Here is a 64,678-nt window from a genome sequence, read left to right as displayed (position 1 = left end):
TATTAATAACATAACTGAAAACATTATTAAAAAAGAAAAATATGAAATGGAAAAGAGAAAAAAGGAGATGCAGTTCTATACGATGCTGAGACAGCAACCCGCACAGAGGCACACCCCCATGGCCCATCCCATGGGTCCCACCCGAGACTATAAATCATAATTCATAAGAATATATTAATAAGATAGAAAATAAAAAGAAGAAAAATATAATTTAAAAAGAGAGCCGCAGAAAGATAAGAGAATGGAAGCAGCTCTACATGATGCTGAGACAGCAACCCGCACAGAGGCCCTCACCCATGGGCCCCTCCCATGGGTCCCACCCAAGACTATAAATTATAATTAATAAGAGTGTATTAATGACATAGAAAATAAAAACAAGAAAAATATAATTTAAAAAAGAGAGCCGCATATAGATAAGAGAATAGAAGCAGCTCTACGTGATGCTGAGACAGCAACCCGCACAGAGGCTCTCACCCATGGGCCCATCCCATGGGTCCCAACCGAGATATATAAAGAATAATTAATGAAAGTAAATTAGAATAAATAGTAATAACAGTGAAGAGAATTTTCTTTGCGTTTCGATTTTAAATCGATAGTATATCTATTAATCAATAGCATATAGTAGTACATGTATATGATCTTTATAATGTTGTTAAGAATATCCTGTTGTTTAAATATTAATTAATTATTATTTACGTACATCGTACATTATTTAAATGTTAAGATAATCTTCTTTATTAATTATTCCTTCCCGTGATGTCGATCCCACGTCCTGGAAATAGCTGAAAAGAAATAAGGAATGAAAAAAGTATATATACGTATGTATATTAATTATACGAATGATAAAATTATAAATTTAATTTAATTAAATATAACAAAAATAAAAGATTAATTAACAAAAAATAATAGAATATGCAGAACACTGACCTAAAAAAATATTATTCTCCCTGAAAGAAATATTATTATATTTATTACTCGATAATATATGATAATACATGTATATGATATTTATAACGTTGCTAAGAAAATCCTATTGTTTAAATATTAATTAATTATAATTTACGTCTATTGTATATATTGTTTAAATGTTAAGAGAATCTTCTTTATTAATTATTCCTTCCCGTGTTCGTGATCCCACGACCTGGAACTAGCTGAAAAGAAATAAGGAAAAGGAAAAGAATATGTATATATATAAATTAATTATACGAACGATAAAATTCTGGATTTAATTTAATTAAACTTAACAAAAATAAAAGATTAATTAAAAAAAAAAAAAAAAAAAATGAAATATGCTGAATACTGATCTAAAGAAAAATTATTTTCTCTGAAAGAAATATTGTATTACTTGTACATTTCATAGATATATGATTTTAATATAGAACTCGATTTTATTAAAATAAAATTAAGAATTGAATTGAACTTTAGAAAAGAAAAAATGTGCAAAATTTATCAATCGACTTTAACGTAAAATTTGATTTTATTAAACTAGAATCATAAATTCAATTAAGTTAAAAAAAAAATTTAATATTAAAAAGGCATAAAATATGAAATAATCCTATTCGCGTACGCGTGGCAGTGTGGAAATATTATTTACGGAAAGTTACTTCGTCTCAGTTTTTTAAATTTACACCCCTACACCCATCACCATAAGAGCATTTTGAGTGACAACATGGTAAAAATAAGAGTCATTCTCGAACGTTCCTAGTGAACCTTCGAAAATAACTCAATAGCCTAACAGTTGTCCTCTTGAGCCATATGTTGTGTTCGGCATATAACCTGTTCTTTGCTTCGTGCCTCAACCTAATCGATTATCACTCTAAAACTGTAACGACAAAATTTGATTCCAAATTCTGAGATATGAAAGAAAACCCTAATACAACCCTAACGCATCTGAAAACTTATTATCCTTTCGAAAGATACTTTTTCGCTGCTTGGGAGAAATTAAATATTAATTATAAAATATTAGAAATTAAATAATAGTATATTAATTGCTGAAAATCCTGAGCTAAAAATTAATTAATTTATCATCTAGGCTTACGGACTACGTCTCTTTGTTTTTTAGCAATCATTCTACTCGATTTTTCTCTTTCAAAACTAATGACTCTATCGAGACTTTTCTTGTATCAATTTAAATCGATTAAATATTTAATTAATAATTATTTAAAAATATAAAGTAAACCCTTGGACGTTCATTCTTACAAACGAATATTTTAATTATTGTAATAAAATCATCCACAGTTTCGTTTGTAATCCAGAGACTATCCATCGCGAGTGTCTTCTTGCTCGTTCTTTACTAGAACTTATGAATATCGATTCTTTATTTATTTCCGCGCGAGTAAAATATTAAAAATTGTATTAAAATATTAAAAATCTCAAATAATTATAAACACGTTTGAGCAAGAAGACCCTATCCTGATCTAATAAATAAATGAAAAAATAAAAAACCATTCACGAGTAAATCTCCGAAGAAATTTACTCGTGGTCACTCAATGCTCTTCTGCTAATTAAATACAACCAATCACCCGTGCCGATTCGGACCTTTTGTCCTCGACATGATTGAGTGATTGGAGGGACTTAAAAATTCACTCACTACTTAAGAAGTTCTGCGATGGCTCCAAAACACTCGTTCAGGTCGAAATTGAGAGTGGACGATTCGCATGTGGTTGAAAATTAGGTAGGTCGTCATCGAAGTTGATCTAGAATATCTTCAATGATGCACTGACTCTATAACGCGATAGTTATTTTGTAACGAACGGTCACTGAATTTACTTCGCGAAACTCTACTATCTTTTATAAATACAGCCTATGCGACTGTTAAAAAATTCATAAAGTTTGCGAACAAACACTGACTCTAACGACTGCATTGCACGCAGACGTTGCAAAAACTATTGCTTTTTAAATCGCGAAACACGAACGAACAAACACTGCTTCTACTTCGCGATATTCATATTTCAGCAACACAATATAACATCGTTGGTTCCCGAGCGATTGCAATGACGTACTGAAACAACAAAATAAAAACAAAATTATTAATATCATGGTTATAATAAGAAACTTTATAAATTATTGAACAAACGTAAGATATAAAAATTTATTTACCATAATATTCCATGATACTAGCAGCGAAGACATACGGAGACACTTAAGAAGTTTATTCGTCAAAAGACGAAGGAAAAATGATCCGGTAATCGCGATATAGAATTTTTAATGTTTAAATAAATGATCTATTGTTTAAATGTTAATCTATCCTACACCGCGAGCAATAAAAATCGTTTAAATAATTATAAAATTACCGAAAATATTAATTTATAAGCTTTAGCGTTTATAGAAGCTAATCGCGATGTGCACAGGTCGGAGATCAAGAGAATACTAAGTCGCGAACTGTCAAAGTCGTGAATAAATGCGTTTATGTTTATATTACACGAGGCAACTACTCGGAAATTAAAATTTTAAAGTACAAGTAGTTAAATTAAAAATTATTCCAAGTCCCGCGCGCGATTCTGACTTTTTAATGTTTAAATAAATGAACTATTGTTTAAATGTTACTCTATACTACACCGCGAGCAATAAAAATCGTTTAAATAATTATAAAATTACCGAAAATATTAATTTATAAGCTTTAGCGTTAATAGAAGCTAATCGCGATGTGCACTGGTCGGAGATCAAGAGAATACTAAGTCGCGAACTGTCAAAGTCGTGAATAAATGCGTTTATGTTTATATTACACGAGGCAACTACTCGGAAATTAAAATTTTAAAGTACAAGTAGTTAAATTAAAAATTATTCCAAGTCCCGCGCGCGATTCTGACTTTTTAATGTTTAAATAAATGAACTATTGTTTAAATGTTACTCTATACTACACCGCGAGCAATAAAAATCGTTTAAATAATTATAAAATTACCGAAAATATTAATTTATAAGCTTTAGCGTTAATAGAAGCTAATCGCGATGTGCACTGGTCGGAGATCAAGAGAATACTAAGTCGCGAACTGTCAAAGTCGTGAATAAATGCGTTTATGTTTATATTACACGAGGCAACTACTCGGAAATTAAAATTTTAAAGTACAAGTAGTTAAATTAAAAATTATTCCAAGTCCCGCGCGCGTTTCTGACTTTTTAATGTTTAAATAAATGAACTATTGTTTAAATGTTACTCTATACTTCACCGCGAGCAATAAAAATCTTTTAAATAATTATAAAATTACCGAAAATATTAATGTATAAGTTTTAGCGTTTAGAAAAGCTAATCGAGATGTGCACAGGTCGGAGATCAAGAGAATACTAAGTCGCGAACTGTCAAAGTCGTGAATAAATGTGTTTATGTTTATATTACACGAGACAACTACTCGGAAATTAAAATTTTAAAGTACAAGTAGTTAAATTAAAAATTATTCCAAGTCCCGCGCGCGATTCTGACTTTTTAATGTTTAAATAAATGAACTATTGTTTAAATGTTACTCTATCCTACACCGGGAGCAATAAAAATCGTTTAAATAATTATAAAATTACCGAAAAAATTAATTTATAAGCTTTAGCGTTTATAGAAGCTAATCGCGATGTGCACAGGTCGGAGATCAAGAGAATACTAAGTCGCGAACTGTCAAAGTCGTGAATAAATGTGTTTATGTTGATATTACACGAGGCAACTACTCGGAAATTAAAATTTTAAAGTACAAGTAGTTAAATTAAAAATTATTCCAAGTCCCGCGCGCGATTCTGACTTTTTAATGTTTAAATAAATGAACTATTGTTTGAATGTTACTCTATCCTACACCGCGAGCAATAAAAATCATTTAAATAATTATAAAATTACCGAAAATATTAATTTATAAGCTTTAGCGTTTATAAAAGCTAATCGCGATGTGCACAGGTCGGAGATCAAGAGAATACTAAGTCGCGAACTGTCAAAGTCGTGAATAAATGTGTTTATGTTGATGTTACACGAGGCAACTACTCGGAAATTGAAATTTTAAAGTACAAGTAGTTTAATTAAAAATTATTCCAAGTCCCGCGCGCGATTCAGACTTTTTAATGTTTAAATAAATGAACTATTGTTTAAATGTTACTCTATACTACACCGCGAGCAATAAAAATCGTTTAAATAATTATAAAATTACCGAAAATATTAATATATAAGTTTTAGCGTTTAGAAAAGCTAATCGCGATGTGCACTGGTCGGAGATCAGGAGAATACTAAGTCGCGAACTGTCAAAGTCGTGAAGAGATGCGTTTATGTTTATATTACACGAGGCACCTACTCGGAAATTAAAATTTTTAAATGCCGGAATATATTTTAAATTATTCTAAGTCCCGCGCGCGATTCAGACTTTTTAATGTTTAAATAAATGTTCTGTTATTTAAATTTTACTTCATATTATCCCGCGTACATGATAGATTGTTTAAATAATTATAAAATTACCGAAAGTATCAATTTATAAGAACTCGCGTTTAAAAAGAGAGAGTTTAGATGTGCACACGTCGGAGTGCAAGAGAGAACTGACTTGTAATCTGTCAAAGTTAATCGAAGGACCTATTATGTTTATGTTACTCAAGGACCACTAACCCGAAATTAAAATTTTTAAATGCCGGAATATAATTTAAATTATTCTAAGTCCCGCGCGAATTTCTGTCTTTTAATCGTTTAAATAAATGTTCTATTGTATAAATTTTACTTTATTTTATCCCGCGTACATAATAGATCGTTTAAATTATTCTAAAATTACCGAAAGTATCAATTTATATGTTTCCGCGTTTAGAAAAAGAGACGATGATGTGCACACGTCGGAGTGTAAGAAAGAACTAATTGAGAAACTGTCAAAGTTGAGATATAGAGCGTTTATATTTATATTAAACGAGCCCAACTAACCCGAAATTATAATTTTTAAGTATAGGAATTTCTAATTAAAATTATTTATGTTTCTTACAGGTTTCTATTTTTTTAATGTTTAAATGAGTGTACTATCGTTTAAATATTAATTTCTTGTTCTCCGTTTACATTATATATTATTTAAATTATTATAAAATTATCGAAAGTAATAATTTCTTTATTTTCGCGTTTCGAAAGAGAGAGGATGATGTGCACACGTCGGAGTGCAAGGGAGAACTATCTCGATAGTCGTCAAAGTTAAGAGAAGTCGCGTCTGTATTTATATTACGCAAGGCCGTCAATTCCGAAATAAAAATTTTTAATTATTGGTTTTTATATTAAAATTATGTTAAACGTTTCGATTTTTGTAATGTTTAAACGAATGTACTATTGTTTACATATTGTCTTGTTATACTCCATGTACATTATTTTTTAAATGATTATAATATTATCGAAAGTCTAAATTATTTCTATGTTGCTGTATGGGAAGAGTATATTTCGATGCTTACTTGTTGCGTTGCAAAGGAAAAAGAATTCCAAAACTAATTCCAAAACTTTCGAGCGTTCGTTTTTGTTAGCAACTTTTTAACAACTTCAAGTTTGATGTTTAAAAAAGATATTATTTGTTGGTAGGGACATAACTTGAAGTTTGACGTTTATCAAACATTAATGGAAATGATATTATTAAAAAATGATTTTTTTAAATAGCGATCAATAAGAATTACGTTTATTTGTTAAGAAAACGAGTTTCATAATCGAAATGTATTTACTATTGCTGTTTATTAAGATAGTATGCTTTCTTAAGTTGAATTCTAATCACACGGATACATACATTTATATTAATAGGTTATCATATCAAAATAATTGGCAGTGAAGATGAGGTATCTATTTCATTTCCTCGGAATATGATTATCCCGATGATGTGAAAAATACTAAGATCATAGGTTTGTCACGTGAAATATTAATTGAAGCCGAATATATAATACATATAACATAGAATTATTTACTGCAGATAGTGTAATTTATTAACATGTAAATCGTAAGGATATGGCTTTTTTTCAATTGGTAGTGAAAGCCCATCGGCTTGAAAAACTTCGTCATAGATACGAGGATGAAAAATTGAGATCGATCGAGGTCTCAAAAGGTGCCAAGCATTTGACTTGGAGTCAAAGATTTCGTCATAAGAAATTCCGGTAGGTCTCGTTGACTCTTTAAAATTTTTATAAGGAAGATAAGACCTTCGTAAATAGGAACGTATATTACTCATATCATTTCGACTTATCGGACAGATGTAAAAGAAAAGTGAAAAACTTTTGGAGGAAGATAACGAGCTTCCCAGAGGATTCCTGGCTTCATAAAAAAGCAGTTCTTTTACGTACCAATGGTTCCTTTGAAAATTACATATTAAAAAGTATCTTTGGATTTATTGGAGGCGTTATTCTCACTTATATGTTCTTTATGTTCTTCGTTATACAATTAAATTTCTCGCTTACATCGGCAACCCTTTTGTGCTCGGTTATCGGAGTGATATTGACCATGGGTTTATCATTTTTCTACGGTGTTAGGTAAGTATTCCTTCGAGAATATATAAAAAATATTTCAATTTGTTTTTAATTAAAATTATTCCGTTAAAGAGTCAAATAATTCACGTTTATGTACTTTTCATACAGATGCGTCGTATTCTTATTATTACCACAATTCTTTTCTAAACGTGGTCGGCAAGCTCTAATTGCATATGCTTTTATTTTAACTCTTACTGGACCAGGAAAGAATATATTAAGAAATACAGCTGTACTTACGGAATCTTTGGCTTGCGGCCAGGTAAAATTCGATTACATGAATACACATTTGCAATTTATTATATTAATATCATTCGAAGATGTTGTATCGTTAGGAAAAATTGAAGGCAGCTGTTAAATGCGTTTTGGATTTAATAAAGGAACCTTTTTATGCATTAAAAGAAGCGATTATGAAAGTAACCAAAGCAGTGAGAATTATCGTATCGAGGATCAAACAAACTTTCATTGCTATAAAAAGAATAGTTCTTAGCATACGTATTAAATTATTACCTTTTTGTCGTATTACGAATTGAACGAATTTAAATCAATATTGCCGATTAAATTCTCTTTTCTTTTCTTCGCAGTCAGAGTAATAACCGCAGTTTTTCAATGGCTTGGAAGTATTATAAACATATGCAATAAAAAGTTAGGCACGCCTTTTGAAAGATGTCAAAGAGTTTTCGAAGGTGCTGTAGCCGATTGCAGAGCTAAACTTGGCCCAATTTTTGGTGGGATTTGCAATTTGACGTATATCGTAGGTGCTCTCTGTTGGATAGTTAAACCATTGGATTTTATATGTATGCTGGTTTCATACGTCGCTGATGCCATAGTCGCTGCCGTAAAGAAAAGTAACAATCGTCTTTCTATTTCCAACGCTTATGTTCTATTAACGAATTTGTTATTTTTTTTTTAGAAATTCGAAGATTCACCAGACACATGAAAACGATGTTCTACGTCAAAGTCAAGTTTTCGCATTCATTTCATTTCGAAGTGAATAAAACTAAAACGATACACGATATTGCTACAAATATTTCTTCTGAGATTAGATCAAGGACAAACAGATTTATAACGGTTTTCGATTGGGTCAACTTTCTAACAGCTTTTTTCATATTTTTCATGTTACTCAGGTATGAAACGAAAAGGATAAAATTTCCATAAAATAACTTTTATTAATTTTCTCTTTCTAAGGGTTTTACATTATCGACACAAATGGCTAACGAGCGAGAGATATAACAATAAATATATTACCGATGATATTCGTACGATCGATTTGATAAGAGCGCGACAGGATAAAGAAACGATTTTACCTTTAAATCCTCGGGAAAGAAATCGTTATGTATCATTATCGTCGGTTAAATTAATTAAAACTGAAAGGATCAAGTTAGTAAAATCAGCGATGTTTTTGAGCTTAACTTCGGTCAAAATTTGTATGTATATAATGACGGATTATAGCCTTTATTGGGTACTCGATACCATCAGATATTACGGTCGTATACAAACGCAGGTATTTCTTAATAATTATTTATCGAATAAGCACCATTTTGATTCGAACTATAATTAATTTATCGATTTTAATTATTCGTAGATCGAGCAGCCAAACTCTGTTGGTGTATACGTTTCAGGAACTGGCTTTCTTGCAGAACTTTACAGGAGTATTATAAAGGCATTTACTCCACACATTAAAGACATCGAAATCAATTCGGTCCCATGTCTCCCAGATCCGATACCACCAAGTTACGACGGATACATAAGAATCTTATCTCTGATCATATTATGTTGGATCATGATAATTTTCGAACCCTATTGTCTTCGACTGAGAGAAATTGTGATGTGTCAGTATTATCCCGATAGAGCGAAACAACGAGCAGCGTGGCTTTACAATCATATAATGCGGTAAGTTAAATTTTAATATGAAATAATTTATGAAAATTATTTCATCTGTGTATATTCAATTACATCAATTTGTTAGAAATATATCAATTATTTTAGTTCGAGAGGAAGTTTCGTTAAATTCGCGAGACGTCAATTACGTCGAAAATTTGGTATCAATGGAGAGACTATAGAAAGGGTTACTTTCAAGCAACGTTTCATGGCTATCTTTCCTTTTATGAATATATTCTTCCCGCAAAAGGAACAAGCTTGTCTTTTGTGCGGTGCTGTTCAACGCGATGACAATAATCCGCACATTAAATGTCCGACACCAGGTTGCGTTGGATTATTTTGCTTGCAGTGTTTCGCAGACTTACAAAATATCTGTACGATTTGTCGATCGCCTCTGGAATATGGAGATTTGTCGGATATGAGCGAAGAAGTGTAACTTTCCTTATTACATATTGTTATTAATCGTAATGTTATAAAGAAAAAGATTTTGAGAATAGAAAAGTTATTTTTTATACAGAGATTCCTCCGACGATCAATTAAAAATTGTTCATGAAAAGAGATTAAAATTGGCCGAGGCTGAAAGAAGGAGGAGGGAAAAAGAAAAAATAGATATCAAAGAAATATCGATGATACGAGAGGAATCGTTCGAAATGAAGGATATAGAAGAGCAAACGGATGAAATGGAGTTCGAAGATTACGAAGAGAGTAGTTCTACATCTGTTTACAGTTATAGTAAGTTAAATTATCGAAATGATCAAAATCTACATATGCGTAAATCTATGTACTCGTTAAATTAGGCTATCAAGATGATTTAACACGGGAACCAGAGGTTTATGAACGAAAATTACCATTCAAGGATCTTGAAGCTCAAAGATTGCGAGATGATGTTACTATTCAGGTTTGGTAGGACTGATTGAAACTATGTGTCTGTGTGTGTGCGTTTGTATCTCTTAGTATCATACAATACAATTTAGATATTCAACGAGCCAATTGCAAGAAGCATAATGTTGAGCAGTGATACAACGCCGTCTTGTTTCGTCGTAAGGGCACATAGAAAAGTTCGTAGCAGGTTAAAGAAGAAATCTCGTTCGTCGTATCCTCATAAATATAGTTATTCGTCAACGTCTATAATAGACTCGGAATGTTGGCCAAGTGATGAAGTAAAGGAGGATGAAGTGATACATATAGAAATCAACGATGGTTCGAATGAATTACTTATAAAGGATAAATGCGAAGATGGGAAAAGTTATTATAGCCGTGTAAGACGAATTATGGCAGCTCTATTAAGAATTCCTTGGATCGTTAGACGTGTGAGTGTTCGTATCGATTCAATGTAACTTATTGAAAATCAACGTGTCAGGAATAAATATTTGTTTATTTAAAGGGAAGAAAAGGATTACGATCAAGGAGACCATCTTTGATAAAACGAATTATTAAAATGTTGAACGTAAAAAGATCTACTTCGCCTGTACAAACGTACAGACGTATAAGAACTAAGAAGAGTTACGTTGAAGATACATCAATGTCATCGTCATCATCCTCGTTCAGTGACGACGATGATAATGATGGATCTTGTTTAATAAGCAAACGTCAATCGACAAAGGATACTCTCAGAGCTAGAAGAGCTCGGTGTCGTGTAAATTGGGAGGATCCTGAAGATATTATACGTTCTAAGAATTCTAAACAACGGGAAATCCTTTGTCCCACAAAAGTAGATGATACTAATTGGCAATATCCTTGTGAAAAGAAATTCCCTACGAAGGATTTACCGAGGTATAGTTTCAATCAACTACTCAATTCAATTTGATTTTTATTATAATAATAAATATTCGAGTTAGGCACTTGGAACCAATTTCGAAGTATACGTCTTATCATGAAATCGATGAAACCGCAGATTCACAATCATCGTGTAGATGCGTTCATAAAGGAGACGATATAAATCTACTGTCAGATGCGAAAACGTCATCGAATAGTCGAAAAACTGATACTTGGAACATCGTTGGCGAAGATGAATCACAAGTAAGTCGACGTTTATTATAAATAAAATAATTTTGACGATTATTTAAATAACTTATATTTTTAGAATTCTAATCTTCTACGATTCGAGCATACGTGCGTGAACGAGAGACTAGGAAAGATCAAGAATGATCAAGATTCAATGACGGTATCCGAAAAAACAGAAGAAAGTTCAATACATGAAGAAGAGAGTGATACAAACGAGTCGGACAATTATGATAAAAATTTTAATGTAAAAACCGATAAAATTATAGGGAACGATAGAGGAAAAAGGAAAAGAGGAGTTACTAAATCAAAGCATCGGAAAAAAGTAAAAGGATCGCAATTATACGATCCATTGGCAGGTTTAGAATTGTATGAAAGTGAAAATGAGAGAAGAAAATTAGATAAACAAAAAAAAGCTATTCATTCTCGTGAAAGAACTATTGGGAAAGTTGACGTAGGAACTGATTCACGAGATCAAAGCAAAGTTATGCAAACGAAGCTGGTAAAATGTTGGCCAAGTAAGAAAGACGAACGAAAGAAATGTCAAAAGTCGAAAGAAATTGGTTGCCAACCGACCAGACTTACCGAATCGAAAGAACGACGATGGAAAAAGTGTATTGAAGAATATAAAAAACGTAAAAGGTAATTATAAGATTATGTTTGATAAAATTGAGCATACAGTATTCTATAAAGAAATTTTGTCGATTTCTAACAGGCACAAAAAGAAACGTCCAAGTGATTTAGAGATTAAATGTTATCGAAAGAAACGCGGCTTTAAAGATACATTAATGATGACGAATAAACTATATGTAAAAGGAAAAGATCGCAAGAAGGATGGAACGTGTCATAGATAGTAAGTTAAAATCGTTATATCAAACATTTTATAAGATCTATCGTTTTATATAAATAACAGCACGTGCGACCAATCAAATCAATTTCCTGAAGATAAGAGAAGAGATTTCATTCATGAAAGACTTTATCCTAAAGAAAATCAAAGACAATTAATTTCTGGCTTTATACCGATAATGTATCCCGAACATATGCAAACTTACAAACCCTTTTACGATTCCCACGAGAGAGATCGTGGAAGAATGCGAAAAGAAATAAGCGACATTGAACCAATTTTTCAACAATACAGTTCACGAGCTTGTCAACGTGAATCACACGAGGATAGATTGCGATATTTTGATGAAGAATATTATGATACTCGTCAACATCGTGAAGATGATCGAACCGATGGTAGCAGTCATCGAGAGTAATATCTTCTCAAATAATGATAATAATAAATCTTTTACAAATCATAAATTCATTTTTAATTTGATAAATATGAACTATCACGTTTTTTTCTCTTCAATTAGATATTATTCAGACGATAATGATGAAGGCGTTACTACGTGCACTGATAATGTAATCAGTTCTTCGAAAAGTTCATCCTCAAGTTTTGAAAGAAATAGAAAAGATTCACGTCGTTGTAAAGAAACCATTCATTATACCGAAGAATCCCAAGAAAACTTTCATCCTCCTATGTTGAGAAAATATTTACCTATGTATCAAAAGTCAGAGTTGATCGAAGAATTGAAGGAACACGATAGAATGAGATTAATTAGAGAAAGAGAAGCCGTAAGATGTGTTACTTCGAATACTTTAGAGTCTAGGAAGTTACCGTTTGTCGCTAAAATGCAAAAAGGCCAAAGCTTAAGCGAAACTTTTGTGAATTGTGATCGCGGAAAATCAGTGAGCGCATACAAAATTATTTAATTATTATTGTTTTGATAGATCATTTGAAAAAAGAAATAATTGTTTCCTTTTTTAAATAATTATCTGAAATTAATCACAATTTCGTAGCGTCCATTAACACAAGCAACAAGAAATGAGAAACTTCCTTACCAAGAGACCAAAGCGTTCAAAGAAGTAACAAAGGAATTTCGTAGACGAACATTCTCTACAAAAAGGGATGAAAATTGTCGAGAAACTGAACCTTTAATCTCGCAATCGAAAAAAGCTGATAAATCCAAAGAAGTCAAGCAATTGTTTCCTCCCAATCAAAAGAATCGAAAATCCAACTTCGTTTCAAATATAACCAACAGAATAGTTAATGCATTTAAAGTAATTAATACAATGTTTCTAAGCGTATAAATGGATAAGTATTGCATATGCATTTCTTATTTTATTTTCGTATGTAGCCAATGCATCAGAAAAAAGGTACGAGGAAAAGTCCAGAAGCTCATGAAATGTCCTTGAATGTTTGCGAGCAATCAAGTAGAAGACATTTATCCGACGTTTCATCCTCGGCAGATGATACGACAGATAATAACGATGTGATTTGGTAAAATTGCAAGCACGATTGCAATAATAAAATTCAATAAGTCAATGAAATATTTTCATATGCTATGAAGTTAGCACGAATTATCGATTGTTTCACAGTTCCATTTCTTTTCTTCCCAATTTGATTATGATTAACCTAAATTAAAAAAAAATTTTCAAGTAACCGTTGTATATATGAGACGAAATTTTAAAGCTCCCTTTTTATTTAGTAGTGAAAACAATAACAAAAATCGAACGATGTTAACGATACCGATAATGAAGATAGTAAATAGCCATAAAAATCTTTAAAGCTAAAGAGAATATTTACATGTAACACGAGGGGAATGCATCAAAAGTACAATGGAGAAAGACATATAGAAGATAGAAATCTCATTATTGAATATTTTTTTCATAAGCAGAGATGTCGACGAGTATAGATATTCACTCGTTCCTGAAGAAATTTTCGAGAACGTGGAAAAGAAAATTAAAAGGGAAAGAATCTACGTATGACGTTCAAATTTAACAAACTTTCCGCCAAGATTAAAATTATTAGAATTAGATTTCGTTAAGATAAAAATTATAAGGATTAGAAAATGTTTAAATTGGGAAGAATTCTTTGTAAACACCCACCGAAATCGTCGGACGCTGACCTGGAAAATAAGAAAGTTAAAATTTGCTCTTCGAAATTGAAAAATGACAAACTAGCGAAGCATCAAGAAAGATCAACTTCGATACCCGTCTTTGAAAAAATGCAAACGCGAAAAGAATCGAAATTACAGCTAAGCGATAAAAAAAGCAAAGAAAGTATTGGAAGAAAACATTATTCTAAAGAGTCTTGTAATTCGAGGGCTTGTTCTAAAGATAACTGCGTGACGGGAATGCCTGACAAAGAAATTGATCCGTCAAAACTAACCGAGATGATAAACAGTTCGATCAAAGAAGCTATGCAGACATTAATGAAGGAGTGTGCAATGGTATTTAAGATGCAAGTATCCACGATAATCTTTAGAATCGTTTGCGTACATTACTGTATGTGAAATTCCCCTATATTTTTATTCCCCGGGACTTAATTAATTTTTTTCCCAATATCATATTATCATTAAAATAATATTCAACTTTTTATCATCGTAGGATGACAAAAAGTCAATCGTTCTATTGGAGAGTAAATATAAGGGACGACCAAAAATACGAACTACCGAGGAATCTTTCCAGAGGTGCAAAGACGATAGCAGATGCCTAGATAGAGTACGTTGTTATCCATGTGATTATCCGAGAAAATGTGAAAAGCGTGCATTGGGATGCAGTATGAAAAGGTGTAAGGGACACGTTAAAGATTCGCTATGTCCTAATGTAAAAGAAACATGTCCGGAGAAAGAGAAAAAGGGTTGTAAATCGCCAGAAAATGTACAAACGGATAATCGTCGTATGACCGGAAATGTTAACATTTACATATGTTCGGAAGCCAGCGAGAATGCTCAGGTAAATATCTTCGCACTATTCTTCTTTAATAGCTTTTAAGTATTACTATGTAAATATATATTGTTCTTAGCGCAAAGAAAAACAAAAACAAAAGTCTCAATCCTGCACAGAATCGTGTTCCGAAACGACAACGGAACGCACGGACTCGACGTGTGCACGAACATCAAGTGTCCCATCTGACAAGCTAGTGAGTAACATAGAAACAAGATGTCAAACGTTGGAAGAAGAAAAATCGGATAATTGTTTTTCAACGGGAGAAAGACCATGTGCCGTTCAGAGCGACGAAAGTAATGGCAGTTGTTGCGATAGAAAGTACGACGATTCATTGGAGATGGAGAATCATTTCGAATTTTCGAGTTGTGAGTCAAACAGAAGCATGGACATTGATAGCATGATCTCCTCTACTTCTTCCACGAGAGATGGTTGTTGTTGTCAAGATACAGCATCGAGTTACATTGGCGTCCATCATGATTTGTCATGTTTAAGGCCTAGATTTACGATTTGCCGTGACAAATTCGAGAGTCCCTCTACCGCAATGATATATCAAAAGTGTCCTGCTTATGACCAATTAGGTCAGAGATCCGTTTGTACGAAAGTATCACATTTATGCTGTCAAGATTCATTGAATCGATCTATCGATCAACCTTGTAACTATTATCGTGGTGTAGTTAAATGCTGTTGTAAAAAACGACCAAGATTTCGGCCGATTAAAAGACGAAGCTCGTTCGATGTTCTACATACAAGAGGATCATGTCGAAAGTGGTCGAGATGTTCTTGTATCATAGAAGAGGATGAAATAGATGATCGATGCATGAGTGTTCCGATTTATAGAAATAATTGTTTCGACAATCCGGGCAATGGAGAAACATTGAAAAATCCGGAAAATTTACAAGACTGTAGGATTCACGAAGCCGTAGATGATTGTAATGTAAGATCGAACGAGGACGCAATGACAAATCCAAAGGCCGAAATGAAGAATGAAGATATGTTAGAAACGAAAAATAAAACATCTTCGAAATGTTTACAAAATCCTTTTCAGAAAAAATCAAAAGGTGTTTCAAAAACCCAAATGAAAATGTCATCTTCACAGAAGATAAATCAACAATCAACGCCGTCAAAAATTGCTTCCTCCTCGGAAAAAAGTAATAGTTCGGTAAAACGAGTTTGTTGTAACGTAGATCAGGATTTAAAAGGTAAACGTTCAGAAATGTTTGCCAGAAAAGGTGTAAAAGAAACGTTCGATGTAAAGGGACGAAAACAAAAGAACTTATCGGAGAAGAAATCTAAGAGTACGTTCTTGGGTCGATCCATTAAAAAAGCAATGAATATAGTGAAGCAAAGCAAAGTGACCCAACCGAATATCGAAAAGGATACATTAGAAAATAATCCGAGAGACGATCGAACGAAACCAGTTCAAAGGGACAAGTCTGATACCGAAATATGTTTTCAAGGTATTTAAAACATTGTTGAATATTTTTTCTTCTTTCTTTTTTTTTTTTTTTTTTTTTTTTTTTTTTATAGACATCTTCAGTTTTCATACTTTAAATATAATATACTTGTTTCTTATCTTTACTTAGGTGAGAAAGAGAACGTTGAAAATCCTGGAAGTTCACGACGAATCGAACAAAGAAAAGAAGAAGAAACGTTATGCGCGTCTAAGGTAATTGGAAATCCAAATAAAAAAAGGCCCAAAACGAAATTGCAAGCTATATTGGCACATAAGAAAACGTCCAAATCGATTAACGAAGAAATGAGCGATGTAAAAAAGTCGGAAGATAAGAAAAAAGCTGAACGTGTTAAAGATACAAAAGGGAAGAGTGAATTATTAAAGAGGAAAGATGCGACGGGAGATTTCGAAGAAGACTCGACGAACAAGGAATTATCTTGTACTAAGATAACGTTTAAAGGAGAATCAAGGGAACCGGAAAATCTTGGTTGTCAAGCTGATGGTTATTCCCACGAGGAGAAATGCTCGAAAGCCACGATAAATAGATGCTGTTACTGTCGTCTACCTGTTGTAGATTGTATCTGTGAATGTAAGGAATAGCTTAAGTTCCCATATTCCTTTGAAATTTATCTCAAACAATTCTCTTTTCTTTTTCAAAAGATCGTCCTCTCGCATGCCATCCTATTGTAATGGATAATTGTAAATGCGACAAACCGATAACTCGTGACGAACTTTGTCAAACGGGAAATCTCTATAGGTAATAACAATATCAAATAATCAACATAGAAGTATAATAGTTTTAATTATATGATACAGGTATGATCTACTGTGTTTCGATTGTCACAAACCAAGGGACAAATGTTGTTGTCAAACAACCTGCGTTGATCATTACATTCCAACATGCAAACTCGCATGTAATGAGACCATTTGCGTTTATTGCGAATATCCTAAAGATAAATGTATTTGTAGAGCACCGATTCGTAAATGTTCATATTGCGATCTCTCATTCGACATATGTAAATGTCATCAGTTTGAAATTTGCAATGGTAGACCTATCGTCACAGATTGTGACGGTAATCAACAGATATGTGTTACGGCATGGAAACCTAAACCGGAAGTAAGACGATATTTTTCAAGAAATTTCGATGCCTTTCAATCGGATTCCTTTGATGAATGTTACTGTCATAAAACGCATAAAGCTTATGATTTTAATGATCTTCCTTATCAACGATTGAGTATTTTTTCGGATGTGATGAGCGAACTTCAACAAAAAATAAGTGATTCTGTGTGTTGTGAGAGATGTAAAATGACCCCTTGTTGTTGCAGAGCTTCTAGAAACGTGGAAGATGACGAAAGGAAGGGAAGATGTTATGTCAGGTAGAATATTTATATACTTTTTCTCAACTCATTTCGTACTAGAATAATCGTGATATATCTTTTAAAATATAAATATATATATACCTCTGAGTTATAACATATATTGTATATATATATATACATATATATGTTATAACTCGAAAATAAGACAAAGATCAAGGAGTCCGGAAGTAGAGTACGTGAGAGGAAAATCTTGTAACAGTCACAGATGCGGTCGAAGTCCAGACAGGAACATTCAACGAAGAACGATGCCTTTTTCTCGTATGTGCTGTTTCTGTGAAGCATTACCTTGTAGATGTAAAAAAGGAAAAATAACTATAAGGAGACCACGGGCAAAATGTTATTATTGCAAAAGTTGTCCCTGCACGTAAGTTAAATGAAATATTCAAGAGTAATTTGTCGTACGATATCCTGATGTAGCGTTTTTTTTTTTTTTTCTTTTTTTAATTGCAAGGATTACCAATTGGGAAAAAACTTTCATTGTATCGATTTACAATAACTTTCTTGCAGCTGTATCAGTGCAAGGGAATTTAACAAATCAAGGTCATGCAAGTGTGGTGATTCACCGTGCCGTGCAAAAGAGAAGGAAACTACGGTATGTGGAAAGGCATTCAATGATGCTCGGAAGAAAAAAGAAGAGAAGGTATTTTGTAGTCGAGAGTAAAATCTGCATCTGTCCGTTGACTAAAAAACTCTTGTAAAAAGAAAACAAGAAATATATGTACAGAGATAAGAAACTCATTAAGTATAATACTAGCCTAGACATTTTCAGAATAACAAAATGTTTTATCGCTTTTCTCATACGTCTACTTAAATATAAATTCTTTTTTTTTTTTTTCCAAAAAGTTACACATACGTAAGGAATCGTTGTTTACTTTACATGATACAGCAAACAATTGTGAATTATTTATTTGCATTTATATTTATTATACTATCCCATGTTTTGCTGTGAAATGTTTTTACGTGCATATTATATTATAAACAAATATTGCAATAATTTCGTCATAATTTATAAATATATTATCACAATTAAAAAAATTGGTCATTCAATATTATTCTATGTATTATGATAAACACACGTACATACGTAATAATAAATCTCATTTGAGCTATCTGACGCTATCTATAAGAAAATTGTTGGTAAAATTTATTATGCGAGATTTCCGTATTGCGTAGAAGCAGATAGTCTTATCAAACATATTTCAAAAGTTGTTGAAATCTAGTTGACGTGCCCATAAGTTGAGGAGCACTGCAATAACTGTAGCAAAATTACCGTAAACGAGTTGGAACATAAATTTAGTGACACGAGTAATTTTCGTCGCTTGAGCAACCGTAGAGAAGTAAACAAATATGTCTCGATTTTTCTTCAAAAAAGAAAGAAAAAAGAAAAAGAAAAATATTTTATTTAAATTAACTTAAAATTCCATCGAGAAGTGATCGTTATAACGATAATTATTGCAACTAATGCTACTAAAAAACAACTTTATAAATCTGTTATATACAGTTATAATTTTTAGATAAATAAAAATTTATTATATATTTAAGTACCGCATAAAAATGAAACATAACAACATTGTGTTGAAATCGTTTCTTTTAAAATATCTACAATAAACTTGAAGAGTGATCTTTTAACGAAAATTCAATGCTCGTTTGCGGACAATCTCCGGAGTAGGGAGCATCTTACGCTGCATATAAGATGCTGTAGTGGAGTTGTACTAGACCGGTAGAAGCCGTAGACGAGTAAAAGTCGTAGTAGTGGTACGCATTAGACAGTGTTCGTCGTGCAATCTGAACGATCGGACATAATCGTTTTTCTTTAGTTTGTATTTTTGTAAAAGAATCAATCTTAAAAATAATATCCATAAAAATATCAAGTGTTTTGAAGCACTATAATAAGTTATTGAAAATTGTTCTTAACTATCGATACAATTTGAATTTGTAAGACGCGTTTGTAATCGAATTCTCGAAAGAAAGATTAAAATATTACATGAAAAATGAACATTTGTAATCGTAAATCTCAATTATATGAGCCCTGTCGTGAGAAAAGTTTAGGGGAAGAACATTTTCGACATGGGAAGGTTTCTACGCTTCGAGAACTCATCGATGCGTTACACGATGCTTTCAAGACCGACCACGTGGACATCGACCACGTTCAAGACTTAATGGAATCATATAAGAGCAATCCATTGGAGTGGAAGAAATACGCCAAGTTTGACAGATACAGGTGACTATATACATTCGACTACATAGAGTTTATCGATTGAAAGCAAGTGTCTTACATTGCATATGCTACATCAATCGATACCTTGTTTTCCTATGTGATCATTAACATAGCTTTCGATAACGAGTTTGAAAGACTGCATTTCAAAATAAAGTTGAAAATGTTATTCTTTATTTAAAAAGAACGTGATCAAATTGTAATCATGTTAAATGTCGATGGGTCAAGCTGTATAAAAAGATAATGAAAAATTGTTAGATAAAGATTACGGAGAATTTTATAAAGCATTTAAGTAAATGTACATTCGCGAATGATCGTATGTTCATCGATCATCGGAATATTTGTTTATTATTCTATAAACGTATTTTTTTTTTTCAAATGTATAAACAAATATTTTCAATGATATGGTCAAATATAATATAACACACAACGAAGGTCATAACGAGGTTATCGAGTTTCCCTCTTCATTTCGTTCCTCTCTTGTCTCATGTTTTCGTTTTCATTTTATTTTCTGTTTTGCTAAATAATCAGTAATCACATATAACTGTTATCGCGTATTTGAGAAATGAATGATCGAACGAAATGAAGAGTATCAGCGATAAGGGATGGATGTAAGTCGTGGTCCATTATCTTGCACGTGATTAATGGGAAAGAACTAAATGTTATGAAATAGTTACATACGCGATATATTTAAAAAAAAATATATATATATATGCAAAAACATTCAGTACGAATAATACATTTTGTTCGGATTAAGCGAGATATAATGTAGACTTTTACAGAATGTTACATCGAAGACCTTATCAATATAATTTTAAGTCGATAATTATCCATCTCTAAGGAGACGATATGTTTATATCTAGAAAAAAATATACGATACCGAGACGTATACAATGATTTCTCATATGCAGAAATGATGAACAAAGTTTTAATAAGAAACATTACATAATTTCCTATATATATATATATATATATATATATATATCAAAGAAAATATAAAATATATTTTTAATCAAAACTTATTATCTTTATCTAGATCATACAGTTTCACTTTAATAGTACATTAGTATTGGAGAAAGTCATACTTACGAATTTACTAAATTGCACACGCTCTCCATGTAGGTATATCGTTGTAAAAGAACTTATCCGGTGAATGGCTCGTTAGCCATACTTTCCACGTATGGCCCCTTCTCCGTAGACATTCTACACGATCCAGAACATCGGTTCTTTGACATCCAGTCGAAACATTGTAAAGTACGAAAAGCATTACGAAGAAAATATAGTAATTTCTTTAACTGCTACTTGCCTTGTCGGTAAACAATTTTGTAAAATCCAAGACTTGTGAGATAATATGTGTGCGACATCAAAGAAGAAGAAAAAATACCTTATAAGCGTATTATTTTTTTCAAATGTTGCCATTGAATTTTAAAATAAAAATATTAAAAAGAAATATCAATGAGTAATCGCGAGCAAATACACAGCTGACAATAAAGACTTATCTGGTGAAGCTTTTTACTTCCTGTTCTATAAAAATAGCTTTGTTAGAACGTTTCTAATTTAGACGACTGCATTGTCCATAGGTATACAAGGAATTTGGTCGATGAAGGAAATGGAAGGTTCAATCTTATGGTGTTATGTTGGGGCGAAGGTCATGGATCAGCTATTCACGATCACGCAAACGCACACTGTGTTATGAAGGTTCTTCAAGGAGAACTTTGCGAGGTTCGATTCATTTATTTTAACTCGATACACTTTTGTACTTATTAATCTTTTTCTTTTCTATGGCATATCATTCATTTTGAAACACATTTAATATAATACAATTTTATCAACGTGGTCAATGACCACATTATTCAATAACATTATTTTTCACAAAGTCTCTTAATCGACGCATCGAGTTTATGAATTATGTTCGCCTTGTCTTTTCGTATTTCAATGTAATAAATGTTTATCTTCTCGATGAAGACACGGTACGAATGGCCTTCCATCTTGGAAAACAACGATACGACGAAAGAATCCGAGAACGAATTGATAGAACGCGAGAGGAACACACTCAAGCTCAACGAGATCTGTTACATCAATGGTATCAAATATTTTTTATTTCTCAAACAAAAGGATTAAAATTAATTATTCCTAATATTTCAGATTCTTTGGGATTGCATCGAGTTGAAAATCCGAGCACCGTGAATCCTGCAGTATCGTTACACCTCTATTCTCCACCATTTTCAACGTGTTCTGTTTTTAATAAACAAACTGGACGTAGAAGTGCGTGTACGGTAACGTTTTGGTCGAAGTATGGAGAAAAACGAAATCGGGTAAGATTATATGAAATTATTTCAAATCTATTATTTCTATTAAAAAGTTTAACATTAAAATTTTATATAACTATATCTTTTTGATAATCACAGGAAATTCAAAATACCCGAGATCCCGAAGACAATTAATATATTAAAATTTACGGCCACTCGCATGGGATGAATGTAACTTCGAAATTATTAATAAGAAAATATCTGAATGTAGAATATAGTCAAGATTTATTATTATTATTATTATTATAAAGTACTTTGTAAGAACTTGATAAATTATATAAGCTATGTACATATATATATATATATATAAATAATAGTATAGAAAGTACGTCTATTGACTTTTTATAGTCTGTTCGTTTCTTATCTAATAAAATTAAAAAAAGAAAAGAAATCATCATAGGTTCAAATCATCGCTCTTATTATTATAATATTACGATTTAATAAATAATAACGTGCGAAGTAGAAGTGTCAATGGTTTAAATTAGCCGCTCTTAGGTACCATATTTAAAGCGTCATTGGGCTCCACTTTCAGCGGTATTGATTTTTTAGTATAACATAGACGTTCGTATTCATTTAAACGTAAGGTAATAAAGTTTTTAAATTTCACCAATCATCGGATAGCAAAATCATAAATGCACAGAATTTTTTATTTATTTAACCAACTATGATAGCGCTCACACACGTCCAACGTGTACGAATGTTGTATAAAATGATTTTGAGGTTACATCGTGGTTTACCAACAGAAATTCAAGCCCTTGGAAATGAATATGTTCATGATGAATTTAGGAGGCACAAAACATGCAATCCCACTGAATCGCATATCTTTTTAAACGAATGGACGGTAATTACATCATAATAACACAATATTTAAATAATTACAACTAATATTTAAACAACTATGGAAGGTTATGATATTATAATAACATAATATTTAAGTAACTAAAATTGATTTATTTATTAATAACTGTCCATATTAGATTGTTTATTATTGTCTTCATTTTTAATAATATCTTAAAACATAATATATATATATATATATATATATATATATATGAATACTTAATGTACAGGATTATGCGTTGTCGTTAGCTAAACAACTTGGATTGCGAGGACCACAGACATCAGAACCAATAGGAAAAAGTTTAAAGGAAGAAGATTTTGATAAATTAAGGGATGAACAATTACATCAATTATATGAATTAATGGTAGCAGCAACAGGAAAATCTGAAAATAAATTTAGTAAATAATAATTGTGAATTCAATATTTGTGAATGTAAAGTAAAAAAAGTACAAACTTAAATATTTCAAAATATTTCCAATATTTAATTCAAATAAGATGCACAAAATGTATATAGTCTAAGAGAATTGCAGTAAAAAGATTCTATCATTCTAGTCATAATTATAAATGCTCTGTAGAATTCCTTTGTTGTTTATATTTTTTTTTTCTTTTAATTTACATTTTAAAACGTAATATATATTTTTGTAAGTTAAATAAATGAAATGGAATTGTCACATTTCAAATACGGTGTATGCTATAATATCGATTGATACTTTATTTATCGAAAAATATCGATATTCGTCTACTTTTAATGATAACGTAAAAAAGGTTATGAAATTTTTTTCTTTTCGTTTAATTTCTGATGAAAAATCCATTTGTGATATTTAAGGTTTTAAAGAATAAATATTAATAAACACAGAAAGATGAAAGCTTGGAAAGAATCAGCAAGTTTGATTTTAACCGCACGACAAAGACAAAAGTATAATCGGGCTTTACCATCTTTAGTCGTAAGTTTTAACAATTAAATAAACTAATTTCTCTACGATTTATAATGACAAACATTTAAGAATGTATATATTTAATATTACGATTACATAGTTTCAGTATAATTATAAATTACTATGCTTGAAACGTCATCGAAATTCGAGTTTTTATCCTGGATCGTATGTATTTCCTGGAGGAGTCACACATCCAGCTGATGCAGATTTAAAATGGCACAAGTTATTTCGTAACTTTGGTTTTGATACTAACAGCTTTAATTCCCTTTTTCCTAATACTAATTTACGTCCACAAATATTTCAATCAAAATCAAACGAATTGCCAAAAGAGATCTCTCTTCGTATCACTGCAATTCGTGAAACATTTGAAGAATGTGGTATATTACTTTGTAAACAAGTTAAAAGAGATGGTATTCTTTCTAATTGGGCCCATACTCTACCAAGTAATACTATCTTTTTATTACATATTTATCTTTAATATCAATAACAAAGTTAGAATATAATATAAATGTAATATTTCTAAAAAACAGATACATCATGTTATTTGTTTAGTTTCCAAAGAGGACGTACAAAATTGGCAATCCAAAGTACATGATGATGCTACGGAATTCTATACAATGTGCGAAAAATTAAAATGTTATCCAGATTTATGGTCTTTACACGAATGGAGCAATTGGTTAACCCCAACATACTTTACTACAAAACGTTATGATACTATTTTCTATATAGCTTGTATGCCATTGATGCCATATTACAATTATGAAACTATTGAAATGGAAGACGTAAAAGTAAGATATTTTATAGGTTATGGATTAAGATTGTAGTACTATTATTAGCAAGTTGCTATTAAATTTTATATTTAGTGGGATACACCAAACAATATATGTGCAGCTACAGATATGATGATGGCTCCGCCACAGCATTATGAAATTTCAAGAATCGTCAAGTTTGAGTGTTTGGAAAATTTATTAGATTTTGCAATAGAGAGGAGTAAACTTGGAGTTGAATTATATTTACCGGTATGAGATAAACTTTTCAATTACACAATTATGATCTAATAATAATGCAATAATATAATTTTCTTAACAGATCAGGGTATTGTTAAAAGATGGAAAGATGCATGTCTTACCAGGAGATTGTATGTATCCTAAAAATCCAAGTTTAACAGAAAAACAGATAATCGATAAAACAAATATGACAATTGCCGAATTCGAAGAAATATCAACCATAAAGAACAGAATTATATTTTTTGATCTTGAAGTTAAGAAGGTTATAGTTCATAATTTCGATAGTACGGAGGGTCATATAGCACCAATGCCTGTCGAAGTTGTTTATATTAAATCTTTGGATAAAAAATAACAAAATGTTTTCTAAATGTAACATTTTATCTATTCTGTATAACTTTGCTTTAAAAAATATATATATATGTATATGGAGCAGAGTATTTAAATCGTCCAACACGTTAGTCTATAAGAACTGAAAGACGTAGGTTCATAATTTGTATACTAGGTGGCGCTTCGATATATCGTAAGTTTAGTACGTACATACCTGTCTCTATTATTTTCGTTATCGAAGATACTAGCGCCATGTTTGTCGCCATATTGAAAGGTTCTTTCTTGTGAGTTTTCCGCAACGACGCACGTGGTGAGTACTTGGTCAAATTTTATACATATTTTCTATATTATTTTTGATTTTTAGATTACGCATATTGTACTAAAACATATAATACTTAATTTGCGTTATATTATTAATTAGAATATTATCGATACGTCATTTTTATTCGTTCGATCTGTACGCATATTAGTTTCGTATTCTTTCGCTAGTTAAAACAGTTATTGTAATATAGAATTGTTCGAATGTATTTTAATCTAGGCGATTTTAATATTTATTATTACAGAAGGTTTCAAAATGTCGTCGCATCTAAACTGGATGATAATTCGTAACAATAATGCGTTTCTTTTGAAGAAACGTAATATCAACAAACCTTTTTCCACGGTTTGTAAAATTAATTTAATCCACGTCTCACAGCATTTTATAATAAAATATTATAATGTAAGCTATTGATATAAATTTGTTGCTATTGCACAATATTATAGGAACCTAGCAACTTAACCAATCTCAGTAGTTACCGTTACTCCGGTTTGGTTCATAGAAAAAGTGTTGGCATAGTAGACACTCCCGACAAAAAGGGATTTACAGTTGTTTATAAAAAAGCAAATAAAATTACTAAGCCAGCAAAAGCTACTGTCAGAAGTACAATGAAAAGTGGAGCTCGTCGATCCTTATATAAATTACGGAGATTGCTTAAAGCAAATAAATATCGTGTAGACCTTACCAAGGTAAATTCGAATGAATATATACAGTTTCTTTTTTTTTTTTTTTTCAATAGATTTTCTATTGAAAATATAACATAATTATCATTACTGATTAGGTTGCATTACGTCGTGCAAGTGCAGTATTGAGATCGCAGAAACCTTTACCAGCTAAAAAAACACGTGCGCCTAAGAAAGCTGATTAAATATGTATCTAAATAAATCTTCATTTTAATGTAATTTTAGATTTATTAATTCAGTGAAGCAGATGCGATAATTTTTATTTTATTTGATGTTATTTATAAATAAGTATTTTCTTATTTATAATTTTTGTTAATGTATACTTTATTTACAATGAAATGATCAATCGTTTCTGCTTTTCTGTGGAGCTTTTTTTTTTTTATTTAAAATATACCTAACTTTTTTTATCGATATTCATATTTATTGAGTATTAATATATTAGGGTATTTGGTGAGTATTAAATACTTATGTTCCATGATAACAATATATACTTATATTTAGTAATTTATCATATCTTTAGGTCCATCAAAAGTATTTTGAATATGGGGATTTGAAGAGAGAAAGAGAAATACTAGAAGATATGTAAGATGAACTATTAAAAATGGTAATTAGTTTTTATTTGAATATAATATTAGTTATTTCATTATATTCTTTTAATTTAAATAAAATTTCTTATGATGAAATTATTTTTACCACCAAGATCTATGAGTGACGTGATTAATTTAAGTATTTGCTATCTGATATAAAGCAATTTTTGTATTTTTAAATATATATTTTTAATGCGGATGTGTATAATTGGGATTTTGTTTTATAGGTTATGATCTTAACTACAGGAAAGCTTCCAAGAATGGAGTATATGTGAATGAATGGTAATTATCATTATTAACTCTTTTTCTTTTTTAATAGTTACAAATACTTTTCATATTTTCAATCATGCTAAATCCTAAATTTCTTTTTTTGAGTAATTAATTATTAAGAAAATCAATTGTGATGATAGTTATAGCCACCAAGATCGATGATGGCCATGATTAAATTCTATTTGCTACTCTGATATAATTATTTAATTATTTAAAATCTCAGTGACAATTTCTATATATAAATTGCATAAGTAAAATTTCTTGTTACAGTTTGGGAAAGAAAATTTTACGAAGATCACTCGAGCGGAAAATTATAAATGTAAGTTAAATACATACTTTTAGAATTTAAAAATTTCTTAAAATTTATTATTTTATGATGAAATTCTTTACCACCAAGATCTATGAGTGCCATGATTAGTTTACGTATTTGCTAACTGATATTACATGATTTGCTTTTTATTTAAACATATTTTTTTTTACTGCAGATTTAACAAAGTTAAAATATATTTTACAGTTATCGATTTGGTTGCTGTAATGGAGATTATTTTTAAGGAAGCAACGTAATCGAGTACCAGATCATTACGAAATGGATGAATTTCATGGTAATTTCCTTATATTTTTATAATTGTCTATAGATACTATGATAATATTAATAGTTTTATTCGAAAGTCGTTATTTCGAATAGAGAGAATATTAATAGTGATATCGATCTATGAAAATTTATTTTTGATAAGACAAATCGTTCATTACATTATGTATATATATAACCACCTTACATTTACGTAATCGATACTCTAATAAATATATATTTTAAATGATACACGTATTAAAAGTGAAATATATAATTATCTAGGACATCATGTTGTTATAGTTGTTTTTTTTTGTTGAATCAATATTATTATCATGTCGTTAAGTTTTCCTTGTATTTTACAAGCGATTCTAAATCCGTTTACGCGTACACGGCAATTAGGTGTGAAAACTGTATGTTTACACGAAACGGCGCTAATGTCTATTTACACTAGTAACGAGGCCAACTTTGCAGCTCTGTGGTTAATCACAGCGCGTACGTGTTCCTTACAAATTAGCACGCAGATGGTATGAAAGGTACCTTTGCTCTTGTGTATCCCTTTTGCAGCCTTAAAACAACTATGACGTTCATTTTATGTTGAAATTTGTCTGAATGTGGTTGAACGAAACTTAGATCTCGTCATTTAAAACGAAGAACTGTAGATAATTATTCTTTATATTTAACAATATTTTATCAATGCGCAAGTAGATAATTATTACTTGTACAATTTATACTTGATTATATTAATGCGTTTGTATTTATATTTAATTATTATTTATAATTAATTAAAATAAATCTTTCTTCGTATTCTCAGCTGGCGAACGAGTTGCTTTCAACGAAAACGATAGAATTTAATCGAGCTCGAGGTAACTGTCAAAGTCCTTTTATACTTATAATTGGTTTACTATTGATAAAAACGTCGAAAGCAACGTTTGTTCTCGCGATTCGCGTGATATAAGAGAAGCACAGTCTTTTCTTCAAGCTCGCTAGACTCAACCAACCCTCCATCGATTTCCTTCGAGCGTCTCTTTCTTTAGAGCTTCGAAGCTGCTGCTGCTGCTGGCCGCAAAGAAAGAAAATAAGACTGAGATGACAGAAGATTTCACCGTAGAACAGTCCCTGTCACGAGCACATTTCCTTTTATATATATATATATATATATATATATATATATATATATATATATATATATATATGTATGCTGTATGTATATATATATATATATATATATATATATATATATGTATGCTGTATGTATATATGTACACACGTATATAAGTAGCACATTCATATATATATATATATATATATATATATATATATATATATATGTATGTATACATATAGATCCAGTGGGAATCATGCAGGTGTAGAAGAGAAAAGGAAAGAGAATGATAAAGAAGGGAACGAAAAAGGCCAGATCAAAAAGGGAAGAAAGAGAAAGACTTTCCCTTCTGGTGGTGAAGTAGAAAGAAGAAAGAGAGAGAAAAAAAACCAAAGGACTCATGAATAATGCAGGAGTGAAAGCCGGCTGAAACAATTGCTGGGCGTCGCCTTACTCCTAAAATTACATCATCAGATTTTCCACGAAATTAAAATATTATATATTCCATGCTGGATTCTACCACCAGGAACTACTTGATGTCTTTTTCTCTTTCTTTCTCTATCTTCCAAGTTAAATGTCTGTCCCTTATACTTCTTCCCCTTAATTCGCTGTGCTCGGCGAAAAAAAATGCCGATTATGCGTTTACACGACGTGACTCTGTAATGCGTTTCTAGTTGAAGTATCCTTCTATGTTAAAAGTTATTAGAAGAGGTTTCTGTCTTTTGGGGAAAATAACTTTGAACATCTCTTACGTTACTGTAGTAAATTAGTACACGTAAACGTCTTTTTAGAGATCGAAATTTTATGGAAATTGTATATGTACAGTATCTATATTAATTTAATCAATATTCCAGAATACATTTATCTCTGATAAGAATTTCTTCAGAAAAAATTAGAATCAGTTAAAGCATTAAATGTTGAATAGAAAATTGCTACATCTTATTGTAACTATAATTATTTTTCTTTTTTTTTTTTTTCTTTTTCTTTTTCTTTGTTCCTCCCAGTTTCAATTCTATAATGCTATTATAAATAATTGAATCGCACGATATATCAAATGGTGATTTATGGACGATAACGTATTTATATGTTTCGAATTATGTTGATTGACAGTTTTACCTTCTCCCTCTTTCGATTGAACCTAATCGATCTTAGAACTCTCGCTTGAAACCTTCCTTCTTCGCTTAAGTGCCATGATGTATCGAAGTAACCGATAAGTAGCTCGTTTCCTTCGTTTCCCTTAGCTATTTTATTTTTCAAAAGGCTTAATCGTTCTCTCTACCTTTATCTTCTTTTAATAGCGATAAAACAACGTAGCGAGGGTTTATTTTATTCATTTGGTAACATTTACCATCGATTTTCTGGTATATAGGGCGATGGTTTCTATTAAAAACGAATAAGGAAAATAATAATTTTTTGTAAAAAATAAACCTGAAATAGATTGTCGACATATAAATATTATAATAATATTATAATAATAAATATTATTAAGCTTGTACTATGCGTTAATTAGAAAAAGATTTCTGATCAATTTAGATTTACAAAATTTCTCTTTGAGATCAGACAAAGTTATAGAAAAATGTAGAAATGTTTATTTATATAGGGCTTTTTCAATTTGATTTCAATATCTATTTTTGGAAATCCTTTTAGAATTAAAATTTGTCGGTTAAAATTTGTCGGTTAAAATTTTTGCGATCGATAGTTGCACGTCTTTTCTTTATATTAATTATTCGAGAAGAAATTGTTTTGTCACAATGCATTTTATTTCTCTTTGGTATAAAAGTTGCTTTCGTATTTAATAATTTGTGTGTTTCCATTAACAGGTGTAATCGACGAGTTTGACTATTCTATATCGTGGTATGTACGTGGCCCAATTACAAATAGAAATATGAGAAGAAAATTATACGATTAGAGAAATTAGCGAATAAACGCGGATTCTTGGGAAAGTTCTATGTTAGATCTACAGAGTGACTCATCCAAAGTCCGTGGAAACTAGAGAAGCTTAATGATGATCGTTACGTCAGTTTCGAAGCATCATTTCTTCAACGTTGACGTGTTAATGAGCAGCTACGAAACTCGGGCTTGTTTGCCACGAATTGTTCTCACGCGCCGGAAATGGCACTTTTCTTGCTTGCTTATCATCTTACGAATAAGCCTCGAAGGATCACGTTAATCTCTAACAATTATAAAAATATTTCATGTTAATGACTTAGAATTAAATCGATTTTTTGTTACTTACATTATTAATTCAAATGATATTAACAATTATTTATATAGAAATATGTCCATTTGTTGAACGGTTATTTTTGTTACGAATAGATTCTAAAGGTTCAGGAGACGCAATGGGAGAAGACTCGGTTAGAGTTTTCAATGAAAACTTTACTTATACTTTTTCGTTCTTACTATAGTGATTGGTGGATTCTCGAGAAGTACGGTCGAGCTTGCCCTGTGGCTTTACGTTCACACCGATCCTTTATTTTCCCAAGATATATTTTACAATTGAAAGCATTTCGTCTTTCTTTCTTTCTTTCTCTCTCTTTCTCTCTATCCATCTATCTATCTATCTATCTCTTTCTTATTTGAAAGAGCTACGATGGAAGTAGTATTGCGAATATAACTCGGTTCTTAATGAAGCGAGCTGTATTTCGCTTTGACGTCTCGGAAAGCTTAATTATATTCAACGTAGCACGTAGTACATCTTTCTCAGTGGTTTGTCGTCTCTCTTCTATCATCGAACGCGAAGCACGTCTTCCTCTTTCGCGATGCTTCGTCGAGTCATGAAGAGGAGATGGTGTAGGTGGAGGAGGAGGCGGAGGAGGAGGCGGAGGAAGAAGAGGCTGCTGGTGCTGTTGCTGCTCTTCTTAAACAGTTCGCGGGTAGCATGCGAGAGATATTACCTGTACTATTTCTCTTCCACGTAGAGCATCGTATATCCCTATATCCTCGTGATATTCAGTACGTCATTAGTCCAAAGGTACTGGAGTAAGCTGGATAATCTTACCACTGTGATCCTCGTTTCTCAAGAATAATCATTTTTCTTCAATTTTCACCATGCTCTCCTCTCCTTTCCTTTACCTTATTCGTCATTAGAGAAACATAACAATGTAGTAGAATCGTTAACATTTTTTGTTTTAAACACTTTTTACATTTTTACGACTCCATTACTCTTACAATTTAAATATCATTGTTTTTTCCTTTTCTTTTTTTTTTTTCTCTCTTTTCTCGAGAAATCTTCTCTTCGTTATTATTTCAACGTTACGAGTCGGCCGCGAAGCCATATAATATTTGTAGAATGATTTGGTGAGTTCTCGTAAGGAAAAAAGATGAAAAAAATGATAGGAGAGGAAGTTCATAAAATCCGTGGATACATATGTACGTTGGACTTGATGATATTTTTTTCTTTTTCTTTCTTTCTTTTTTTTTTTTCTTTTTTCCTTTTTCAACGAACGATCCTCGATTTTGAGGATTTCATTAGGTCGTTCCGGGAGAAACGAGGATAGAGTGTGCTACTATCCCGTCAATTTCGCGTTTTAATTCAACTCACGATAAGGATGGGAAGGGTAGGAACAATAGAGAGGAGAGAAAAAGATAGGTGGATATCGTGTATAGCCGAGTTTGGCATCGTGCCGCGTCGGTAATGTGTGAACGTAAGCGAAATCCTTCGAACCGACTCGAAAATTACACTTTTCGTTAATTTTATTGGAAATCGATCGGTCCTCGAAGTAATATGCCTGATATTGTTTAAAATAAACATATCGTATAGGAATCTTATTGTCAAAATTTAGATTTTATTCATTGAAATGAATATTTTATATATTGTTAGTCGACGAGTATCCCAATGGACATTTCAATGTCATCATAAAAGTAAACTTTGATATGTAAAAAAACTTTACACACACACACACACACATACATATATATATATGTATCTTTTAATAAGAAAAGAAAAAAAAGCAAGATAAACCTCCGGATTATTATGATCCAATAAGATTTTATTTTATTTGCATTGTAAATAAATTAGATTCAACGAACGCAATGAACCTTTCATATATGTGAAATTTATTCAGTCGGTCAGAATTAAATTATTATTCGTCTTATTTGTTCTCGTACGTATAGATATTATTCGAGTAAAATGGTGGCAATCTCGGTACTGGGAGAGGAAATATTCGAGATAGGCGAACACTCGCGACCTTTGCCCGCTACGCGTACGTACCTCAATGGTGTTGATTGCTTATCCGAATATGCATAATCATTGCGATATAATGACAACGTTCCAGGAAACATCGGATGTACGAAGCATACACAATTCTCTCTTTAGCCATATCCGTCGAACGAACTAACGACCGATAGAACAATGCGTTCCTTTTTGGATGATGGAGTAATGGTTCTGTTTTGATCGTTTAAAATATTTGCACAAAGACGACATTTCTATTACGAGTATCGTTCTATCGTCAAAGAATTCGTTTCGTTTTATTATTTTACGTCATTTGAAATATGTATTATCGTCGTTCATAAGGAATAAACGATAAACGTGTTAGAATATAAATCTAATAAATATAGATTTTTCATCGATACTAAGATAGCATATAAACAGTAGACATTTCAATATTAACGAGATGAATTGCTTGAAATAGATCTTTTAGTTCGCACGTTCATATATGTATATGTAGATATATACGTCTATCTATACGTATGTGTATAGATACATCGTGTATTTATGCAAATCAAGGCGTGATGTAAAATGTTTATCTTAGTATGGGTCGTGGTGGTCAAAATAATGAAAATGATGTTCAGTGAAATTATACATTGCATAGATGTTCTTTTGTTTGTTTTTTTCTTTTTGATAAATGATGGACGAAATTTTTGCATAAGTAATACTTGTTAAATATGATTGAATGTTGAAGAAAAGTATTATTCGTTTGGGCCTATTATAAAATTCGTTATATGAAGCTGAACTATTGGACTTAACAAACTATACATCTGCATATGTATCTTTCTCTTTCTCTCTCTCTGTCTCTCTCTCTCTCTCTCTATATATATAGATATATATATGTATGTGAATGAAATTTCTCTGGGGACAGGTTTTTCAAGTCCTCGCGAGAGACGAGTTCAATAGGACGGGTTCTTTTATTTCTTTCTTTTCCTTTTTATCTTTTTTTAATTATTATTAATATTCAGACTCGTCGCTTATTACATCACTAACTCATAGAAAAATATGTAGAGACGATAAAATTAATACAAATAGTCTCTACGTGATACATGTGTAGAGGATGAAGGTTGACAAGTATTTATATGAAATGGGACACGTAAATATCTTTTTTTTAATTAGAATTAACAAAAAAAAGATATATATATATATATATATATATATACATATACATATATGTATATGTAAAACAATAGTAACGTGCTTTTAAAAAGGAGAAATGAAAGGTAAAAAAAGAAAACAATAAAAGTTGAAAGCCATATTATAATGCATTGCTAAACTCATTCGGAGATATTTAACGTATGTATGTACAGTATAAAATAATATAAAATTCTATGTAAAAAAGATGACGTTTTTTTTTTTTTTTTTTTTTTTTAACACGAATAACATTGAAAGAATATTTATTGTATCGTGATTTTATTAATATTCGTTTCGTATTCATGAATAATAAATGAATTTGACATAGAAATCGGCAATACCTTCTCCCTAAGTGCAGAAAGTGTATCGAAGCAACGTGTGCTCATAGGTGTCAGTATTTAATGGATACTGACCGCTACAGTATGGTAGCATAATACTAGCAAACTAACTCATAGATACTTGCTTGAGAATACTAGTACATTGTAGACAAAGCTTGAAATCACGTTAATACCGCACGTACTATACTTCAATATTGCGATCGCTACGAAGGAGTCCTTTACATGTAACTTTACGTTTATTACGAGTTCTTCGTTTTGCCGCAAGGCTTATATTTACGTTACCATAACTTCATGGGATGTTTCAGAGTCGGTTGTTAACCCTATTATAATCCAACACACTCGGATTCTCGAGGACGCCCTCGTGGCCAGCGCAATTTCGCGCGTCCCTTGTTAATTTACTCTGATTCGACTATCCTATATATGTATGTATGTATGTATGCACGTACGTACATACGTTTATAGATATATATGTGTGTATAGATGTTTACGATACTTCCTAATGCATCTCAAGTGAGATTAATTAATTAGAATAGAAAATGTAGTTTAATTTGTATAGGGAATTGTATATAAGGTTCGAACATGTGGTACCTTTCTTGGAAACGATCTTTCCTTTCGATCTAAGAACAACATTAGAAAGATGTTAAAGAGCCTATAGGAAAAAGTCAAATTATAAAGTACAGTAAAACCGGTTCTACCATTGTATCTTACGTTTTTGGTAATAAAGAATGAGATTTAATGTTTAGAAAAAATAAATTAGCAATTGACTCATTCAATCTTCTATACTTATAGAACATATCTGTCTATGTTTTAATAAATGTTTCAAGTTGAAAAAAGTATAGTCAAATTGATGGTAATCGATTGTCAGTATCATTAATTGTTTACGAAAATTTATTTATATTTATTAATAAAGATTGAAGTCATTATATATTATGAGACGTTCGTATGAAAATCGCAATTAATTATTTATTAAATAATTAATAAATATTAAACAAATCTACCATTTTTATTCATTGTATTAAATAATAATAGTTTTAAATAAATTTTACAAGATGTATAAATATTCTAAAGTATTAGTTAATTGTTAATATTTGAGTAATTGGGTAAATTGAATGTTATCCCTTTAATTAAGTTATTTTATCAATCTCCTTTCGTCATGTTTAGTTAATCTTATGAAAAGTTGTACATGTTCTCTCTTGACCCTTACATATACGATAACAATCTTGATATAGAATATTAGTTTTTGTAACGTTCAGATTATCGTATAGTATACATACGTTCGCTGACGATCCATACGACTCTTCTTTATCCTTGTGAATTTACGTCAGGAACATGATTAATAATCTTACGGTACCGGCATATTCTGCGCGTTCTGGTTATTATTAATGAGCTCTATTTCGTGGGACACACCGTCCACCGTAATCGGCCAAATTGATTAATATTGCAGAATTTAACGCGAGCTCGCGGTCAACGGAATTAGACGTCCTGCCGGATATCGAAATATCGAAATTCGATATTCTCCTCTATTTAGAGATTCTGAAATCTTATTCTCTCTCTCTCTCTCTCTCTCTCTCTCTCTCTCTCTCTCTCTCTCTCTTTCTCTCTCAATCTTTATCTGTGAAAATTGAAAGGATTCACAGTGTGAAGTAATTTTTTAATTATTTTTAAAATTCGATTTAAATTAAAAACTCAAAGTTGAAGATATAACAAAAAGGAAGAGAAAGAAGAAGTGAATAAAAAAAAAAGGGAAGCAAAAAAGAGGAAGAAGCCACTTATATTATTTACAATAACTCATTTAAACACGTAGTTATACATATGTATATTATTTTTTTTTTTTTTTATAGATAATGAGAAATCTTCGATTCTTTCTTTGCCTCGTGGAATATTCCACGTGGAGAGTCGTAATACTAAGCGACATTCAAATATTCACAGAAGGGATTCCGAAACCACAGAGCGTAGGCTAAAGATAAATTAATACATATGTATATTGATGACAGAGTTATTCATGTATTTATGTGAATGCCAATCGTCGGTGTTAGTGTTTCGCTGCAATTTAAAAAACAATTGTAACGCGTAAACAAATATTTACATATATAATATATAAAAAATTTGGTACTTCGAAATTTTATTTATTTGACTTTGCTTAATGTTTAGTAATTTTATTCATTCTTTTTTTTTTTTACTTTTAATATTTTTTTAATAGAAACGAGTAGAGTTATATAATCTTATGAGGTAGATTTCTTTACCGCAAACTTTTTCCCTTTGGGTCATCCGATTAAGAACTAGGATCGCGCGTGCCTTTGAATTCTCATTCCTGTTAATCTTAGTAAGCCTTTAATTGGGCATCGAGTTAAAATCTCGATGGGTCGACATAGCAACTCTGTAAGGATCCACCTCAGCTAACCTGTTTTTCGAATCAGGATGGAAACAATTGGTGCAAGAAGTTAACGAGAAAGAAAAACAAAGATAAAATATAGATAAAGATAAGGAAGGAAAGAGAAAAGGGAATATGCTCGTTAACTTAATGAAGACTAAATATTATTTTCCTTTATTCAACTAAAGTTTTCTAACGAGCAAGAGAAGTATAGGTCACATGCAAAAGCTGAACGTTAACGAAACGTAGTGGCATTTATTTATTTATTTATTTGCTTATTTATTTATTTATTTTTTGATTCGTTATGCTAGCCTTTTTTTTCCTTTTTTTTTTTTTTTTTTTTTTTTTACATGTAGGAATATATAACGATCCTATCTGTTGGATTAACGAAATCCCAACAAAATTTCTATCTCTTGTTCAATATGCTTTTTTCTCGTTTGTGTTTGATAATGTAGCAACATAAAATCATATTTTTAATTCCTAATTTGATTTTTGTGACTTATGTATATCATTATGCCAGGTGAAATCGCTATGAAATTTTTTTTCAATATATTGGATTATTTGAAATATGTTATCTAATTTATATCTATGTAAAAATTATGAAATAAAATTTGAAAAATAGAAATAAATAGATATAGAAAGAGAAAGAGAGAAACTAAATGGTAAGGCTTATAATAATTGCATCGTTCGATCTTTTATAGCCATTCGTTATCGTACTTATTGTTGCAGAAAGGTATGCGATTGCAAAATAGTAAGCGCAAGTAATTTTTAATTAACCTGAGATACATTTGCATTAAGTTTATCATTTAATCGTGGTTAATTATGTAGCTGATGATTAAGATTTGGAATACTTATAATGGATTATAAATGCATAGATATATATATAAATGTACAATATATATACTTTTTCGAGATATTATAGTCAATTGTGTCTTAAAATACAGAGATATTGGGTTACTGATTTAGTGATCACACTTAGAAACATACCCATATATGCATGTATGTATGCATATATATATATATATATATATGTATATATATATTTTATAACTAGATCGACTTAATTTACATATGCTAAAATTTACAGAGATAGAAGATAAAAAAGAGAAAAAATGTGTACAATTGAATCCATAAAAAATATTTTAATATAATAATAAAATCCACATAAATTTTGAAAAAAATAATTTTACTAGATTTTATATATGGTCATTTTATATGGTCAACCCTATGTAAATTCTATATGCATGTCGAATTTAATAGCCAGGGATAGTGGAACATCCGACTGTCCTTCATTCATCTCTGCTAATCCCCTTCCCCTCGCGAACTTTTGAAATATACGAATATTTGCATAGAATGGGAATTGCCTCGAATACGCGCGGTCATAACGATCCTATAGTGTTTGATCGTTCCTCTATCGACGATCGTATTCCATCGAACAGTTTTGGATATTCGATATGTATATTTCATCTGTATCGTTCGAATTTCGTCTTGGTGAGAGACGTTGGCCAGTAACACGTCTCGATAAATAAATCAACGGGTACTGGGAAAATGTTATTATCGACAACATCCAGTCGAATTGATCGGATTCTGGCAATGCCAATTGGATTTCTTCGAAATGCGCGAAGGGACGTGAAATTTATCAATTTTTCTATTTTCCTTTTAGCTTAAATATAACAAATAGAATTCATGAAATATCGTTTGAAATGATTAAACGATTTAATAGATCAGCTGATTAGTGAAATACCATATTTTAGTATAACTTAATTGTATTTATAAAATAGTACATCGAAACTGTACAAAAGAAATATTTATTAATTTTTCTTTTTTTTTTTTTTTTTTTGAAATAACAATTGTTTGATTTCGATTGGTAGGAAATCACAGTAATCTCTCCGGCGAGACGAAACACGATTCAGGGTGGACAAAGACGTGTTAACGGGGGGAAAAAAAAGAGGCGTCTACCGATTCGACGAATTCGGGCAGTGTGGGAAATCGGCCGGGGTATAAAGCAGCTGATCACGAGCACCTCCGGCATCAGTTGCTTAACACGACTCCTCCGTGACTGTGTGACACACGTAACGACAGCGCAACATGAAGGTAAGCCCGAGAGAGCCTTTCCCCATCGCCACGATTCTTTACTATCGTCGACTCACTCCAGTAGCAACTCGGTTCAGTTTCCTTTCCAATATCGTGACACGCGTTTCGCTTTCGATTCTATATAAACACGATAGTTCGCGTGATTTTCTTTTGTATCTAAATTTAGTTCCTCTAGTTTTCTTTTTTTATTAATAAACAAGTCATCCAAATTGTATTTATTATTTGAAATGCGTTGGAAACATTGTGAAATTTGTTCGACACACTTCGAAATGTTTGTAATTTTTGTTTTAATTTAAAATTCGTTAGTTTCAATCAAATTATTTGTTTTTCTTTTTATTAATTCATTTCTCTCTTTCTATTTCTCTCTCTCTCTCTCTCTCTCTCTCTCTCTTTTATATTCGAGAGAATGAAAATTGTCAGGATTTTTAATTCCGTAAAATCATTTAAATACGACAACGTCTTCGTTATCGTGCTTCCTACGGATTTAACTCCTTCGAAGTGGAGTTAAAGAAAAGTTGGAACGCGTTTGTTTGACCGATAGATTAACTTTGCGCCGCGTCGGTGCTGAAATTCATGCACAAATCGGATAAGGTGCTCTCAGACTTTTGAAGGGAAGTGAATCGATTACTTTCGAATGGAACTTACTGTCTCTCTCTCTCTCACACACACACAAATATATATATATATATATATATATATATATGTTTTTTGAAACTTGAGGACTAAGCGAGCAAGCACTTTGAAGAACGTTATTTTTTATTACTTTTCCATCGCTTTTGATCTCATCGATATCCCTCTTAAAATAGATTTCTTGTCACAAATATGATAAGAGGAGGCTCATGCTAGCTCATTTAATAATAATCCTTTTCATTTCTTTTTCATTTGACCTTTTTTCAACAAAAGAAATTCATCGTTAATTAAATAAAAAAAAAAAAAAAAAAAAGAAAAAAAAAATAATAATAAAAAGGACGTATTAATTGAAGCTCGATATTCTATTCATAAAGATTTGCATTTATGTCGTAAATGAAAATCATTTGAAACACGTAGACACGTAAATGAATCGACTTTTTTCTCAATCATATAAGTTCTTCTAAGATGCAATCAATTTTTCCAAGTTTCTATCTATTCTTATCGATAAATATCGCGCATCGAGTCATAAATGAATTTCTTTCCATGAGCCAATAACGAGTTCGACGAATTCGAAACGAATGACATTTTTAGTCGAAAGGATTTGAATATCGAGAGGACACGTTCGTTTGTTCGATTCGTCTGGCTCAGCTGTCTCAGCGAGTCGTTTATCGATCGTTCTCTTTCGGGACGTGTTTGCGTCGAACAGAGAATAGAATCAACGAACGGGCGACTAACGTTGGAAACGAATTTGCAAAAGATTCCTTTTATATCGTTAGAACATTTTGAGTGATCATTTTCTTTAACAGTTAGTCATCCACGGGCAAATTTTGCATAAATTTACATGTACGTAAATCCGCACGAATGACTTTTTTTATAATCCTTTTTTCTATCTCTTTTTTTCTTTCGTTTCTCTTTAACATAACTCTTAGGATTAATATTTCTAATAAATAAATGTATTTATCTATGTAAGTAAATAATTACATAGAATTAGTAAATGACATTTAAATAGAATAATTAAATAATTACTAAGAAATATGTTCGAAAAAGTTTAGTATAGGGATTATCAATAAAATTTGATAATGATTTCTTCATTGATCTTTGCAAGTTCGAATTGAACGTCAAGCTAGACGTTTTATTTTACGCTTCTGTTAATCCTGAGAGCCTCTTTCGTTCGTTTCCGATGATCAGTCGACGAAGAACTCTCGTAGCTCGAGGAAAACTCGAGGAAAGGAAAGGAGAATCGAAGGTGTTCTCGAAGGAGTGAAATTCGTTCGCGAGAGTGAAAGGCGTTAGGAAGCTTCGTGGACCGTAATGGCGTCGATTGCATAATGCGAATCGCGTGTGCGCGAGCGTGAAACGAAGGATTGCGTTCGTATCTCTCTTTCTTTATCCACTTAACTTCGATCTTTTCTCTTTTCTCTTTTCTCTATATATTCGCGAGATAAAAGTCAACATACGTGGGTAGCGACAAACCTTTCTCGTTTCTTTGCTTAAGTTATACTAATTGTAAGTAAACAGATAAAACGTCAATGATCAAAGTGACAATACTCATTGACATTTTCGAAGACTATTGATACATAGACATAATCTTTTTATTTTTCTTATCGCGATGTCGAGTTTAAACTATCGTTTGTGATTTTATCTTCTTCATTGTGATTTTATTTCCGTCATGAAATATCCCTTATTCTTTTTTCGCAAGAGAAAGTGTTTCATTAAATTTCGATTTGATCCTATACGAGTTGAAAAGTATAATTTCAAAAGTTTGATAATTAATTTTTTTCAAAAGGATTTAAAAAGAAAAAAAAACAAAAATGAGCTGGGTAATAAAGACAAGCAATGGAAAAGAAAACAATTGGAAATATCAGACAACGAAGAATTTATTGGATCATTTGATTAGAGACAAAAGCAGTATTTGTCAAAAAGATCGTGAAATATTTCGAGTTTTTATTTTTGCAACGTCCATTTCGAGTGTTGCTTAATTCAAGTGAAGAGAATTCGAATGGAATCGTGAAAATGCTTGTTAACGTTTTATTCGACGTTTTGAATCATTTCGCATTTTATCTTTTATTTGAAAATAATTCTGAAAATATTATTCTTGACAAATACATATGCATACCTTTATAGATATGTTTTCGTTGAAATCTAAAAAGTAGATAATTAACGTTAAAATACTTGTAGAGTTAAAAGTCACTTTAAAATATTAAGGTAATGATAAAACATTTTATAACAATAAAATTCATTATATAAATATGAATAACGTGGAAGGAAATGTTCGAAAGTAATTAGAACAATAAACGATTACAACACCCATATCGATTTAATGGAAAAACCCTTGCAAAGATGATCCAATTACGACGTGATCGTAATTTTGGATAACTTTTTTCTCTTCTCGAATGGTTGAGAATCGCCAGACCTCAATTCAACAGTGTCGTGCAAGAAATGATCGTCCCGTGACGTCGAATCGTTCTTTTTTCGACATTAATCGACTTATAACTCTTCGAACGAGTTTATTTCTATAAGTAACGCAGCCAAAGTTTTTATCTCAAGCTTAAGTGATGTCACTGGTTCAATCGTCAGAAAGAGAGAGAGAGAGAGAGAGAGAGAGAGAGAGAGAGAGAGAGAGAGAGAGAGAGAGAGAGAGAGAGAGAGAGAGAGAGAGAGAGAGAGAGAGAGAGAGAGAGAGAGAGACAGAGATAGAGAGAGAGAGATACAGATGAATGGGTGGACAAATCTAGAGAAAGATAAAGAGATTTGAAGGAATACAGACACAAAACGAATAATAAAATTTTGTTATATTTCAAGGCTAGTCAGTTCAGTTTTTATATTTCAAGGCTAGTGAATTTTTAACTCGCTTGTCCGGGCCAAAGATTATAGATTTATAAGAGTTAACTTTTGTTTCAAGCTATGACATGTCCACTTTTTGTTTTCTTTCATATATATATATATGTGTATGTATGTATATACATGTATACATATATATATATATATATTATACGTGTTTACACACACCTATGTAATAGTATAAAAGTCAGAAAATATTCTTGTGACCGATCTCCCATTAACCTTGAGCCACATCCGATGTCTTGTCCAGTCGCCGTGGAAAAATAATTTAATGAGTTACAACTTTTGCCTTGTGCATAGTATTCTTAAGATATGAATAAAAATAATGGGACTTGGCACTAATGAAAAATGTTAAAGAGTTTATGAGTTCATGCATTATTGTTCAGTTTTGTTTGTCTTTTTTCTTTTCTTTTTCTTTTTTTTTTTTTTTTATTTATTAGAGATTCTTGAGATTCAATTTGATATTAATGATTGGTATTAATTCATTCTATATTATTTAGTTTCAAATAGGAAACAATTTTTTTCTCTGCCGGTTTTGTCTTTCTGTTCTTTCTTTTTTTTTTCTTTTTTTTTTTTTTTTTTTTAAAGACAATCTTTCTTCCTTTAAATTATTTAATTACTTTTAATATCATTTTTAATCGTCTTATCTTTTTATACAGTTTTAATTTTTGATTTCCTTTTATTATTTTTTTTCTTTTTTTCTTTCTCTTTTCTTTTTCTTTTTTTTTTTTTTTTTCCCTCGTACATACTAATAGGAATTTATTCTGATATATCCACAAACAAATTTCTTTCTCCCTCATTCATTTTTCCTTTTTTTCGTTTTATACTTCAGTATTCTCTCTCAGAAGATACGAATAGTATAAGGCTTACAGGTTAAATCGAGTAAGCGGTGTCTTCTTCGTGGAAAAGATCAACTTTCCTACCGAGGAGATTACCGTTTTATAAAGAGACCATTTATCACTGACGCGTGTGCACTCGTCCTACGAAATAAGTATTTCGCCAGCAGTAGAAACAGCAACAACAGCTTTCTCGTACGTCTCGAAGGTCTCGTGAATGCGGTGCAATGATGTCAAACGATTATGCACTTGGGGAGCTATTCGTGGAAAATGCAGAATTTCTATCTTGAATATATCTTAGCCTTCGTCGAGAGATATTCCTTTGTAGAAAAGCACACACACACACACACACTCTCTCTCTCTCTTTTTTTCCTTTATTCTTTCTCAAAAATTTTTTTTTTTATCAATCGAATCACGAAACTTATCTGAACTAATTGACAATAAATAAGTAGATATTTAATTTACCATTTTATTGACGTCTTTTGCCATTCTATTTCAAAGTATAATAAAGTATGACAATGAAAAGAAGGATGGTCTTATAATTTAATCTATAAGATGATTAAAAAACTCATTTCTAATGATCACATTTTTTTTTCTATTGTTATATATATATATATTTTTTTATTTCTTTTTCTTTTTTTTTTCGACGAATCTAGGTCGCCATAGTTTTCCTTGCCATGCTCGCGTGCTTCGTAGCCGCGGATAAGTACACAACGAAATACGACAACATCGATGTGGACCAGATCCTGAAGAGTGATCGTCTGCTCAACAACTACGTAAACTGTCTTTTGGATGTTGGAAATTGCACGCCCGATGGACACGAGCTCAAGAGTGAGTAGTCGAGACATTTAAAAACTTTTTACCTTTTATCCTACATACATGCATACATACATATACATATATATGTATATATATATATATATATATATATAAATATATATATGTATATACCTAACGAGTACAGGCTTTGTCATGACAGCAGTTTAATACAACTTGCAAGAAAAGGGCCAGTGGCTCTTCAACCACCACTTTTTCTTCCCATCAACGTGATCCACTATCTTCTTTCTTTAGGTTTTCTTTTTTCTTCTTCTTCATTGTTCTTCTTTAAGTAACGTTATATATCTTTTTTCCTGCCTTTTTTCTCCCTTCTTCTCTTTTAAATTACTAGCCGCGATAGCAGATTTTTTTTTTTTCTTTCTTCAAAGAACGAGAAGTCGTCAAGTTTTAACGTGTTACTAGTTGGACTTCTTCTTTTTTTTTTTTTTTTTTAAATAATTTAATACTATACCCACTTAACGATTTCACATATTTAAAATATAATTAAAATTACAATAGTTTATTTTTCTTCTGCACTTTTGGTCTTTTCTTGCCACCATGAATCCTTCCTTATCCTTATCTATTCGTCTTTATTCGGTCCTTCCCAGTTTCCTGATCCTTCCATTGCTCCGTACTGCTTTATCGTACGAATTCCGTAACTCTCATCCTCTCTTGCTCTCAAGGGACTCCTACTTTTCCAGATCCAATAAGCAGTGCTCTTTCTTTCTCTTTCTTTCTTTCATTCATTCTTTTCTTCTCTCTCTCTCTCTCTCTCTCTTTTCCTATCTCTTTACAAGCCGAGCATGCCTTTCCTTCGTCCATCTTGTCTTTCTTTATCTATCTATCTATCTATCTATCTATCTTTCTTTCTTTGTTATTGGTTTCAACTCCTGCTAGAAACGCATCGTGTAACCCTGTCAAATATTGGACGAGGTCGTAGCCGTCGTGGTCAAAGTCGTGAAAGTAGGTCGGAGAAACAAGCAGTACCGTTAAAACATCGCTGACCATCCAGAAAATTTGAGCCTCCGACTTCTACAATCCACAAATGTATATACATATATATATATATATATATATATATATATATATATATCCTGATTTTTCTTTTCTTTCATCATCCTGAAACGCATCTTCTCGTTTTCCTTCGGGAAAAGACAGGAGACTTCTCCGTAAATTTAATTTCCAAGTTTCTTATTGCTTTTGGAGAATGAAAAAGTTTACGAATGTTGGATATCTCGTAGATAGTATTTGCTAAATAAATTAATACGATTGATAAACAATCTTCTCGATTAAATGCGTTGATCGTCTTGGATAATATAGATGATATAAAAATATCTTATTACATGAGACGCAAGAGAGTTATTCTAGATATTTGAAAAAAATAAAAAAAAAAAAAAAAGAAAAAAAGAAAAAAAAATTCCAACGTATTATGGATTTTAATAAAAGTCGATATCCCATCGGGACTAATACCCTTCCATGAAATTTTCTTTTTCTTCAACGATTATGTCGTTCCAGCACTTCGACGAATCCGTTCGAGTGAATATAAAGAGAAGAGTTCGTTCATAGAGATCATAAAAAGAATTTTATTGTTTCTACGTAGACTATATATGTTCTATGTGGCTCCTTCGTTCCTTCCAAAGCTTCAAGTTTTTCTTTCCCTTCCATTTTCTAACCCTTTCCTTTATTTTTTATTTCTTCCTTTCGTAAAATCGTAGAACGAGAAGGTTCGACTATACTTTTAAACGATATCTCTCGTAGAGGAACACTCGTCGGACCTTCGTTCGCCAATTCACGAAGCCGAGAAAATTTTCGATTTTTAATTAAGATAGTTTTCGACGTGGTCAGATAACAGAGATATACCGGACGTTATTTTCTCTATCGCGAGAAGACAAGGCAATAATGAAGAATCCTTTTCCAAGGTGTTTCTTTTCGACGTAAACGAAGAACTTCGACGACAGGATTGCCGAGTGTAAAGTCGAGATCTGATTTTCGAAGTCAATGCATTGCGCGAATTCTTTTGTATCGCATTGTATCGAAGGAAAACGAGATTCTTTACGATGCAATAAAATCAACTTGCTAGAATGGAATTGAGAAAAATTTGAATGAAAATGATTCTTCGAAAAATGAAGAAATTCATTTCAAGATAGGAGAATGAAAACGGATAAACGGACTGATATAACGATGTTACCCTACATTCATCGATCTATTGGAAATAAATCCGTGTAAAAATACGTTTCTCTATTTCTCTCGGGCTCACATTTACATACTCGAAATACTACGTGCTACGGGAATGTGATATTCGTTTCGAACGCAACGAGAAAAATGTTTCGTTCGCGCGTATACATATAGATATATCTACACTTAAAAGAGGAATTCTTTTTCTTTTTTTATTATTTTTTTTTTTTTTGATTTTTTATTATTATTATTATTTTTTTTTTTTTTTGATTTTTTATTATTATTTTTTTTTTTGATTTTTTTGTTTTATTTTTTACTCGTTTGTTTATTTTTTTTTCCATTCTCTCTTACACGTTGCTTTTCAGATATTTAATTAACGAAACAACGGTTTGTTGATTGGACCATTGTATCGTGCGCGTTGTTGTGAGTTAGTGAGTTAGTCTCTTGGTAAAGAGATGCTTGTTAAGTATACACTACGTTTTATTATAGTACTTCACATCGTAAAACTATCTCAGGTTTCGAAAAACGTGTAACTTAATTATTTCATAAATATTAAACAGGTTGAAGCTTTCCTGTCACATTTATATCATAGATAAAATTACCATTTGATTCTTCATTTAACCCTATTCGAGGTTACTCTATTAGAAGAAGAGAGATGGAGGGAGGGAGGGAGAGAGAAAGAGAGAGAGAGAAAGAAGACTGGTAGATCGGATCTTCCTTATTAGATATTCCGTAGCAAAGAAAATCCTCTTAGCTGCGATTGTTTTGAGAAGTCTGCTTCTCGAAAGATCGAACTTCGATACGATTTGCAATTCGTAAATAACGTGTAGTCTATTGAATATTTATGCATATGCGATAGAAAGGAATGGAAACTAAGAGTGATGTAAGAGGAAAAGAAACGAAAATACGTGAGAATTGTCGTGTCGAATGAATTCGTTTGGATCGTTTAAAGTCATTTTTGCAAAATACAAGAAGAAGATCGAGTATTTAGAATGGTAGGATATTCAATATTTGCCCTTAGACACCGAGAGAGAATTTCAACTTTGACGAAAAGTTTCAGTTGGTGTCTTACTCTTAAAGCTAACTAAGTTTTAGATGGTTCTTAGCAAATATAAGCGAAGGTACGATTTAACGGTGTGATCTTAAATGATACTTTCTTTTTTTGTCTTTTTTTTCTTTTTTTTCTTTTTTTTTGAGCTTGGCGTTAATGAAAAACATACAAAAGAAAATTCTCTCTAGTATTAAATAATTTACTTGTTCTTTGGAAAAGATATATAATACGTTATTTCATATCGAATTGTCTGCTGACCTCTAGACGAAGAAATATCGAAGATAATTTTCGGTGTCAATGTACTTTGAATTTCAGAAACGATCACGTCCAACGTTCGGCAATGAACAGATGATTCGATTGAATTGATTTAATCAGGATGAATATTAACGTTGATTCGATAAACGATAATGATTACCAGTTCGGATCGAACGTTTATTGAGAAATTGCTTTTTCGTTGAGAAGTTAGACAGACAGACGGACAGATAGATAGATAGATAGATAGATAGATAGATAGATAGGTCACGAACATGAGTTCGATGAAATATTCAAGGTAGATTAGAATATGTATGAAAGCATTTACAACGTAAAGCAATTATCTCGGGTCCATCGACGTGTCATTCGTTGAAAACGTCTAGAAATCGAGATAGAGTCGCGTAAACGCACGTAAATGCAGAGGACTTTCAAAAGCGTCATCGTGCGAATGCTTATTGTTCCTTCTCGAAACTGTCCAACGTATTATAATTCCGCAGAATCGTTATCTCTATAATTATGCTAATATCTTTGGAGGATTACCGAGCCGTGACTATTCGATCGTATAAATATTCAAATATTCGACATACTATTCACATCGACTTGTGGCCGCGCGAACGCACACATACACGCATACGCATATATATATATATATATATATGTATACACGTACGCATACATACATACAAGCGTAAATTCTATTACGTATCCCAGTTATTCAAATTTCATTCGTCAGACGTGCAAGCGATCCCCGTTCGAACGTTCGGATCGGTCCTTATATACGCAATGCGCCTATGTATTCATCTACATATATACGTGTCTTAACTGATTTACCTTTACCACGCTGCTATTTTTCTTTTTTCTCCGATTCAAATACGAACGGAACTCGGAGATCTCATTGGTAATCTAAATTTTTTCCCGAGATCGTATTACTCTCCGTGTTAAACGCATGACCGAGCGGCTTAAAATTGGAAATTGAGATACTTTCATATCTTTATTTCGTTTTACCTTGAACGATGTAATTTGAGAAAAAAAATTTTCATCTTTAAGCTTTCCTTTTTCATCAAAGAATTATTAAGCGATAATAGATGGAATTAGTTATTGGCTAATGTTGATTCGAATAATCGATCTCGAAGCTTTTCTTACGTCAGAACGAGTCGAGTACGATAATTATCAAGTCCATCGATCATTTACGCGATTCATGAGAACGACAGGTATAACATAAAAACGAGCAATTAATGGTTTCAACTTTTGCGATATATCTAATTAACATAGGGATATAAATTATATTCAATGAAAATTTAATTCTTTTTCTTTTTAATGTCATTTTTTTCACTTTATGTTTAATATAAAATTTAATATAAAATTATTGTTTGTTATTCTTTTTCGAAGATTTGCAAAAAAAAAGAAGAGAGAGAGAGAGAGAGAGAGAGAACGGAAAAAACCTTAATTAAAATTTACATACGAAATTATTGGAAAATATCATATTTGATTGAATAATTGATTTTTTTCGACTTACACTGTCCGCGTCCGAGGATATTTCAATGGACGATAGATCGTATATATATATAGGTATATATGTAGGTACTTACATACATACATATGTAGTCCTCCTCAGAGGAAATTCGCGTTGGATATTCGAGAGGTACTCACTCCTCTCTCTCTCTCTCTCTCTCTCTCTCTCTCTTTCTTTCTTTCTCTTTTTCTTTTTCTTTGGACGTTGACCAGTAGCAAGAGCACCGAAGTGTCGGTAGAGTAGAACGGCTGGTGCAAATGACGGCCAGGGTAAAAACGTCAAGTGATTTTTGGATGGAAAGGCCATGAGGTGGGTTGAACCGAAAGTATAACAAAATTTATCCTTCTTTCTTTATATTCGGCAAAATAACAGCGCGTTATGAAGTCCACCCTCTTCTTGAGAAACTCTTTTTCCTTTTTACTTTCTTTCTTTCTTTCGTTCTTCCTTTCTTTCTTTTTGCGTTATCTCGCGAGACGTCCTATTCCACGAAAAAGGACGAAGAGGGATCCTTTGAGGATGAGAAGGATCTATCGAAGAAAAAATATGATAAAGTCGTCACAGCTGTCGGTTCGATGCTCTCCTTCATGATATTTACCCTGCGATTTGCAACGAAAAGATGTTTTCTGCTTCTTCTAATCCTGAAAAATAGAAACTTCGACAGAATCGAGAAGGATTAGAATAGTGGTTCGTTCATACAAGAAGTAAATATTTCTAATTTCTCATTTATATATTTACTTTTTTGAAAGTGAATAAGTAAATATTTTTCATTGGATTAATTTGTCATTAATATTTCATATATTTTATTATTGCAATACAATTTTCTTTTTTTTTTTTTTTTTTTTTTTTTTACATCTATGATATAAATCACTATTACCTATGGTAAATGTTGCTTCGTATATAATAACGCGAGTACTTTAGATTAATATCTATATTCCATAAAAGTAAAATAAATGTTTTATGAATCTATGATCAATAGTTACGTACATCTACTATTATTATTGTTATTATTGCAGCGCGAAATTATGTAGAACTTATGGCATAGTTAAACGCAGATTTATTCCAAATGCGGACGTTTTTAGTAGCAGTCTCTTCCATTGTGGTAGACGATCGATGAGAGCAATTTTTTCGCAGTTTTACCTTGCAAAAAATACGAACGATAGTTGACCAAAGAGACCGCTCGAAAAATGAACGCGAACGTTGTATAGGGTGAGGAATGAACGAGAGGAGTGTTGTACGTGAACAGTGCGAATCGGTTTACAAAATAATCGAAAGCATCGATTCCGGTATATATATATATGTATGCGTGTATGATGCTATGAAAAAAAAAGAAAAAAAAAAAAAAGAAAGGAAAAGAAAAAAAAAGAAAATTTTGTACGAGTGCAGCCAATGGGAACGCGTGTGAAATGCACATTCGTTTTTCTCCGAGCGGCTTCCCTTTTCAAAGATCCCTCTCATAAATTCTTCATTGTATTCGGGACAACGCGGTTCTATTCTACTCCGTCGTACATTCAACTATTTTGTTCGTGAAAATTCGTGAAATTCTTACGAAACTCGACAATGATGTTCGATAATTTACTCACCCTTCTTAATTTCCACCCTAACTTTCTACAACCCTTACGTATTCGATCAGTTTGGAATTTTGTACTCGTTGATAGTCACCGAGGATAGGTATTCAAGATTTATTTGTAAAGTTGCAACCATGAATTACATACCGTACGATGAATTACATTACAAGTCGTTATTTCTTAACAGAAGACTTGAGAATGCATTTAATACGTTATATTAAAGTATAATTTTATCGTACAACGTAGAAAGATATGAAAAATATTTCTACGTTTAATAAGATAATGCAATATATCGATTGGAATATTTATTCAGAATCATCAATAATAATACGATGAGGAGATCAAAGAATGATATTTTCCTTTGATTTTTTTTCTTTGTCTTTTTTTTTTGTTTCAGAATCCCTCCCTGATGCATTGGCGAATGGTTGTAACAAGTGTAGTGAGAAACAGAAGGCTGGCAGCGAGAAGGTCATCCGGTATCTTGTCAACCAGGTACGTTCACCTCGGTTTCTGTCACCTTCCCCAGCTTAATTAAGAGTAAACGTAACGAGTTGCGTACTGTCTCTCTCTCTCTCTCCCTCTCACACAACACATATACACACAGATACACACACAGTATATGTTTAATGTAACACGAATGAACAAGAGAAGGGATATACGGAATAGAGTTTGAGTCCCCAGAGAAAACTAGTTTGACTTTCACAGACGGTCGATTATGTCAATTAAATTTGTAAACGAATTGGTCCAAGTTAAAAGGATATGATTGATCGAAACTACTGATATTACGAATTGTTAACAATTTTAAATCTGTATTTGAGGATGAATGATTAGGAAAAAAAAAACAAAGATTAGAAATAGCAAAGATTTGGATAAACGCGTTTGCTCGTGAATGTTGAACGAATAGAATAATAATCGAAGGACTCGAACGCAAGTTAGATTGTTCTAAGTTAATCTAAGAATCTATAGATACATGTTTCGAGTTCATCGTTGGGAATATTGGTGTTAGAAATATCGTGACTGGCGATACTTGCTTCGAAAATCGTGATCGGAGTGATAAAACGAGATATTCTTGAGAAATTCTCTTTCTATTTCGGAACGAATCTATTTTTTTCTTTCTTTCTTTCTTTCTTTCTATGTCAATAGTGGAACGTAATAACAAAATATTCTTTTCAAATGACTGTACAACTTTCCAAGTGTATTACTTGTAATTTGTACCGCGAGAATTATGGTATCTTGATTATTCTGAACGAATGAGTTGAAATTCTCGCGTTCACCTCTCTTCGGTAATTTCAGACAAGAAATTTGTTAAAGATTTTGTAATTTAGAAATCGTTACGTACAGCGAATAGTCGAAAATAAATTCAAAGATGGATAATAAAGTACACGAGAGTTCATTGACCCTCGAATGATATTTCATCGAATCTCATTCGTCCTCGATAAAAAAGGAGGAGATTAAGGGAATGAGAAGACAGCTTAATTCGTAAATATTATATTTTATAAAACTTTATTAGTTTTATCTTAGGCATAAAGCAGTAAGGTGTTTGAACAAGAAATTAGTCGAGTTCGTATTGAACTAATCGATTTCAGTTATGATTCTAATAATATATAAAATATATAATATTTTTCATCGATTCGATTATATTTTCTAAGTAAAGTAACTTTACTAACGGTGCTTTTGATTAAATAAAACGTACTCGAAAGAAATTTTCACATTTTTATAATAATTACTTTTAATAATTACTTTTTTTCTCTTTTTTTCTTCTTCTTCTTCTTCTTTTATTTATTTCTTTTTTTCAATCATACTTTTGTTATTTTGTCCGAATAAAATTGCGCCGTACGATTCAAAGATATCATTTATTTTACATTAAACTATTTTAATTAATTTACGTATTTTTCATTTAATTTGTGAATTTAATGTTTCAGCGACCGAAACTTTGGGAAAAATTGTCTACGAAATACGATCCAACTGGAGAATACAAAGAGAAATTCCAGAACGAGGCGGAGAAGCATGGGATCAAGCTGTAAACTCAATCGAAGTTATTACGAAATCATGAAGTGACCGTTAAAGCGGGAGGTTTATGCTGTTTTTCATATTTCGTTCACTTACTATTCTCTTTCTTTCTTTTTATCTCTCTCTTTATCTCTCCCTCTCTCTCTCTCTCTCTCTTTCTCTCTTTCTTTCTCTCTCTGTCGATTTTTTTTGTATACTTCTTTTTTTGAAAAGTTGTTAAATAAATGATGAGTTAAGCGATTCGTAATTGTTGAACTTTTCGACGTAAAGAGATTAAAAGAATAAGAAAAAAGAAAATAAGTTCTTTTAGTAAATATGAATGAGTTGAACGAAGAAAGAAAGAATCTCTCAGGAGATTAATTTATATTTTATCAAAAGATCTCACATACTTGTTCTATTGCATTCTTTAGAACGCTTTCAATTTGACATAATAATAATAATAATGATAATGATAATGATGATAATAATCGTCCTTCCATTATTACGTCATTTCTTCGAGAAGAAACATCAGCAACGAGTTTTTAAAGATGGTTTGATAGTCAACGTTTCTTTAACGCTTTCGCAGGACGAGGAAATATTTCCATGGGTGTAACGCTGAAATTGAATTTTTCCAGTGAAGATGATCTTTGAAATCGAGCCACGACAAAATCTTATTTAACGCGGAAACAAAGAAACGTATTTAAGGTACGAAACCCAATACGAAAGTTTTCCTCCTTGTATTTTCCTTCCTTCTTTCATTTTATTCCTTTTTTTTATTTTGTCTCTTTCCTTCCTTCCTTCTTCTCTTTTTCCTTCCTTTTTTTTTATTGTTTCTTTTTTTTTTTTTTTTTTTCTATATCTCTCCTTTTTCCCTTCGACGAACGCATACGAATGTTCCTCATTGCGATATAAAATCCTAGCTGCAGTTACTGGTTGGTGTGAAAATGAAACGTTATAGAGGAGCGTATAGAAACGATAGATTTCAATTCTAAAAATATGCAAATGTAATGGAAACGCTGGTACATTGATATTCGAAGCTAATTTATATTATTTAAATGTATCGACAGGAAGGAACAAGTTTAAGGAATATGTTGTTGGTAGATTGTATAAGTAATCGTAAAAATAATAGATTCTTTTTTTTTTTTTTCCTCAAAAACCTTGTTTTTCCATAAGTTTCCTTCAAGAAGAAATAAAGAATAGTCGGAGAGAGTATACAGAACGAATGTCATATAAATGTAATAAAGAAATGTTAAGACGACAGAGGGATGGAAGTCTCTCTACCAAAGAATTAAAGTTTTAGGAACGTTTGTTCTTTATTTTCTTATTCTTTCTTTCTTTTTTCTTTTTTTTTTTTTATTTCTTTTTTATTTTTTATTCTTGCTCTTCTTTTTTTTTTTTTGTTCTTATTTCCTTGTTACATCATACATCACGATCTTCTCGCGGCGTACTCTAGCCCTTTTATCCTGAGAATGCGCTGTTTGTACACTAGTCACGGTCGGCAATAATTTATTTCTGACCGCGGCAGCCTCGATGCCTCTTCTAGCTTTCAAAGTACGCTCTCTTTCTCTCTCTCTCTCTCTTTCTCTCTTTTTCCTCCCTCCTCCCTCTATCCTTTACTTTAGTTCTATCCCATTCTCTCTCTCTCTCTCTCTCTCTCTCTCTCGAAAGCAGTTCGACACTTCGGAAGAGATAAATCTAAGTACAATGTCGAGAAAAGTTTCGCCTGGCAGAAGTTTGAAGTACGAAATGTCACCCTTGAGACCACCCGCTTAATTTCCTGACGTTGTCTCACCCAACGAAAATATGTATGTATCTACGTACTTAGCTAGATATGTATGTACGTGTTACCGTGTATAGGGTGTTTCTAAAATGATGCCAAGTAAAACGTACAAAAATATTTTCTATCTTCGAATTGCAATGTCAGACGATACGACAACTGATATTATAAATTTATTGTAATCAATTTTTATTTAAGATCATTCATTGATTTTCACAGTTCTACGAAGTCGATATAAAATAAATAAATTTGTTTTACCATCTTCTTATCTTTCTTATCTTTTTCTTCTTTTTTTTTTTTTTCTTTTTAAAAATATCAACATTAAAGTTTATCATGGTAATATGTTGATGTAAAATATATATTAATGTTTTAAGGGTTCGTATTTTGAATATAAAATTTTCCTGATTATTTTTTCTTCAAATGTTGCGTACCATCACTTTAGAAACACACGGTATTTATGTGCATACATATATCATCATATAGTCTTTGTGGTTTTCCGAACGGAATTCATATGTATTTGAAAATTGAGAGAAAACAATTCCGTGTTTTCGTAGAGAGTAAAAATGGCAGGGCGGAAAGGCAAACGTTCCGATGCGTTTTAACCACCAGTTGGTTTATCGATTTATCTCAACTATGCGAATGGCTCTGTCGGTCCGTTATATTCTCTTCTCTCTCTCTCCCTCCCTCCCTCCCTCCCTCCCTCCATTTCTCCATCTTTCTCTCTTTTTCTTTATGCATAGCTTAATTATTAAGCAGAGGCGGCAAAATATTTTCGTACTGGGAGATAAACTTTTTCACTATTGTCTGCTTCTTCAAGAGCGTCGTAGAATTAGCATAAAAATGTGAAAACCGATGATGACTCATCCTATATACTGCTGCTTTCTTTAAAAAGATTTTTATATATATATATATATATATGAAGTTTGAAGTTTTAATAAATGTGCTAGCTCACTTTATCAAGAAATCTTCTATCCTTGATGAAATTTGCACGAACGAAATTAAAAATGTATTTAACAAAAATGGAGAAAGAATTTAGAAAGAAAAAAAAAAAAGAAAAGAAACAGAGGGAGAGAGAGAGGAAAAGAAAACTGAAAGAGAATTTTTAGTTCCAACGATCGAGAAATCGTAATTCGAAAAAGTAAACTTGCTTCTGACCATTGAATCGCGTTGTTGGACTGATCGAAAAGTTTCCAAGTTTCGACTTGATAAATTAACTTGGCGTTCACAAAATTAACGTTATACGTTCGAACGAGAAGATGCAAGGTTGGATTATCGATCTATCTTCTCTTTCTCCTTTCGAAGGTTCATGAAAAAGGAATACGTTCGACTTCTCGTTCGTTTCATTTATTTGTTTATTTACAAGGTATACTCGCTCGTATACCTTGCTTGTTCTAAAGGTCAAACGTTGAAGCTAGTATTTATCATCGATAAATTCAGTTCTTGTTGGGATTCAGAGACGTGAAGACACGTTCGAAAATACTTTGAAAATGAACATTTTTATTACGTTTATACACACACACACATGTATATATATAAATATATTTTTTAATTTACCTCTCGACACTCGATTATAATTTACGTTTAAATTAGATACAAGTTTAAGACTTTAAGTGGATATTACGTAAGGCCGAACATCATCGAAGTTTCTCCTTTTGAGAGCAGAATTAGTTTCGAGATGAAATCGAGTGCGAATGAAAATCGGATCCTCTCCAAGTTTATCCGTGTAAGTACTCGAAACTGACATTAGGCTGCTCGATGATCGGCAGTCGTACTTCGTTCGAGGAAACTAGAAATTTTCGTGTATGTTCAAACGAGGTAGTTTGAAATACAGGTGAGCATGAGTAGCTTCGGTTTCTGACGTTTTCGAGAAGTTATTCATAGTTGTAAAGTTATAATTTCTAGAATTCGAGCTTTCGTTGTTTAGAATTTCAAGTGACATCATTCCGCAAAAGCTGTTTCTTCTTAAAACAATCCATTTTCTAAGTATGATCATTCAATTTCTATTATTTAACATTATTACGTTTAAACGAAATGGACAATTTAAAGACGTAGAAACTGCGTAATGCATAGTAGAAGGTGAAACATAGGTTTAATGTGAAAAAAAAGAAAAAAGAAAAATTTCGATATCTCTCTGAAAATCTTTGAAAATAATATTAGACGTCCTTAAAACGAAGAAAGGTCCTTGATCTTCCGTGTTTGTTTTCTCTCGAGTTTGTTCATGAGAACGGCTAATTTATTTACAGTCACTCCTTGTACATTAACTGTACTAGCACGGTCAACCTCATTCTATCTTTCTCTCGCTTCCTTCTCCTTGTTCGTTTATCTATCTCCTTTCTATCAACAAGACTTTCTCTTTATCTCCATTACAGTCTATCTTCGTTTCTTTGTCCTCGCGTATTCATCGTACGCTTGAACTTTCACGAGTATGAAGCCGCTTTGTGCGTTAAGCATGTAAATGAATTACGAAATTAGGGATACCAGTTGAGTTAAACAGTCGATTTACATGCACGTTGGTCGACAAAGGCAAAGCTTCGGAGGGTTCTATAAGAACGTCCACTTTTCGTCATCATTTCGATTTACACACTCGGACAGGCTATGAGTTTGACGTCCTTTCTGAACAGCATTAGATCTCTTTTGACGAGAACGATGGAAAGTGGTAGCACGTATCGTCTTGTAGAGAACGTGAGAAAGAATCGATTGTATAGTTTTTAAAATAAACGAAGACATCGATATCCGTTTGTTTCAATATATAAATCAAAATCAAATTTCCCATGAAACAATTTAACGTTTAATATATAAAACTCAGTATAATTAATTTTTGTCGTTTTAATATTTGACATAGCGATTCGATAGATGAAAATCAACGTGCCTGTAAACGAATGAAATAATTTTGATTACGAGACTAACATTTCCAATTGTTAAAATCGAAATTATTTTAAGTTCTTTATTTCGTCGTGAGTTATACTATCTGTAAGTATTTCGTAAGAGGAATACTTTTGTTTTCCTCTCCAAAAGGAAAAAAGATAAAAGATAAATGTTCAAAATGTTTTAGCCAAGTCTTTAAAACTCATATTCCATGATATAACGAACTTAGCGTGTCATGAGTCTCGTGAGTGATATAAGATTGGATAGGCGTGTTTAGAGGAGAGGAAGTTATACATGCCAAGGCTCTTAGTAGAACGCGCGTTTTGTGGTTTCCGCGTAACGGCAAGATATTCGAGACGGTTTCTGTTCTGGGATTCTGAGTCTGGCACCGCGTTTCTACTCCTGGTGTCCGCAATTTGGATATCAGTGCGGTAAGAGAAACCAAATAATTTGAATGTTCTGGATGGATCGCGAATAGACGGAATTGTATGGCAACGAGTGTATGGCGTTGATAGCTCGCAATCTATGCAAAACCTTTCTGTTGCCAATAGTCAAGATTACGAATCAACGCCGTTAACATACGCGTACACAAGCGTATTTTTTGGATCTTTTTTTCAAACAAAGAGGGCGAATTACGTTTCTAAATTGTAAACTGAAAGGTGAACGAATTAATGACTATATAGTTTGATTGTTGGATTATGACTACTGAGTTTATATATATACATATATGTTTTTACTCATTTTTAGTATTTCACCGTTATCATCAGAGTTTCGACCACGTTTTTGAGAATGCATCGCCATTCTTTATATCGAATGGCTTTGTTTTTGACGTCGTCGATGTTGCTGTGTGTGTGTGTGTGTGTGTGTGCTCGCGCGCGTGCAAGGTAAGGCGATATTTTAAAGGGGGCGACTCTCGACGATTACAGACTGTCGTAGAAACGTAACCGGAACGAGACGGGACGTCGAGCGAAATGGGTCGACGTTCTTGCTGAAAAGTTTCATACTCGTGTCGTATGTGTGTATGCGTGTGCATGCACCAAGAATTCAGCCGGTTGAAAGATAGCAGAGGAAATGGATCAAACGGAAAATGTGAACGTGTAGAACTTATTTGTAGAAATTCTTCGATTTCCGTGTATCATGACAGTAAAAGGAAACGATTTTGAATGGACTGTCGTACGAATCAAATCCGTACTGTTCGGCGAATTGTTATTAGCAAACAATGGCCATTGTATCGTACGAATGATTTTATATGCGAACGAATTTCTCGACAAGAGGCCAATGAACTTTCGACCGATCTTATTTTACACGAATCGACTTTTTCAACGATATTATTTTAGAATGACAATTATATTAGTTCACTTTTAAATTCTTTCATTGTCATTAAAATTTCATGATTTCACTTGATTCAATAATATTTTATTTATAATCGATTATCTTAATCTCCTTATTATCTCAATCGTGTTTCACGTTCTCGTCAAAATTTTATGCGTATGACGTTACACGTAATCGCATTATTTTGAGACGATCCCGTTGCCATATAACGTCGATTTTAAGATTAAACGTAGATTTTAAGATTTGACAAGAAATATTTCTTATCCTAGAATACCCAACAATCCTATCAAAATCATTTGCTTTTGTCATTTTACCTTTAGCATTCAATCACAATATCCACGTTCTAATCGAGATAGATTGGGTATTGTCGTGTCTTACATTGTATACGTCGCGGATTAGAGCCTTTACCTGTCAGACACATTCACACACATGTATATGCGTTTCGCGGCTTTGCAATGGCTCTCGGTTGACGCGATCATTTCGACGTTTAAATATTTGACGTCCTACGATCGATCGATATTCTCGTTACGAATTACGCAAACTAGAGGAATCGATTCGTTTCCAATCACAGCCATTATCGAACATTGTAATGGACTCTGTGTTTTCCATATTGCGATTAAAGTATTTTATTCTATTAAAATCACAATTTTAAGATAATCAAAATTAATAATGATTATTCTTTACATCGTTTATAATCATTCATATATTTTTAATTTATGATTAATATAATAACATTTATAATCGATTTTATTTTTATTGGCATAATTTTCGATAAATTTGAAAAATTCTTACCATTTCGAGGAAGGCACGATTTTATATATCTTGTTGAAAAGTCTATTTCAGCAAACGACAGCAGCAGGGGCATTGAAAATCAACGAGTCGACGAGATTCCGTCAGACGTTTCGAAAGAACATCGGTGAAAAAGCATCAAAGATTCAAGGAACATCGTTGCTCGCTTCTCTTGGCAGAACCCTTCTTGAAATTAGACAATGGCGAGACTACGGTCATCTTGTCTCTAACCACGTTCTTTCCGTCTTCTTCTCTCACTCTTTCTCACGCGCGTTCTCTCTCTCTCTCTTTCTCTTTTTCTATCTCTTTCTCTCTCCGATACCTGTCACCACAGAAAATCCCACGCTCTTGCCGAGCTCAGGGTGTGACCTGGATACCGAGTTTCTAAGCTTTAACCCGAAGCTTTTGCTCTTCCGGACTTACTCCCTTCCTTCGAGTCTCGTTTGCGGGAGACATAGCGACGACGACGACGACGACGACGACGACGTGGCTTTTTGCGGCTGAAAGAAAGAATAAAGAGAAAAATAGAGAGAGAGAGAGAGAGAGAAAAGAGGGGGAAGAAGCTCTGGAGTATTGGGAGATGGAATGAGCCAACGTAGTGGACCTTTTTGGGATATCGGAAATCCGAAAGTGGTAAATCTCCGAAAATTAGTGGACGTGGACTTCTCCTTTGACCTTTCCCTTGTTTCTGATCAAGAAGAAAGCGAATGAGCACATGTTGGTTCCTTCTAGATAGTAGTTATTGCCCATGGAATTTGGAAATAGTATTCTGGCATACTCAATACTTATACACACTCACTGAATATTCCAAGTCCTAGATATCTCTTCGTAGGATATCGAATAGAGAGAATGAGGGGAAAAGGGAGAAGGTGTTTCGAACTTTCGACGATGTGTCCGCTCCACAGTTATCCGTCAGAGCAGACGGCGCCGAACTTTATCGTTACTTGCTACGTCACTGATAATAATAGAGTCAGACCACGTTAGGGACTAACCGCTTTCACGTCTTTCAAATTACCCCTTGAGAAGATCAATTTCAATAACGATGTAATTTCTATGAATCGAGAAATACAAGTTACGTGTCTATAGGATTAGGATGTTTGTCATCGATACTCAGAGCTGATAATAATTATTAATTTGCTAATGTGCACATTTTGTTGTTTATCCAACTAGAAATTAACTTATATCGTATATATATATATATATATATATATATATATTTAGTTGAATAGTTAATAAACTAGATTTACAATATAATAGAATACGACTATATAGATTTTATGAATTCAATGATAATTAAATTATCTTGAATAATTATCTATTCTGGTCTCTACGAAATATATCGAATTATTGAATTAATAGTTGCAATCTAAAAATTTAAATTATTCCCTATATTAATTTTCGTAAAACATAATGCAACGACATCCGGATACCGAAATGTAGAAACGAAAATGAGCTGAAACGGAAAGGTATAACCGAGGTGGTGCGGATGTATCGTGAGTTCGCTTTGAAACTTCGAGAGAGGACTGAAAGAGAAAGAGAAAGAGAGAGAGTAACTTTGACACGGTTGCACGCGCGGTTCATGGGAAATTAGTAACATCAGCCTCACCATTTTAACCTTTGCCATTGCTGATTACGACTGCCAAAGGACGTCTAAATACCGTAAATGTAGATAGATATGTATACGTGTAAATGTATCCGTATGGGTGTTTGTACGGATATACATATATGCAGATGCAAGTGATATACTTCGCGTAGGTTCGAAGAGTATTCACTCGTTTGGCCCTCGTTTACGAAACTCCCTCTACAATAATTGCGCTAGCTCGTCGAATCGGTCTTTTGTAAAATCGTAGCTCCCCCACCAACGAGAAATGACAAAGCGGATGCGGAAATACAATCAGCGCGTTGCACCGAAACTTCGGTACTGTTTTCTCGCTGTAGAATATGGTTTAAATACGGTCTGGAAACTTTATTGGTTTAAGAGATTTTTAGTTTATGGCGAGCAACGACGAATATATTATTATGGAATAAATTAATTAATACGTACGACGTACGTGAATATTCGATTGTTCGTTTGACGTCGACCTAAGCGAAGTTGATCTTTGACATAGATATTGATTTTAATTTCCTTACGGATAAGACGAAGGTTAAATAACGTCGATCCGTCAAAAAATATTTCAAAGTAATTTTAATATTTTACTTATGAAAAAAATCCTTGTCACGACTTGATGATAGTTCGAATACCGTATGTTTTATTAAATAAATTCTTTTCAAATTCCAATGACGTTTCAAAGAGATTTTAAGATCAAATTTCTTTTCATCTCCGTCTCTCTCCTCTTCTTCCCCCCCTCCTCTCTCTTTCTCTCTTTCTTTCTACAAGTGTTAAGGTTCCAATAAGAGAAAATTTTATAAGATCGATACTAGTATGATCCGATGCATCATATCGATATTGTTATACTTATATCTACGTATGGGAACTATCGATACTGAGAAAATATCGATATCAATGTCTCCTTCTCCTTCGTGAAGTATTGTATTATAGAATACGAGAAAAGATCTCTGTCTTCGATGTAGATACGTAGAAGATATCGTAATAAAACTTGTAAAGTATTTGAAACTATACGAAAAAGGAGAAGAGGAGCAATACTTTTCAATTTTTCTCTCTTTCGTTTTATCAAAGTCGTCATTGTCTTTATGTTACTATATATATATATATATATATATATATATATATATATATATATATATATGTATGTATCCTGTCATTTCGAAACTCCAAGGCAACGTGAAAATTTGTAGTTAGGAAAGAACGATGATTATCCGTTCGCATTAATTCGATTTCTTTTTCTCTATCTCTTGTTCTCTTTATCCCCATGAGATGGTGACACGCGAACTATCGCGTTCGAAGAAAATGGGATCGACCTCAACGAGTAAATCGTGACGAAGGTGTTCGCCTTTCGAAGAGGATCGTCGATCTCGTTGGACCGAAGGAGACATTAAGAGGGCAGTCGGAACGATAAATCATGTGGCTTTCAGAAACGACTAGGAAGCTCGACCGAAAACTTTCGTCGCATTTTTCCATAAAATTCCACAGAATAAAATAATAATAATAATAATAATAATAATAATAATAATAATAATAACAAAACAACAAAAGGAGAAATAAAGAAGGAAGGAAGAGGGAAGGAAAAAGAAGGGAAGAGAGTAACGTTGAGAGAGTAAAAAACATTTAGTTCGAGTTTAAATGTTTCCCCTTTGTGTATTCACTTAAACGAGTTATGAGTGTCTACCTTCGCGAATAGCTAACCAAAAGCGAGAGAGAGAGAGAGAGAGAGAAATAGAGAGTAAAAGAAATGACTTACGGCAAGCTATCCTGACAGTTTCACCTTCCTTTTGAAATTCCCGCTTGTAAGGTGTCCGAATATAATCGGAGTTTGCTCTCTTGGAAATTTTTCCGACGCTTTTGACCTTTATCTTTCTTTCTTCTTTTCTTATTCTGCTTTTCCATCTTCTTCATCTTCTTCTTTCCTTATAATACCACTACTAGGAATTTCGTTAGATATGTCTGAATTATGTTGTGACTCGCTTTGAAAACGTAAGTGTATGCTAATCCAACGATGTTATCTTTTCTCTCTCTCTCTCTCTCTCTTTCTCTCCTCCCTACGAACTAAAAGAAGATGTTCTCTTCTTTTTATCTTTTTCCTCCTTTTTCAAGATATTTGTATGATTCATACTATACAACGATCATTCGATACAATTGATCAAGAATATGTAGGAATAATAATATTGAAGGGAAAAAATCGCTTTCGCTCGAAACATTGATTAGTACTACTTGAAATTTTTTTTTTTTTTCTTTTTAAATCATTAGGATATGTATAATAGGGAATTGTCGAATTAAATGTAGAATGCGTCATTTAAACATTTTTATTATACTATTGTGATTTATTATACATTTATATATTTATTATTTATTTATTATTTATCATATATTGTGATTTAGAAATGAAATTCGATATAGGAATTATAGAATCGTATTGATGTATTTGCTCGTAATTATTTGTTAATAAAATGGAATGACGATATAGAATGAATGAATAACAAATTAATAATTTCGCTTCTAGGTTAAATATTCACGAAAGCGGAAATAATTTAAAAAACGGAAGTAAAATGGGCGAGAGAACGGGCCTTGAGATCGTTCTATCGAAATGGGTCGCGTTATATTTGAGAGAATTTCGATGTCACCGGGCAATATTCTTCAAGATCCAATCTCGTCGTTGGTGTTCTTCTTTGAGGAAGTCAGGACAAAGTCCGCAGTCATGTATAAAGGATCTCATCGTTCAGTAAGAAAAGATCAGATGAAAGAGCGACATAGTCACAGCAAAAAAATCGATTCGTGAATGCCAAGGTCGAGCATCGCGATTTTCTTAAGAGTCACGTTAACTATCAAGATTTTATTTAAGGAACCGAACATTTATGAAGTATGGGATCAAAGATTTAAATCGTTTTGGTTACTCGAAGATAAGTTCTTGGTATTTAATTTTTTTTCCTTTTCTTCTTTTTTTTCTTGTGTGTGTATGCGTTTACGCAATTTCATTTACAAAAAATATTTTATCGTGAAAAATTGAGTACAAATTTAATCTGGTATTATTCATGAGAAACATTGTCAACAAATGTTACAAGGAATAGCTAGATACTTGATTACTATCTAACTATTCAAAGTACTACGAATTTGGCTCTTTGATCTTGGCAAAGATCCATTAAATATATAGATAAGGAAAGGGAGAGAAATAGAGGAGAGAGAGAGAGAGAGAGAGAGGGAATGAAGGAAGAGGAAGGAAAGGAAAGGTGGCCGCCCTCTCGAAGTCCGTTTAATCCTTCGAAATCACAGCACGCGTCCTTCCCCAGTGGCTCATTTCACAGTCAAATTCACTTGGTCGATGTCATTCCTATTTCAGTGTTCTAGCAACGTCGTTCTACCCCTTCGTCCCTACGTTTTCCTCGTGTTATATCCTCCTCCTATTCGTGC

At 32.1% G+C, this 64,678-nt stretch overlaps 6 protein-coding genes across 6 annotated transcripts; all 6 read left to right on the top strand.

Moving 5' to 3' along the window:
• The first annotated feature begins 6,913 nt into the window (after positions 1-6,913).
• LOC124430463 (DC-STAMP domain-containing protein 2-like) lies at positions 6,914-9,742 on the top strand. The gene is made up of 9 exons (XM_046977055.1): positions 6,914-7,059; positions 7,156-7,431; positions 7,537-7,687; positions 7,761-7,920; positions 8,010-8,273; positions 8,339-8,552; positions 8,614-8,929; positions 9,011-9,318; positions 9,415-9,742. The coding sequence occupies exons 1-9, from the start codon at positions 6,914-6,916 to the stop codon at positions 9,740-9,742; spliced, it is 2,163 nt and encodes a 720-aa protein (XP_046833011.1).
• Positions 9,743-19,592: 9,850 nt separating this feature from the next.
• Positions 19,593-22,848, top strand: LOC124430434 (cysteine dioxygenase type 1). Its single transcript, XM_046976992.1, has 5 exons — positions 19,593-20,138; positions 21,713-21,854; positions 22,098-22,215; positions 22,278-22,447; positions 22,541-22,848. Exons 1-5 carry the CDS (start codon positions 19,909-19,911, stop codon positions 22,574-22,576), a joined length of 696 nt encoding a protein of 231 aa, XP_046832948.1. The 5' UTR covers positions 19,593-19,908; the 3' UTR covers positions 22,577-22,848.
• Positions 22,849-22,968: 120 nt separating this feature from the next.
• On the top strand, positions 22,969-23,833 carry LOC124430438 (succinate dehydrogenase assembly factor 3, mitochondrial). Its single transcript, XM_046976996.1, has 2 exons — positions 22,969-23,282; positions 23,512-23,833. The coding sequence occupies exons 1-2, from the start codon at positions 23,106-23,108 to the stop codon at positions 23,686-23,688; spliced, it is 354 nt and encodes a 117-aa protein (XP_046832952.1). The 5' UTR covers positions 22,969-23,105; the 3' UTR covers positions 23,689-23,833.
• A 135-nt stretch (positions 23,834-23,968) lies between these two features.
• LOC124430433 (acyl-coenzyme A diphosphatase NUDT19) lies at positions 23,969-25,653 on the top strand. Its single transcript, XM_046976991.1, has 5 exons — positions 23,969-24,226; positions 24,318-24,660; positions 24,770-25,005; positions 25,081-25,236; positions 25,307-25,653. The coding sequence occupies exons 1-5, from the start codon at positions 24,143-24,145 to the stop codon at positions 25,574-25,576; spliced, it is 1,089 nt and encodes a 362-aa protein (XP_046832947.1). The 5' UTR covers positions 23,969-24,142; the 3' UTR covers positions 25,577-25,653.
• A 74-nt stretch (positions 25,654-25,727) lies between these two features.
• On the top strand, positions 25,728-26,769 carry LOC124430435 (60S ribosomal protein L28). Its single transcript, XM_046976993.1, has 4 exons — positions 25,728-25,861; positions 26,115-26,212; positions 26,314-26,556; positions 26,649-26,769. The coding sequence occupies exons 2-4, from the start codon at positions 26,126-26,128 to the stop codon at positions 26,733-26,735; spliced, it is 417 nt and encodes a 138-aa protein (XP_046832949.1). The 5' UTR covers positions 25,728-25,861; positions 26,115-26,125; the 3' UTR covers positions 26,736-26,769.
• A 12,301-nt stretch (positions 26,770-39,070) lies between these two features.
• LOC124430437 (ejaculatory bulb-specific protein 3) lies at positions 39,071-54,216 on the top strand. Its single transcript, XM_046976995.1, has 4 exons — positions 39,071-39,224; positions 44,188-44,362; positions 51,301-51,395; positions 52,826-54,216. Exons 1-4 carry the CDS (start codon positions 39,219-39,221, stop codon positions 52,925-52,927), a joined length of 378 nt encoding a protein of 125 aa, XP_046832951.1. The 5' UTR covers positions 39,071-39,218; the 3' UTR covers positions 52,928-54,216.
• The last annotated feature ends 10,462 nt before the right edge of the window (positions 54,217-64,678 follow it).

This window comes from Vespa crabro, chromosome 18 (genome assembly GCF_910589235.1).
Source record: "Vespa crabro chromosome 18, iyVesCrab1.2, whole genome shotgun sequence".
NCBI lineage: Eukaryota > Metazoa > Arthropoda > Insecta > Hymenoptera > Vespidae > Vespa > Vespa crabro.
Note: the sequence above shows the minus strand (reverse complement) of the source record. Positions and strands in the feature narration are given on the sequence as shown.

What these genes read in the sequence shown, in the direction of transcription:
- LOC124430437 (XM_046976995.1), top strand. An exon ending in CGATGGACACGAGCTCAAGA is followed by an intron (nt 44,363 to 51,300) that starts GTGAGTAGTCGA and finishes TTTTTGTTTCAG; the next exon opens with AATCCCTCCCTGATGCATTG. An exon ending in TCCGGTATCTTGTCAACCAG is followed by an intron (nt 51,396 to 52,825) that starts GTACGTTCACCT and finishes TTAATGTTTCAG; the next exon opens with CGACCGAAACTTTGGGAAAA.
- LOC124430434 (XM_046976992.1), top strand. Translation starts at nt 19,909, where the DNA reads ATGAACATTTGTAATCGTAAATCTCAATTATATGAGCCCTGTCGTGAG. An exon ending in TTCAAGGAGAACTTTGCGAG is followed by an intron (nt 21,855 to 22,097) that starts GTTCGATTCATT and finishes TTCTCGATGAAG; the next exon opens with ACACGGTACGAATGGCCTTC. An exon ending in CGAGATCTGTTACATCAATG is followed by an intron (nt 22,216 to 22,277) that starts GTATCAAATATT and finishes CTAATATTTCAG; the next exon opens with ATTCTTTGGGATTGCATCGA.
- LOC124430435 (XM_046976993.1), top strand. Translation starts at nt 26,126, where the DNA reads ATGTCGTCGCATCTAAACTGGATGATAATTCGTAACAATAATGCGTTT. An exon ending in TCAACAAACCTTTTTCCACG is followed by an intron (nt 26,213 to 26,313) that starts GTTTGTAAAATT and finishes ACAATATTATAG; the next exon opens with GAACCTAGCAACTTAACCAA. An exon ending in ATCGTGTAGACCTTACCAAG is followed by an intron (nt 26,557 to 26,648) that starts GTAAATTCGAAT and finishes ATTACTGATTAG; the next exon opens with GTTGCATTACGTCGTGCAAG.
- LOC124430433 (XM_046976991.1), top strand. Translation starts at nt 24,143, where the DNA reads ATGAAAGCTTGGAAAGAATCAGCAAGTTTGATTTTAACCGCACGACAA. An exon ending in GGGCTTTACCATCTTTAGTC is followed by an intron (nt 24,227 to 24,317) that starts GTAAGTTTTAAC and finishes ACGATTACATAG; the next exon opens with TTTCAGTATAATTATAAATT. An exon ending in TTGGGCCCATACTCTACCAA is followed by an intron (nt 24,661 to 24,769) that starts GTAATACTATCT and finishes TTATTTGTTTAG; the next exon opens with TTTCCAAAGAGGACGTACAA.
- LOC124430463 (XM_046977055.1), top strand. Translation starts at nt 6,914, where the DNA reads ATGGCTTTTTTTCAATTGGTAGTGAAAGCCCATCGGCTTGAAAAACTT. An exon ending in AATCTTTGGCTTGCGGCCAG is followed by an intron (nt 7,688 to 7,760) that starts GTAAAATTCGAT and finishes TTGTATCGTTAG; the next exon opens with GAAAAATTGAAGGCAGCTGT. An exon ending in CTTTACAATCATATAATGCG is followed by an intron (nt 9,319 to 9,414) that starts GTAAGTTAAATT and finishes CAATTATTTTAG; the next exon opens with TTCGAGAGGAAGTTTCGTTA.
- LOC124430438 (XM_046976996.1), top strand. Translation starts at nt 23,106, where the DNA reads ATGATAGCGCTCACACACGTCCAACGTGTACGAATGTTGTATAAAATG. An exon ending in TCTTTTTAAACGAATGGACG is followed by an intron (nt 23,283 to 23,511) that starts GTAATTACATCA and finishes CTTAATGTACAG; the next exon opens with GATTATGCGTTGTCGTTAGC.